Genomic DNA, 60,329 nt, shown 5'->3' with positions numbered 1-60,329 from the left:
AATGTTATAAAATGACTGAGTCGTGATTTACCAAAATTTGAATCCATAGGCATGTGAATTTAAATAAGAAGGCGCTTGTTGGACCTGTACCGTGACAGTTTTATTGATAGTCAATGGGAATCTTTTTATGGCTTGTAAACGTTACGATTATCTCCGTTTACACGATAGCATTGTATAATCTGACTTTTTTTCTGCATTTATAATTTTGTTCCGTGTTAAGTCAAACGTTTGTTTAAGTTTTTATATACCTGGTATGAGGGTAATCATACTCTGCAGTATCTTCTTAGAAATCCAGGGCTTTTTCCTAGCAGACGTCAGCTGAGATCAGAGTAAACTAATTACGATAACGCCATAACGCACTAAATGATTTTTGTTTAAATAGTTTTATTTATTTTTCTTGCTTACAGCATGCTCAGTGGAAGGGGGGGGGGGTATCTGGGAGAAGGTTTCCATGCAGTGGCGCAGCTAGGGATTTGGGGACCGGGGGGGAGGCTTGACTTTTTTAAGGGCACTTGCATTTTGACATTGGACATCATGGCATGAGATAATGTTCTTAATAACCCCCCACCACCACCACCACCACCACCACCCTAGCTCCGCCACTGTTTCCATGCTGCTTTTATGTGATCAGCAAAAACAACTCTGCTAGGGTTGGGATTTGAACTCAAGCCCCATTGTTAGGTGGCCAAGCCGCAGCCAAGCGGTTATTGATTATGACAATGACACTGCTGATGTGCTGTTGAGCGGCGACTTATGTTAAGTTGGACAGACTGCAACATATGGAATACTGGTTCAAGAACAGATGGACAATGAAAGGACAAATCAGAATCAAATGTAAAGGCAGATGTGCAGTTTGCCTGGTTTCACCAGCAGCCGTTATTCCAAGATCCGCCAAACATTTTCTCAAAGATCTGATGAAAGCGCGAATGGATTCGTATTTCTATGTCCATTTTGTGATTTGTGTCTCACACAAAAGAGATGATATTAGCACCAACGCTCCTGCTTGGGACTGTTACGGAAGAAATAGATAGTCTTCTTGACACCAGCAGCATTATGTATATCTGAAACGTCATTCAAGCCATTGAAAACTAGATTAAGTCCATGAGACGCGCATTGGGCAAAAGCTGCTGTCACAGCATTGTTGGATAGCTATTGTGGCATGAACTAATCATGGTTCACTGAGAACACTTGGTTTTCGTTATTCACGAGAAAATTGAAATTTCGTGCAAGTCTCGTTTTGGGAGCTGACCACATGGTCAGTCATCAGTTGAGCTGTAGTCCTTGGAAAGGATGGACGTATATTGAATGTTGATATAAGCTTTGGAGCATAAGTAATAATTCCGTATTTTCATGATTTGAATTAATGTCTTGTGAAATATTATTCACTGTGCCTTTGAGGTTGGATTGTATATTTTATTTAATACCAATAAATGTATAACGTCTGCAAATCAAGTATTTGATTATTACATTTCTATATCGTGTTGTGTTGTGTTGGTTGCATCCGCGATAATAAAAGTACAACAAATCAAGTGAAGAGAAGTATATTTCATTATCACACAGCAGACACTTTAATATACTCCAGAAGAGGTGTTATATAAATCTAAAGTTACAGCTGCTTTTGGATGTTTTTCACGAATCCTTTCTTGAACACAGTTCTGAATACTATCCTATCACGGGGAAGTCATCGTACCCAATAGTTCTTCCATGTCTAGACTGTACATAATGTATTCGCTGACAATGACGTTAGATACAGACAGTGCGTCGCTCTGAACGACAGGGACAAAATGAATTCTTCTCGAGTACAATCGCCATCAACAAATTTCTTCCCCAAAGACCAATCAGTGCCTGAGATATCTGCGGTTTCATCACCACAATAACCAGGAAATGCAGATAAGTCGTTATACTGCTGCTGCCATTGCTCTGTTCATCCAAATGACTTGGACGATGGCATGTGAATAACTTTCTTATATCGTAAACTGGTGGATGTGTTTAACCCAGTGGTTCCCAAACTTTTTTGTCTCGTAGACCCCTTGCCATGTTTTTAAGTTTTCGGTAGACCCCCCAGCATTTTTGTGAAAATTCATTAACTTCAGATGTGCTTTTCTCACTGATTACTATGCGATATATATTTATTGATGACATTCAAAGCAAAATAAAATTTAATATGCATTACCAGAAGTAACTAAACAACAACAAAAAAAAAAACGCCTATTGGTGGGCAGCTTGGATAATAAAATGTCAATCTTGTGCTTCAATTGAGTTCGGGTTAACATTCTATCTTCTCGATTAAATGTTGTCTGACTGATTGAAATTTGGAAAGTAAGAACATTTATCATTGTCATTGTATGCTTCATTGATTTAATCCTCACATGAAACACTGAGATTATGCCTTCGTGTTGATCAAATTTAGGTTATCACATTGTAGCTGCAGAACCTCATTCAATTTTTGAAACAAGTTTGTGAAATAGACTATATCCGATTCCCGTTTAATTTCTGTGTTTTAAAATAGGATCTTAGCAACCAAGAACTCAGAAAAAATAGTGTCAAAGATAAGCCTTTCGACAACTATCATACTTTAGTTCATGGGCGTAGCCAGGGGGGGGTGTTTTGGGGTTCACCCCCCCCCCCCCGAAATGAAATCCCCCCCCTATAGGGATCGGAATTAAGTGACTGATTTTTTTCCTTTGATTTTGTTTATTTTAGGTGAGATTTTAATACTAAACCATCACTTGCCCGAGCACAGCCAATGGTTTTTGAGTTTAAAACCCCCTACCAGGGGGTTTGAGTTAAAAAAAACTTATCTAGGGGTTTTAAGTTTAAAACCCCTTCCAGGTGGCTTTGAGTTTAAAACCCCCTACCAGGGGTTTTTGCAGTTAAATCCCCCTCTTCTATAAAACAAAACAAAAAAAATGCAAACGACAATACCCAAATTCCAAGAGCACAGTTAAGGAAGATTTTGATTTTAAAACCCCCTCCAAAAATTACGATAAATCCCCTCTTCGATATGAAAAAGCAAATTACGCACTCAAAATGTTATGAGCGTAGCTAAATGGGTTTCGACTCAGTTTTGAGTTCAAACCCCCCTTCAGCGGGGTTTGAAGCTAAAAATACCTCTTCAATATGAAAAACAAAAGCAAATTATGCACTCAAAATGTTATGAGCGTAGCTAAATGGGTTTTGACTTAGTTTTGAGTTTAAACCCCCTTTCAGCGGGGTTAGAAGGTAAAAAATGCCTCTTTTATATTAAAAACAAAGCAAATTATACACTCAAAATTTTATGAGTGTAGCCAAAGGGGTTTTGAGTTTAAAACCCCCGCCAGCAGGTTTGAAGCTAAAAAATACACCTTCAGTGTAAAATAAAAAGCAAACTACGCACTCAAAATGCTATGAGCGTTCCCAAAAGGGGTTTTGAGTTTAAACCCCCTTCAGAAGGGTTTGATGCTAAAAAATACCTCTTCAATATAAAAAAAAAGCAAATTACACACTAAAATTATTTGAGCGTAGCCAAGCCAATTGGGGGTTTTGATTTTAATATCCCCTTAAAGAACGTTTTGAGGTGGAAAACCTCTATCTTCAATATTATTCTAAAGCGAACTACAGTTACCAAATTCTATGACCTTAGCTAAATGGGGTTTTGAATTTTAAAAAAAAAAAAAAAAAAAAAAAAAAAAAAAAAATTAAATAACTCAAGAGATTTTTTAGTTTAAAACCCCCAACAGATGGTTTTGACGATAAAACATCTCTTTTCGATATACACTCTAAAAACAAACTAGTCACCTAATTTCAAGAGCGTATTTAAGAGAGGTTACACATTTCTACCAGTGGCGGGGCTCCATTAATAAACTGCAGTGAATAGTCATCTGCCGAAATTGAAGAACACTAAATGTGGCTCAACAAAGATGGCTAAGACAGATTTTAAGAGTCATTTATAGAGATCGGGTCTAAATCAAGGACAACCTATGACGAACTGGGAGTCGACCCCTTGGTAAGATTGTGACAGAGCGTCGCATGAGGTTTTGCGGGACATGTTCTCCGACAAAATGAATTACGCATAAGAAGAGTTGCGATGACATCCTAGTACAACTTGGCTCCATACATTCATGGAGGTCCTCAGAGCAGGTGGAAAGAGGCTTCAGACATTACCAATGACAGATTTTTGTGGAGAAAGCTTGACGGCAAATGCACCGAACGGAGGGTCTAAGTCAGAAAGAATAGCACATTAAGTTTTTGCAATAAAACTTTCTAATAGAAAGAAAATGCACTGTAGATACCTCAGAATATTTTGTTGGCTTTTAATACCAGAAGCTCCTAACGCTCCCCCAGACCCCTTTCCTAGCTAGGGCGGAGAGTCAAAAATTTTTCCACTAACTCCAGGAAGAACTTTTTCTAGGGCACAATAAACGTCTTCCGAAAGAATGAAAGGTCAGAATGTTATAAAGATTATGTACACACACACACACACACACACACACATACATACATATAAATATTTTTTTCGCGGGGGAGGGGGGGAAAAAATCCTGGCTACGCCCATGCTTCAGTGTGAAGGAGTAATTGATCAAAATTTCAGGCAAAAGGCAATTCTTTATGAATTTCTTGATTCATAACAAAAATATAATACCACTACATTATCAGGCAAGGTTAACTAGTCCAGGTTTTTAAAAAAGTATATCGTAATAACACGATAACCTTTCATTGTCCAAAACTCATTTCACCATTACACCTTTGAACTGTATTGTTGCTTAGAGGAATTTTTAATGATATCAGAAATAGGATTGTGTAAAACAGATTGTAAAACCTCTTCAATGGTTGGCAAAGTCAATATTTTGCTTATAGTGTGCAGTTTTGTAGAGTTTGATATAAGCCTAAGAAATATATTGTAAGACGCTCACAAGCCTATTTTCTTCTATGATGTTTAATCAACATTTTTCTACTGTGGCTTAATTCTGAATTTAAAAGTTTTCAAAAGTATTTCAAATCTTAATCTATTTTATTTCATGTTGACTTTTTTCGATGTTCCAGCTTCGATGGTTTCATAGCGACATAGCTTCAAACTTTGTTACATAAAAATAAAGAACAAATGCAATAGTTTTTCAACAAAGAAAGAATGAAGCCAAATTTTTAATAATCAACAATTTACGGTCAACATTTTATTTTATAGACTCGGCCATGTAAATTATTACTTTCATGTAGACACAATTAAGGTATTTAAAATAATACATAAAAATTTGTAAATAAAAAAAAATCATTCCACTAACAAATTGAAATTCAAAGGATTAACTAAGGTACAAATCATGTGTGAACGAGTCAATTTCATGAATGGTCATGCTTCAATGAGATCCGCCTTCGTAGACCCCCATTAACAGGCCATAGTCCCCCAATTTATTTTTTCACTTCCGTAGACCCCTTGGAAGTCCTCGTAGACCCCTGGGGGTCAAAATAGACCACTTTGGGAATCACTGGTTTAACCTATTTTATCGAGTGCTGACGCCGACCGCAACTCCACAAGACGTAAATACATTTACCAAGATGACTGCACTCTTCATTATAGTTCAAAGAAACTTTCACATTTATCACATAGAAAGTCAACTGGTAAGTATTTCTCCTCCAGGCCAAAAAATAAACAAGTGACATTTATCATTCATCTAGGCCTTAACCAGTTATAAAGTTAGTTGTGTGATCGAATTGGAAAGTACGCTTAAGCCTTAAGGGGAGCTAATATTTTGAAATCTGTCTGTATAGCGCAACTTTTATTCTTATGCATGCTCAGTGCGCTGTAGGCCTACTCCAATATCTGAAGCGAAAACATATCTGGGAGGTTTCCGTTTGTTGCTTTTAGGTTAACGCATATAACGCAGCTCTGCTTTCAAGACGCTTGATTTCAAATCCAGATTCCAGAAGAGTCTAATTATTGATGACGTGTTTTCCTGTTTGATTTCAAGTGAAAATATTGCTAAAAGATTTTTGTTTAAATTTTATTAATTTAAACGATTAAAAAAAGAATATGGCTTGAAATTCCTGGTCCATGGGCGAATTCGATAGGTGCCGCTCTGAGTTTGTGTTATCTCACAAACTCTTTTTGTAATCCTATTTCTTGAATGAATTTTATAGACACAAAATATTTACGTGAACAAAAAAATATCCTATTATTTGGTTATGTTTAGGGTTACCAGACACCTATAAACCCAAAGGAGGACAATTGGACAAAGCCTTACAAAGGAGGACAAGAGGACAAAGCCTTACAAAGGAAGACAAGAGGACAAAGCCTTACAAAGGAGGACAATTGGAGGACTATTGGACAAAGCCTTACAAAGAGGACAAGAGGACAAAGTCGTAAAAAGGAGGACAAGAGGACAAAGCCTTACAAAGGAGGACAATTGGAGGACTATTGGACAAAGCCTTACAAAGAGGACAAGAGGACAAAGCCTTACAAAGGAGGACAATTGGAGGACTATTGGACAAAGCCTTACAAAGAGGACAAGAGGACAAAGCCTTACAAAGGAGGACAATAGGACAAAGCCTTACAAAGAGGACAAGAGGACAAAGCCTTACAAAGGAGAACAAGAGGACAAAGCCTTAAAAAGGAGGACAAGAGGACAAAGCCTTATAAAGGAGGACGAAAAAAACAGACAAAGGAAACGTTAAAAACTATAAAAAAAAAATGGACTTATATTTTTGATTAAACGTATAGTACATCACAGTATATAATGAGACTTTACTACATAGGTTATAACATTTCTTAGTAGATAGGGCTTTAAGCATAAGGTCATCATTCGCACTCAATATAGAATTTCAATATGTAGGCCTACATTGTGAGAACAATAGCTCTTACTGTCAAGGCATAGTTTATTTCAGCCTTGAGTCCACTTTGCATTAATCAGTGAATACACTCCATCGACTTTGAAGTTAAGCCAGGAATTCAACAGAGAAACACATTTTACGGAGCTCCGAGTAACAAGTTTCATTAGAGTTATGATTAGAGCAGCTTTGTATATACAAACATCACTGTTACACCAAATTGTTCTGTCCTACAAATGATTTCAGATTGAGATACCGGTCAGACCATGGAACATCGTTGTCATCAATACCCCCTTCTTCTTCTCAGCAGTGGCGTAGCATCCATTATTATTATAGCTTTTGTATAGCGCTACTTTCATGCTTATAGCATGCTCAGAGCGCTTTGGTCCAATCTCATTTGTGGACCAGTTGGGGGGGGGGGGGGTATCTAGGAGTTTGTTTTCCGTGCTGCCTTTAGGCGCTCAGTAAACGCAACTCTGCACGAGTCGGGTGTCGAACCTCGAGCCCCCTTCTAGGTAGCCAAGACAAGCCAAGTTCAATGAACCCGGACCCACGACCATTAGGGGGCCCACAGCCCGTGGCGTAGCAGCAATGGCGCAAAGGGGTTGATTGCACTAGGGGCCCATGTCTCTTGACCAGTTGAGGCCCACGAGGGATGACACTAAAGGAATATATATATATATTTATGTACGGTATACAGATCTGAAAAGCTCCTTTAAAATATCTTAAACGCTGCACGAAACTTTATATTAGTTTGTAAACAATCACTCTTGTTTTCAGCTAGAGTTAAAGCACCAACGACATGGATTATTAATGTAAATATCTGCTCTCCATCAGGTTTATGGTAATGGTGGTTGCCCTCACTGTACGTGAGGGGACTAGTGTTGCCATTGATAGTATTATTATTAATTTGAGGGGAGAGAGAGAGAGAGTTTGGTTTAGAAAATATTGATGTGTTATACAGAACAATAAGGAAAGGGGCGAAGTAACTATACAATTAAGTCTATAGGGACTCTTATAGGGAAAGCCCTGGTGGTCACGAATAAATATTTCGACACATTTGCTAATTATTCAATTTTCTCAAAGCTTTATTTGTTTCTTTTATTTGGCGTATTTAAAATACCTAATTTTAACTAAGTTTGTTCATTGGCTGCCGTGAACTAATTTTTCATATGACAGTGTTATATGTTAAATTGTTTGTCTTATTGTGAATTAAAGTAAAATCCGAATAAAAAAAAAAGACTCGGAGAATTAAGTTAACAAATGTCATTTTAAAACTTTTTGTCCGATCCGACAAAGTAGATCTTGTAAAATAGTGTCAGTCCTCATCACGTTGTTTTGTTGTCTTCTGTAGTGTGTACACAATTGTAACAACAGAATACAAGAAAAGGATGTAATATTGTTGTAACCCAGGCTTGCATCAGTGCTTGAGGTGCGCACCAGCGCACTAGTAAACGAAAACAAGAAGGACTGTTGGAAAGCCGGCTAGAAGTCATGGGAGTCTGAACAGTCTGGTGTTGAATGCTGTCCTGTGTGATACTAGGAAACTGTTTGGGAGACCTGGAGCGACACTGGGAAGTGTGTCAGTGGTCTGTTCTGTGTTCTGGTATAAAGTAGGACTCTTAGAACTTAGACATATTACTCCCTGTGACTTTATAGCAGAAGTCCAAGTCTAACTAGTTACTATTACCCGTACCATTTGTCGATGCTTCATTTGCATTTATCATAAATAAATACATCGTTTACTCTTGTCGACCTGTCCTTCGTTGAGTGCCTGCCTAAGAGAGTTACAAACAAACAAACAAACAAACAAACATACAATATTAATCAAGCAAATGAAACAATATATGGTTACATAGGTATCGTGCTTGTGTTATTACAAGGAACGGAGAAACTGAATTAGAGAGCAGACATATAACAAAGATATAGAAGCTAGAGATTATGGAATATTGTTAATCTCTGATCAATGCTTAGTATTTGATTCATTGTTCTTAAAAAAAGTTAACACCATTACCTTTTTTACCTTTACCTATCCCTTAGTCTGTTGGACCGTTGGGGCACCAGGCAAGACTTGTCGACCGTCTTTCTCCATTCCTCCCTTTTTTTTTTGCCTTGTTTAGAACCTCTCTCAGTGGCAGGCCCGTCCATTCTTTAATGTTGTCCTCCCATCGCTTTTTCTGTCTGCCTCTTTTTCTTTTACCTGGCACTGTTCCCTGAAGGAACACCATTATATTTATACAAAAGACTCTAACCAGGCTTTATTTAAAATTGCTATGAATATTGAAATTTGACAGGAAAACAAAGCCCCACAGATTGAAAACTAGATAATAGACCTGTTGGGGCGATGCAGTTCTGACACAAATACCGTTACTGTATGAGGTCCAATTCGCGCCATTTTTCTCTTTATTAGTGAGAGCACTAAAGACATACCAAAAGTTGATCAAATTAGAATATTTCTTAGTGATCTCCGATGTGGAAATACCCAAGGAAATAACAGAGAGTCATTTCTAGGTTATCATATGTGTGAGAACTACAGAATTGGCTGAACCAAATGCTCCAAGTAATGAATAATCCCAATTTATTCTTAAATAAACTACGAGGCTAAAGCTATACGGGTGTTTCCAATATAAGTGGATAGTACAATGGCCTTCGGGTAATGCTCACTGTGCTAACCACAACATAAAACTTGGTCTTAAATGATTCCGTCTGCTGTGTTATTAATGTTGCAGATTTCTATGACTTGGTTCAAAATATGTATTTGTTTTGGGTTTTTTTTTTGGTCACAACATCTCAAGTTTCAGTAACATTTGTTGTCTCATTCTGTTGTGCCCGGTTCTGAGTCGAAAAATTATGCGCTGGTCATGTCGAGACAGCTTATAATAGGCGTCCTTTTTCTTGTAATTGGGATGTGAACTAATACCTCCTTCATTTAGGCACTTTATTCCTCAAATGCGGCCATTCATTTTTCAAACTATGTATGTACTAGAAGGATATGACCTGCGGCCAGCGGACCTTAGTATGCTGGTATTACCGATCTGCTGGATTGAATTTAGATCTGTCAAACATGGAGAATGTTCACTTCACACCTATTTTTATTTTGTCATGAAATAAAAGTAGAGTGTCAAAATGGTATTTCCCGTTCAGCCGATATATTCATATTCAGTATAAAATACTGTGACAACGGGTTTACCCGATTTGTTAAAAAGTCTCGTACTTTAATAGAGATATAATTAGCTCCTTTTTGTCTATTTTTAGGCCCCTGCTGTTGTCTGAGGGACAATAAAACATACACTACGTATGCGGCGTTATTTGAAGATTGTAAAGATGCTGATAAAACCCGTACAAGAGAGTATCTTAGCACGAAGCAGGACGTTTTGGCGCAAGCCGTTTTGGCGACGGGACGTTTTGGCGCGAAATACATTATGTACGTTTATTGTATTATTTCTTTTAAAAGAATTATTCATATCTATGTTTTGCATGAGTGTTTGTGTTAAGACATATTTTTCACGTAGCCTACTAAATGTAAATGTGTGTTTGTTTTTCACATCATTTTCTTTAATAAACATTTTGGTTTGTGTATGTGTGTTTATTAAGAGGCACACTTTTATTTTCAAAAAAGTTTTTTAAGATATTACTTTAAAATTAAAAACAAAAATTAAAAAAAAATGAAACGATGATAGACTAAAAATTGATGCAATTATTTGTTTACATTTACATTGGTTAATTTAATGATTGTATGGTATCTCCAGCTATACATACCAAACATTTGCTAATAATAAGTACAAATATAATACATGTACCATGTTTCTCAAAATACTTGAAGTTAAGTATACATAGACACCATGGTTATTTGCCTACGTCGCTGGAATTCAAGGGTTCATTAAAAAAAAAGCTCCATGCTTGTTAAATTATCGTCAAATGATATCTCGCGCCAAAACGTCCCGTCGCCAAAACGGCTCGCGCCAAAATGGCGGCGCCAAAACGTCACGTACCGATCTTAGCAATAGATCATGACTTGTCATGTGCTTTTCACGTGCCTTCATCGTGCAACTCATGCTGTGAAGCTACACATCTATTAATTAAGAAATTTTATATTTAAACCAGAAGATTATCAAGTATTAATTTCAATTAATAAGTTATATGTCATTGCAGTAAACAGCAGTAAAAAAAAGCCGGACATTTTCACAATTTAGGCCAATGCCATCTGGACAGAGGACAAGACCCCAAAAAGGAGGACATGGCCTCCTTTTGTCGGACGTCTGGTAACCCTAGCCAAATTCCAAACTATTTATCACTAAGTGGACTAAAGACTTAACTCTTTCTCTCCTAACTAACGATACAACGTTGATTCCACCAGAATGTGGTAAAAAATAATTACGGAGATAAAGAGTTAACAGTGCCTGCGTAGGTAGATTTACATTTTATGTGATGTAGGCCAATTCAAATAGATATTTCTTATAGCTACTTAGGTTTACGAGACGCTATTAATAAAATACTTGTATATGTAAATATTGGCAGAGTTTATTATTTCGAGTTGTAAAGTTTTTATTTAATGGAATGTAGAACTTGGATTAGATAGTAGATCTAGGTTAACCAAATAAAAAAAATAAAAACTCTTGTTTACATATTAATAAATTCTAGATGGATTTCCGTGTCCAATTATATACATATTTATAATCTTTTTTGAAGTAACGTCTATATTATATAAGATAAGATAAGATAGAGAGTTGGGAGGAAAACAAATTAGGCTATAAACAAAAACATTTTTAAAAAGCAGAATGAACAATGATTTAATGTTGTACAATGTGCGTTTAATGCATGAAATAATATTGTCATAGAGATTAGTTCATTACATGATTTGAAACATTAAATGTACATTTGATTTCATTTGTACTGAAACTTTGCATATATGAATAGCAGCTTCCAATAAAAGGGTAAATGGAATACATGCATAAGCCTACAAGAGAGAGGACAAGAACAAGGGGTTCTATTCAACCTTTACATCCAACATTGTTCTGTCTAGCAAGAAACCATGGTTTTTCCAATCACATAGTTGTGTTCGTGGAAGCCCAAAACATGAAGCAACAACATGGAAGGGTTTAAAAGGGGAGACCACTTCATAACATTATCAATTATTAAATAGTCTCCCCTTTCACCCTGTAAAATCTGCAAATCAACTAAATAATTGTAATTAAATTTATGACCAAATTTAGAAAAAATAATCGTTCGGAGTGAAATTAGAACACAAAATTTTGTATGAATGTGCGATTAGGAACTCTCCAGCATTATAGTCTAATCACTTATATTCCCTCAATATTATAATTAGATTGGGTCAATGAAGTTTGCATATTTTGATATGGGAATAGTCTTACTCTTACATGATGCATTGATTTTTGTCCTGTTTGGAATTATGTACAAGTGAATGTTACAATAAGCAAAGAAGAAAAGGAAAAATTGAATGTACAATTTCTTGGTAACTAGCTTACATCTAAGACATTTTACAGACAAAGATATACAAGAGTTGTACTGTGACTGTGTGTTACTGGCTGGCTCCTTGGAGCTTAACATATGTGTGGGGGTTGGGGGGGGGGGGGCAGGGTGTATGCAGCATTTTTTTAAAAGTTGTATAGTGAAACTATTTTCTTTTGCTACCGGGGGTTCATATAACATGATGTGTCTGTTTAAAAAATCAAAAATTTCAAAATTATGATACAAGAAAACAACAAGTCAAATATTTATTTTGTAAAGAGAAAGTTTAAAAAAAATAAAATTATTTACATTGAATAAGATTCATTTTAGAGACAAAAAATGCTAAAACCAAAAAAAAACTGGCCTGACATAAAAAAAAAATAATATTGAAAACTACTTATTGAATGATAAGCATAAGTCTGTACATATCACTTGCATCAACAGGTTTCTTTCTCCGAAATAACTTTTAATATCTTATCAGGCAAAGAAAGCATAACAAATGGAATGTTATAAGTTTCAACAATTTAGACCGTCAACAATAATTTCAAGTAAAAAAAAATATCACTGGTAAGCCTACAATTCGCAACATTTTTCTGGTGAGTGCAACAAAAAAAAATTATGCACATAAGTACACAAAACAACGGCAGACTAGAAAAAAACAAACAATCACTCGGCGTCCTCAGGGGTAACCAACAGTCAACATGGATACCAAGGGCTATATCTCATAAACACAATGCTTTAAATCAAAAACCCTTTGATTTTTATAACCAAAGTGTACAATGTTTAATTTTCTACAACTTTAGGAATAAGAATATAAATTCAAAATAGAAAAGATTTTTTTTTTATACTAATGATAAAATATAATAATCTTATTGTTTAAAAGAAAGTCTGAAAATGATGAAATAAGATACACTTATGATAATCATTTCTTTTCTCAGTTTTTTCAAAATAAGAAATGGAAATGACAAATTATTTCCAGCTTATCCTAAAACATGATAATTCAAGAGTGAATCTAAGATATCTAACTCTAATTCTTTATCACAATATACCAAAACAAAAGATTTTAGTCTTAGCCCATCAAACTCTCGGAAAATCCTGCTGCAATTATATTAGCATTATGCTCAAAACCTTTCCATGTTTTGCTCTCTTGTAATTCATACTAATGACAATCGCTTTTCCCCTAGTTTGCAATTGGCTACAATAACGTGTCAGAGGGGAATCTTACAAAATGTGTTCTTTATTCAAGAATCTAACAACCATAAACTACTTAGTCCAACTTAAGAACATTGTTGACAAAATACTGAAGATAACTACATTCTGTTGGTACAATCAATACACAAAATGACTATAATGCTTACACAAAACTAGTACAAAATTACAACCTTAAAAGTAAACAATGCCATAAATCAATATACTTATGATTTTCACAAGTCCAAGTTTTGCATTGTTATAAAACAATAATTACCTCACAACTTCTTGTCTACTCTAAAGATTAGAATATGTGACAGTGATAAAATGTAGTTATACATCACAGGGTAGATGAAAGAAGACATTTTAAAAACGATCGTTATTATTAAGGAAATGTTTGTGTAAAGATGTTTGAAAAGAAATCATCACAGGTTATTATCCTTTTACACTTTAACTTTTTAGTAATGGAATGAATTGTTGTTATTTTTTACCTATGTGTTATCCAATAAGTTTCTAAAAAAACTTTAAGATGAAGATTCTCCTGAATGTTTAATGACAACAGGAACCTTGTATCTCTCCTCAACTTCTTTTCTCAACTGAGCCACATCTTCCTGGACATCTTCCTCGTCAGTAGATTCATAATCTTTGGCAGGATCCTGGTTTTTTGGGACATCGTAGCCGGCTTCGGCCGAGCTGCTAATGACCGGGGGAAAGGCTGGAACTGGTGGCAGTGACCTTTGCATCCGAGGTGGTGGAAGACAACTGGCTGGAAGATCATACTCCGTGGGAAGTCCTAAAGTAGAAAAAAACAAGCATTTACAAATTAATCCTTTACTATTGCTTCTAGTCAGTTCAGTGGTCAATTTAAAAATATGAAATCACCACTCCACATGATAATAAAGAGTACAATTTTGGGATTATAAATAAAACATAGTAAAATTTTGGGACTATAAAGAAAATGTATCAATATTTGGGATTATAAATATAAAAAAAAATAATTTTGGAATTATAAATAAAATAGAGTAAAACATTTTATAAATGAAAAAAGAGTAAACTTTCGGGATAATAAATGAAAAGTGTAAAGCTTTAGTGACGGTGTGAAATGCCTAGTGTAGACTAACTTAATAATTATGTTTTGTTTTTTTTTAAAGTGCAATACCATTCTTCACCATAAGTAATGGGTAAAATGTGTCAAGTAATGTAATAATTAGTTAAATAGTCTGTGATAGAGGACAAAACAGGAGCCTTAAGTTTAGTAATTGTTATCATCTTGGTCCAAAACTGAACCAACACAGTAGCATGCAAGTAAATAAGTTAGTCTTTTGTAACTATTAAATAGTAAAAAAAAAAAAAAAAAAAAAAAAAAAGTAACCCAAAGAAATGTATAGCATTACAAAGTTATTGATTTAAATATGTAATAAAAACTAATTGAACTTATTTGTGTGAATGTGCTAGACTTACATAGGAGTTTTTTTTTTTTATTAATGACTTATTAGATCTATGATGAACTGTTACATTGCATTATACTATTGTCAGCAATACCTGCAAGTAGTACCCTTGTGACCTTAGACAGCCACTTTGTTAGATTCTTCAAAGGGGTACTTTGATGTAAAGTTAAAACCCTAATTTAATATGTTTTTAAATATCAAAAACCTAGACTTTTTATGTTTGACCAGCAGTAATTGTGTGACAGCCCTGTAGATGAAAGTAATTTTAAACAGACAGTAAGGAATGGAAAGAGACAGTCAGTGGTCTAAAAGATAAGGGACAGGTGAATGTAGTCTGCGTAATACCATGCTTACCTTTCCTGGGCTTGGTTTCTTGTTCTGGAGTTGTTAAATCAAAAGTAACAGAATCATTAGAATTGGCTCTGAAAGTTGGAGCAGAATCAGCAGTGTCCCGCTCCCCAACACTGTCAAGGTCTTGATACAATGGATCAGGGTGACCTTAGAAAAAGCAATGAAATTAAATTAACTCTTTACATAGCACAACATAAACATGATTCAAGCAACTTAAAATTTAAAAATTATTTTCATTTAATCAAGAAAAAAAAATTAAGTTAATTTTTCACTTACAAAGAATTCTTTAATCAGAGGAAAACAAACTTCATTTCAAGCAAAAGTATTAATTAAATGTTTTTTACATTTATGCCTATTTTCCATAAACATTTTAATGACCAATTTCAAGTTTAATCATTTGGGATATACATGGCAGGTTTAGCCACTGGAATAAATTGAAAACACACGAAAGTGATGCTACAATATTTAACAAGAATCACTGACTTTTCCATAGATTGGAAGTAAATAATGTTAATAGCCTAGTCAACAAGAGCTATAGCATAGGACCCCACTTGCTTGGGAGCACCCCAAAAATGATTCCTGGCATATTTTCATTTCATCGTAAAGAGAGAGCAATGGGAAAATGCCTTATATTTCTTGCAAAGGTCTGCAAATCTGAAATAGCTAAGGGCATTAGCAAGTCTACATCCTGTCCTGAATAATGATTAGATATGAAACTTTGTTTTGTCTGGAATGGACTGACTACTGATATGAGCTAACAAGATAGACTAACTACTGATATGAAATAACCGGATGGACTGACTACTGATAGGAACTCACCAGATGGACTGACTACTGATAGCAACTCACCAGATGGACTAACTACTGATATGAAATAACCTAATGGACTAACTACTGATATGAACTAGCCGGATGGACTGACTACTGATATGAATTCACCAGTTGGAATGACTACTTGTATTAACTAACCAGATTGACTACTGATATGAACTAACAAGATGGACTGACTATTGATATCAACTAACCAGTTTCCTGTTGGTTCTGATTGGCCTGATGTCTCAATGTATTAAAGTCAGCATAATTATTAAGCTCAGCTTTATCTGGTAATGTAACTGTCCTCTTAGGTTCACAGTTTTGAGATGATCTTGTCAGCTTGTCCTCACTAAAAAAAAAACAATGTGCCCAATGATAATTCCCAGAAGATATTAATTTTATTAAAAAACATTAGCAATGAGAACCAAAGTGCAGAAATATTAACATTTATAAAACTATCAAATATTCAGTGAGTCGCGTGGTGCCTGAGCGGTAAAGCACTTGGCTTCTGAACCATGGCTCTCAAGTTTGAATCCTGGTGAAGACTGGGATTTTTCAGGATCTTTGGGTGCCTCTGAGTCCACCCAGCTCTAATCAGTACCTGACATTAGTTGGGGAAAAAGTAAAGGTGGTTGGTCTTTGTGCTGGCCACATGACACCCTCATAAACCGTAGGCCACAGAAACAGATGACCTTTACATCATCTGCCCTATAGACCACAAGGTCTGAAAGGGGAACTTTACTTTACTTTTAAATATTCAGTGCTTCTTTAATCTCTTTCAGTCGCAGTGATGTAAAGCACCACTAAGGATAAATCTCTCCGTAGTGTCCAAGGTAATTTATAAGATAAGCTCTAAAAAAAATAAGATGATGTCCAAAACAGGTATAGTTTATTGCATGATTTTATGAAATGCAGTTTAATTTAATACAGTTTAACTAGAGCCTTTTTTGTGGCACAAGATATGTCTGTAGCAGTTATATTGTTGTGACATTTCTTGTGATGAATAATGTATTTCATAAAATTAAGGTATCCATTTTTACACATTCTACTGAAAAGTTCTTTAATGTATCATGGTAAAGAACGCCCTAATCGTGTGACTTATCTATGTCTGATGATAGAGCTACTTGACCTGATAAGCTTCGGATCCTAGCTGACAAACATTTACTGCATATTAAAAGTTTAGTTTTGCATTAGCTACAAGAGTCTTGGCTCAAAGTACAAACACTGGGTTAACAAAGTGATTCTTTGCTGACCAGTGGAAGTAGTGTACTAAATATTTAGCTGTATGACAGTAAGACAAGACTTGGGACAGGCTGGAAAATAAGCAAGACTTTTATTTCAGGTTAAGGGATATTCACCTCCTGACAGAAAGAGAAGTAACACTTTTTTCCTATCAGGTTCAGAGCATGAACCACCTGCCCATAGCAGAAGGAGAATTAACACTTTTTTACCTCAAAGCAGAATGTTAGGGCATGTGCATTGTTCTCAGAATTATCCCTCAAGGTCTGGTACACTAAATACCTTAGAGTAGAGTTAACCCCTCCTTCCAAAAAAAAATACCACATAGTAAAATTGTGGCAAGCAAGAGTTATTATGTCACTATGTAGATGCATGCAAGCATGACAAAAACACCTTCAAATCTATATCAACAACTGGCTCCCCGTGGGGAATCCTGTATAAATAAGGGCTCAGGATTACAGATTGAAAATATGTGAAGTGTAGGAACAAGTGAGCCTAAAACTTTTTTATTGACACCCTTTTTCTGAAGCACTTCTAGAATAGCTTTCTAAAAGATACATAGTGTCGCATGGTCTCAATTTGTGAAAATGTCTGACTTTAAGTTTTTTTTAATGGCTTTTGTAGAGCACAACTTTCATACTTATAGCCAGCTCAGAGCGCTGTGGTAAAATCTCTTTTGTGGACATGCGGGGAAAGGGGAGATCTGCAAGAATGTTTCTGTGCTGCCTTAGGAGCACATTACACAAACTCTGCTAGAGGCGAGTTTCAAACTTGACCTTCCTTGATAGGCCACTCAGACACACATCCCACTATATGATATAGGCTACGCATAATTGTCAACAGTGAAATCATTTACAGCCTAATTTAGTACGCAAGTCTACATTGCAGTTTGTGGGAATGAAATCCGGTTACATAACAACCTGGCAATACTTACATTTTACAGTAGCCTCCATCGGGCATGGAGCATTCATCCACTTCCACATATGTTGGATTAGCACACTGTTCTGCACTATGTGTGTCTCCACATTGGACAATAACTTGAGAGGGAGAAGTACTCTGATGACAGGGGAAAAAAAAATACATTAACAACACAAAGATTTTCTTTTTAACTTATATATCATCAAGAACAGCCAAAAACACGGGGAAATATTTTTGACCAACCTTATGACAGAATGGTTATAAAATTATTATTACCAGAAGTGATAATAGCTTTTAGGCACTTCACTACCTAAAAAAATCTTAACTCTTTCTCTCCTAATTGACAATGCCAACGTTGATTCGACCTTCATTAAACTAAATTGATTTTTGGATTTATGAACTTTAATTTGTTTTGTAAAAAGAGGATGCTATTTCCTACCATTTAATACCTAATATAACAATTTCTGATAACAAACAAAAAGGTTATTGAAGTTTATTCAAAACAGAATAATGAAATACAAATGACCAAAATGAATATTACTATTGAAACGAAGAAAATAATTATGGAGAGAAAGAGTTAAATGGCATGTGTCTCAAATAGCCACTGACAACCATTCCAACTCCTGGCCTTGACATTTGGCTCAGATATTAAATTAAGACAAAACTATTATCACTTAAGAAATGGACCAATGGATAGTATCTAGCATCTAAACCAGAAAACTTTGGGCAGGAGGGGCTGGTAAATCCTTGGTAGCCTGCCAACAAAGGAAAGCCAAGAATCCAAAATTTGCAGCCAAAATTAAACACAGGAAAGGCTCTGGGATTCAACCATAATAAAAAAAAATCAGAAGCTGGCACACTTGAGGCAGCTTGTAAAATATTGTGTTTCTCTCTGGCAGACTCTGACAGCATATGATGTAGACTGATATTTTTTACAAAGCTTCTTTAAATGCATAATGAAGAAAGCCCATATTCAATCAAACATCATACATATGTAAGATATATAAATGGGTCAAAACTACCAATGATTGTAGCATTATCATAGGGACAAAACACTACGCTGATGTGTGACTGATTGACCAAGGACTAACTACTGCTATAAAAAAAATCTACATACATCAGCACATTTCTCTTTGGCCAGATTATTTCTGTTAGCGTTGTTGTACATGTTGTTCTCAAACACCAGATTGGAGCCAGTTGGGCTGATGCAAGTTAAATCTTCTTTTTGTGATTTTGCATGGCGCCTAGAGTAAGAAGAACAAAAAAAATAAATTCAATAAAAAAATGTTTTATCTGGATAGCACTAACAGAAAAGTACTTAAAACAGTTTTGAGTGAAAGAAAATTATTTAGGTACCAGTACCTTCTTCTGAAAATGATGAATACCACTATAACCAAACATGCTAACAACATCGCTGCTACAATAATACCAATGTACCATATCTGGAATCCTTCGTCTTCCTAGAGAATTGCAAAACAAACATATCTTACCTTTAGTAAAATCATTAAATTTAGAAAGCCTTCAGGACAGAAGACTTAAAAGTAAAGTAGCAATTATACATAAAACACTGCACCATAATCTTCAAATACAAAAACAAAATTTAATAAAATACTCAGAAAGACACAAAGATAAAGGCGCATTCCTCGTCCCATATCCTAGGACAAATATGTACAAGTGCTCCTTCTTCCCTAGTGCTATTAGAGCATGGAATGGGTTGCCTGAGCTAGCCAGGAAAACCAGTGACTTGGCAGAATTTAAGTCATTGGTTAATATGCATGACTAAATGCATGACACGTAGGACGTAATCATCTTCTTTTTTGAAGTAACGTCAGTATCATATAAGATTAGACTTATAAGTCTAAGTAAAAACTGTTCTTATATTTTTCAAAGAATAAAATCATCAGGTAGCTCTCAACTAAATTAATTTGTTTGGGAGATATTTTAAAAGCATGTTACACATATTTTTTTCTATTGTAAATACATTAGGATCAGAGGGAGGAAACTCTTGTAATATACACATTTAATAAATCTGACAATCTTTTTTTTTTCACTAATTACATAATACAAGAGCTGCAGTTAAATGAGTGGCAAGCAGAGGCAATAGCATTTAACCCTGTATCATATAAGATAAGAAGATAAGACAGGAAGACTACTAATATATGAATGTTTTTATTTGTAGGCCTACATCTGTTGTGCAAGATTCTTCTTTCTTTCTTGCTAAAAGTTTTTTCTTTCTATTTTATCTTTCATTCTATATATGTAAATATCTATGTATCTTAAAATTTATCTGTACCTGGGACTCTAATCTATGGGCATCAGCCACCATACTTTCTGATGAACCTGAAGATAAATCAAAAGATTGAAAACAAATAAAAGCATGTTAAGATTAACAGTCATAAAACTTAGTAAATCATAAAAAAAAAAAAACACTTTCAAATATTTCATACAGTCTCATAGAAATTACAACTTTTAATAGAATACTTAAAAATTTTACAACTTAATCCATTTGAAACTTATATCCACTATCCTACACTTTTCTTTTCAATTATTTAAAATATTTTATAAAATTTGTTGGATTTACTTAATAAATAAAGATTAATTCTTAAAGTACTTATTCACACAACTAATACAGAAAGTTGTAAGATTAAAATTAAAGTTTCATTAACCTCCACCAATCATTAGTTGATATTAAAATGTCATTCATGAGAAACTAATTACATTTTTGTTTAAAATCACGAAACCCCTTACGTTTCCCATCAGCAAGCCTCATGCTTATTGTGTGTATTAGTAGGTCAATAAATGTGCATTCAGTTTTGTACTATTTTGGGGGTAAAAAAAATGTATACTATTTCTTTGAATATAAACATTAAAATAGAATATTAAAAAAAAACACCACCACCATTTTAAATAAGAAGAGCAGAATCCTACTTTAGTGGTCATGTATTTTAGTTAAATAATAAAGGGCTAGAAGAATATATAAGAAATACAAATCTCCTTTGACAAATCAACAACAACAAGCATGCATCATATAGATGGAATAATTATCTTTTAATTTAACTTGAGAAGTCACTGTAGTTTTTTTTTAAAGTGACACTATTCTAGCTAATTCTCTTTTGCCTTAAATTGACCACTGGCAGACAATTTTTTGTCTGCATTCATGTTGGCAAGATATGCTATTACTACACAGCAAAATGCTGCCCTCTTTTTAAATAATAACAAAAAAATCACATTATAAAATACTCAAAAAGACACATATATTAAGGCTCATTTCTTATTCCATATGCTAGGACAAATTCATGTAAGTGCTCTTTCTTTCCTAGTGCAAGTGGAACATGGAATGGGTTGCCTTAATCAGCCAGTAAAAGCAATGTCTTAGCAAGTTTAAATCTCTAATTAACATACAGAACAAGATAAAGAAAATGGCACTCGTAGGATATGATTATCTTCTCTTGTCAGGGAACATCTGTCATTTTTTTTAGGTAGGAGAGGAGAAGATTCATTAAGATCTTTTAGACTATTTCCACTACAGCCCAACATAACCAACACCCTGTACGGCAGTGCTGAACAACTGAAGAAAACAGCACACTTTTTTTCCTTGGCACAGTCTGCAAAAGAGATCACAGCTCAGCAGCAATAAAGCTGGCTAGAAGAAGAAGAAGAAGAAGAAGACTATTTCAAACAATGTACAACAAAAGGACACTGGATACCATACAACATTGTCCACTCTTCATACATTCTGTCCTGCAGAAAGCTTAGGTTTGGATGCGAGTATCATTTCTGAAATTATATCAGGAACTTACAAACAAAGTTGATGACTGAGTGGTTAAGCGCTTGGCTTTCGCATCCTGGTGAAGACTAGGATTTTTAATTTCGGGATCTTTGGACGCCTCTGGGTCCACCCAGCTCTAAAGGGTACCTGACATTAGTCTGGGAAAAGTAAAGGTGGTTGGTCATTGTGCTGGTCACATGACACCCTCCTTATCCATAGGCCACAGAAACAAATGACCTTTACATCATTTTTTTTTACAAGCAAGGTTAGCATTAAAGCAGACAGTGTGTTGGTAAAAGCAAAAAAAAAAAAAAAAAGCAAAGATACATGAATGGCCAATGCAAAAGCCACAACAGTTGGTTTATGTGTTTGGAGAAGATTATAGCAAAACAGGTGAAGATCTGGTGAATTACTTTCAGCTTGTGTAGTTTCAACCATGATGTAAGTTGTAGATGGCGTTGTAGTTGTACTAGGAGTTGTATCTGGTGCTGTAGTTACACTAGTGGTGGTAGGTTCCGTGGTTGTAGCCGGCTCACTAGTTAGAATAGACGTGGAAGTGACCAGTGTACTGGTGGTCGTTGGGTTCTCAGTGGTGGTACTCGGCAAGCTGGTGGTGGTGGTGGTGGTGGTTGTAGCTGAAGTAACATTGACATTGAAACTTTTTATTTGGACCTTATTGTTGAAGAACAGCTTCTTAATTACCAACTCTTTAAGAGCAGGAATAATTTGGTGTGGTTCAAAACATCTATTTGAAAAAATGCCTTTTCAATGCTAACAAGATCATATAGGATAAAAAGAGACAGACTGATGGTAAAGTGGACACAATAGAGTAAAGAGGGTGGAAAATAGAGAAACAAATATAAAGTCTAATGGACTAACAATATTTCAAACAAATGTTTGGTCTTTTGGCTGCTAAGTCTTTGAACCACAAACATTCATTTTATCACTACTGAGATTAGCCAACATGTTATATAACACCTGCCTTAATTACAAAGACATTAGCTTAGAATACTTTAACTACAAGTACGTATATTAGTAAAATACAACAAATCTAAAACCATGAAGTAATAACCAACACTAACATGCAAGTATCGAAAATAAAGTGACCCTGTCAATAAATACATTTCATTCATACGACCAGATTAAAACAATAGATAAGAAGCCTATAGTAAATCCTGACAAAACTTTAAAAAAAAAAAAAGTTATAATAAACATTTTGATTACTTTTTAATAATGAAACTTTAATTTTAATTATAAAAAAATAAACTTTCATAAAAAAATGTAGCAAGAGTAAAAGTTATAACATTCAATGTGAATAATAAAATCATTTTTATGTAAAATGTTGAGAACTGTTGTGGGCTAATCTAATCTGACTTCATGTTGTGCAATTATTACTTTAACATTAGCCACAGAACATTACAAAATAGATAGACTTGATAACAACATTCAGTTCTATAAAATGAGACTTTATTAAGCACTGGGAAATCCGTCCAGTCTTTCTAAAACGTCGCTATAACTAACTACTATTCAATTACTATTCAAAACAGCCTACTTCTAACATAACGCCATGTTGGTCTCTTGTTCGCCTAAGTCTACCACGTCATTAGTCTGTCTTACTACGTCATTACTTTTACCGTCGCTAAAACTATACACAATATATTTAACTAACAAAACTAACCTACTCTCTAAACTAGTACATTACAGAACTTAAAACCACTAGTAGAAACAAGTTAAATAATTACTTGGCACTTCTGTTGTTGTTGTTGTAGTTGTTGTTGTAGTTGATGTTGTTGTGGTAAGAACCTGAAGACAATTGGCTCCATAGTATGGCTCTCTACACAGACATTCATATGATGTTGCCCCTGGCCTATAAAAAATACAAGAAAATAAGTTATGCCTTAATATCAAGCTGTAATGAAAAGCTAACGGAGGCACTGTGGCTGAGTGGTTAAGGGTTTAGCTACTGAACCAGGGGTCTCAAGTTCGAATCCTAGTAAGACTGGGATTTTTCATTTCTAGATCTTGGGGGTTTCTGAGTCCACACAGCTCTAATGGGTACCTGACATTAATAAGGGAAAAGTAAAGGCGGTTGGTCGTTGTGGTGCTGGCCACATGACACCTTCGTTAATCCTGGGCCACAGAAACAGATGACCTTTACATTATCTGCCCTTTAGATCACATGGTCTAAAAGGGGAACTTCACTTTTTTAACTTCAATGACAGCTAACCCGGATTTAAAAATAAACAAAGACATTTTTGTCCATTACTGGCCTACAAAAAGCAAACTACAATAGCAATATTGTACATTGAAGAAATTTTTTTTTCCAAAGTACTATTATAGTTTTTACGATGAACCAATAAATAAGAAAGGTTTAAATAAGTGATTACAGATTTAAGAAAGCATAATCAATGTACAGTTCTTAGTTACTTCTTTAAAAACAAACAAGACAATGGGTGTTTTTGACTTACTGGGATGTGCAGGTGCCACCGTTAGAGCAAGGAGACTTGCTGCATGGGTCAACTCTTGACTCACAGTTCTTACCCTGCCAGCCGTCCTTGCAGGTGCATAAGTACGTGAACTGTGAGCTATGAGCAAAACAGGTACCTCCATTGAGACAAGGTGAAGACTTGCAGGGGTTGATCAATTCAGAACAGTCTTTACCTAGTCATCCAATTTTAATGAACAAAAAAATAAAACATAAATAAAAATGTGTACAAGTGTAAATGAACATTGCTAAGGTAGATTAAACCAGTCCTATACAGTTCACACAAGATTAAGATAGTATTTGGTGTATTAACTTTTTCAGCTATTTATTTACCTCACCCCCCCCCCCCCCCCCAATTAAAGCAAATGAAAAATGAAAGATACAAAGATAAAGGCACATTTTATAATCTACATCCTAGGACAATATCATACAAGTAGTCTAACTTCCCATGTGTCATTGAGTATTTTTCCTGAAGCAATAAGGAAAATGAATGACTTGTTGTGTTTAAATCTTTACTAAGGTTAACACATTAACTTTTTTTCTTTTTAATGCCTGGTCGTACTTTCTATATATAAAATAGCATATATAAATCTAGTAATGGTCAAAAAACACTAAGTTATACTCTTCAGACATGGTCCTTAGAATTCAAAAAGTCCTTCCTTCAGGGAACAGTACCAGGAAAAAGAAGAAGAGGCAAACAGAGAAAGCGATGGAAAGACAATGTGAAGTAATGGACAGGCCTGTCATTGAATGAAATTCTATCCAAGGCAAAAGACAGAAAGGAATAGAGAAAGATGGTCGACAGATCTTGTTTGAAGCCCCATGGTTCTACAGGCTAAGGGATAGGTGAAGGTAAAAGTGAATAGCCAAAATCTTTTATGCCTGCTCATTTGAAGTGGAGAGAATAGTCTAAGTCAAGAATATATATATATATATATTATATATATATATATATATATATATATATATTAGGATATTATTTGGCACCACATACAATATATAAGTATAATATAGCAAGGATCACATGTACAGCTTTCTGGACAGACACACTGGACATAAACCAAGTCTCACAAGCACATCTTTTTGAACAGATAGTCTCACCTGTGTAGTTTGCTGGACAAATACACTGGACATCACCAGGCAAGTTCCTGCACTCTCCTCGTACACAAAAGCCTTGTTCACATTCGTTTATATCATCAGCGCAGTTAGGGCCCTTCCAGCCTAAAGATACAAAACCAAGTGAAAGATTAGCTCCAAACTCTAAATCAGGGGTTCTCAACCTGTGGGTCGCGACCCCCTTGGGGGTCGATTGTTGATTAGCCAGGGGTCGCCAAAGACCATTGAAAAGATGGATTGTTATTGTCTATTGCTGTGTGTGTGTGTGCCGGGGGGGGGGGGGGAGTCACGGCTAAATGGAGGATTGTAAAAGGGGTCGAAGAGCATAAAAGGTTGAGAACCGCTGCTCTAAATGATTAACAGCCTAGATGACCCAGGTCTTAAAATAAAGATGTATTATAAAGATCTTACAACAATAATGATATAAGGACATGTAGGCCTAGTAGACTACATAGATCTAGCTATTCTTATTATCTTACTACTAATTAAAAATTACTTTTTTTCTTTTTTTTTCCCCATGAACTGTAAGTTTGTTTTTTACACTTATTTCCATGTAAATTGTGGGTTTTGTAAGACAAAAATCTATCATCATATTCTTTAAGACCAAGGTACGTAAATTTAGACATGTTAAGTCTCAATTACATCTGTTTTACTCTAATAGTTAAAGAAGAGTTTCTGGGCTGATCATCAATTACACTAATAATAGAAACAATTTAATGAATTGCCTTAATGGCATACCTTTCAGGCACAACTTGGAACCTGTTGAAGGGTCACATGTGTAGTGGCCAGAACTGGAGTCCTGCTGCTTACAATAGACACTACAGGACGTTGTGTAGTAGTAGGCATCACAGAACATGCGGAACTGGTAGGTCATCCTGGGTATGAATCAGAGGAAGTTAGCACAATGAATGATGGGAAATATATTTTGGATTGGTAATGATCTTGGAAACTGTATTATATGCTCTAATTTGCAAGACCAGTCAAGTTCCTAGTCTAACAGTGAAAAGACACAAAAAGATAAGCAGAGTGGAGGAGAAAGAGTGAAATAGTGCAAGAGAAAGGGATGATGGGAATTAAAGGTCAAGACAGCCAATGGAATGTTGAGTTGGGGGTTCAAAAAAATAAATAATAATATTCTTGTTAAGCAATGAAGAACAGCACAAACTGATGTTACAAGTATTGAGCCAATCTAGAATTATAAAAATCTTGACAGTCATTGACTCATAAGAGGCACAGTGGCTGAGTGATAAAGCAAAGTAAAGGCTTTGGAACTTTGTGAAGACTGGGTTTTTAATTTTGGGATCCTGAGGGCACCTCCAAGTCCACCCAGCTCTAATGGGTACCTGACATTAGTTGGGGAAAAGTAAAGGCTGTTGGTCATTGTGCTGGCCACATGACACCCTTGTTAACCCTGTACCACAGAAACAGATGACCTTTACATCATCTACCCTATAGATTGCACGGCCTGAAAGGGGAACTTTACTTTCTATTGACCCATAATCATAATAATTTTTAGGACTATGTGTAGCAAAAAATGTCATAACTTTGTATTTGAGTGTGCATAACTAGGTATGTATGTTATCTTTTGTCAAGGAAAAAAAATTAAAAAACACTCATTATAAATTAACAGGGTTTTTTATAATTAAGTTTCAAATTATTATGGATAATTTGTTTTTTGACCTCAGGACCAGATGGGCCTAACATGGCTAAGCATCTCTGACTACGAGGTATGTTTTAAAATCAGCTAATTGAAAGTAGAAATCCTGTGCTATTTCCTACCTGTAATTGCCTTGGCTCATGGTTAAAGAACTGCTCCACTGTGACTCTTCCTTTGACCTATACACAGGACTTAAACTAGCAGTTATGGTAGTCAGATAGTCATCTTCAAAGATGTCATCATCTCTGACCTTTACTGCAAGGGTCACACTGGAATCCTGGGGAAAGATGATGCTCAGATCCATTATTTGAATAGATTTTAAGAAACAAGAAACACTAGACACCTAATCTGGGTGTAATAAATCAAAGATATTTGGGGTTAAACTTTTTAAGATAATTAAGACTTACAATTCTACCTTATTAAAAATTATAGAATGAATAAACAATACTATTCTTAATATCATTTAAAATAGTTTATACATTCATTAAATTCGGTGCAAACCTGAGGTTGCTTAGAAGCAAAAACATACAATTAGGCCAGTTAAACAAGTATAATGTGTTTTAATTAATATATGTTTTGGATTAACTCTAAGACCAACACATGTGTGCACAACATAGATAACAAGGAAGTCGAAGGAACCAAACAGTTTGTATTTACTTCTATAAATATTATTATAATGGAGAATATATCCTAAAATTGAAATATAACATAAGCCGTACCATAAGCAGGTGTCATAATAAGCTATTATTAAGAGTAGGGTATTAAGAGTTAAAAAGTAGGCCTACAAGTATTGGTCTTATAAATTACAAACATTCCTTATTAGCAAAAAATTAATTACATCCTATTTTTATTATTATTAGAGCTTTTATATAGCGCTACTTTCATGCTTAAAGCATGCTCAGAACGCTTTGGTCCAATCTCATTTGTGGACCAGTGGGGGGAGGGGGTATCTAGGAGTTGGTTTTCCGTGCTGCCTTTAGGCGCTCAGTAAACGCAACTCTGCCCGAGTCGGATGTCGAACCTCGAGCCCCTTCTAGGTAGCCAAGACAAGCCAAGTTCAAGCGCACTTAGCCTCTCGACCACGCTTCCCACTAAGCATATGGAGAGGTTAAACTAGACATGTAGGTTAATTATAGACTTAAGATAAACTAGACATGTATGTTAATTATAGACTTAAGTTAAACTATATAGATACAAGTAAGGCCTATGTTAATTATAGACATAAGTTAAACTAGACATGTATGTTAATTATAGACTTAAACTCTGCCAAGTCATTGGTTATCATGGCTGATTCAAGCAACCTATACCATGTTATTATGGCACTAGGGAAGAAGAGCACTTGTAAAAAATGTGTCCTTGCATATGGAATAATAATTGTATCTTTATCTTTAAATTGTGTCTTTCATAGTATTTGATTATGTTGTATTTTTTGTATTTGTAAGTTATGGTTTAGGGCAGTGTTTCTCAAACTGTGTTCCACAGAACACGAGGCCAGACCCTAGGTTTTCCATGAACAATTGGAGTGAATTAGTAGACCTTCACATGAATTAATCCCACAGTGAATACAGAAAAGAAAAATTGATTTTACTAGCAGCTCTTCTTGGAAACAACAGCACAACAGCCAACCACCTATACTTTCCCCAACTAATGTCAGGTTGAGTTGGGTGGAATCAGGGGTGCCCTAAAAAATCCCAAAATTCAAAATCCCAATCTTCATCGAGATTCGAACCCAGGACCCCAAGTTTGGAAGCCAAGCGTTTAACTGTTAAATCACTGCACTCCGGGTTATTTCATAGGATATCATATTTCAGTGTAACAAAAGAGGCTGATCATTGAGATTTAATAAAACTAAAATCTATAGACTAAGCATGCTGACAAAGTGTCTAATTAGATCTAAATTATTCATTGCTTTTGAGAGTTAGTAACATAAAGGCCAGCACAGTTATGTACCTCAAATTTGTTAACTGATGCAATCAATGGATTAGGAACACCTTTCATGTCTGAGTTGAAAACTATATAGTTTGTATCTTGCCAATGACCAGTTTCTCCTTTCAAAAGATATTGACAACCTCCATTAGTAAATGGACTGAAAAAGAACATGTCAGTATAAATAGTATAATGAGTCTTACAAACTATATCCACATAAATTCCATAAACTAGTCTATCATAAACAAAAATCTGTTATAGACCTTAGGTATGTATATATATAGAGAGAGAGAAAGAGAGAGACTCTCAGCACAGAATCAAGTACAACAAATCAATGGTGAGAGCTGTAAATTCATTTTTTTATTGTCTGCAATGATTTGTGACCAGAATCAATGGCTATTTAAGTCACTTAGAATCTAGATCTAGACGTAGACTCTAGACTCTAGATCTAGTTTTAAAGGTTAGGGAAGGTTCAAGGGTTAGATGAAAATTTGTTGAATTTTGATAGATCTAGGTCACAGTAGGTGCAATTGACATGTTAATTAAGAGACTTAAACTCTGCTAGGTTATAGATCTACTAACTTGTCATAGTCATAGATTGTTTTTTTAATTCAAGCAGCCTGTTATATTTCTACTTTCTAGTCTTCAGTCTTATTGTGCCTAGACTGCCTAGGGCTAGGGTGTCAATCTAGTCATGTATGTAAATTCGTGATTAAGTGAATGTGGTATATACATTTATTCATGTTTCGTTTCGACTTACGTATTTTGTGGTCGTCCGTAGCAGAAAGAAAACTTGGGGTCGCATTTGTTTGTATCCCAGTCTTCTCGACACGAGTCTGAGTAACTTGAAAATTTGACCTCAATCTGACCAGATCCTAAAACATCCTGAAATTTAAAAAAATATATATAATAATTACAATAGGACTAGATCTAGATAGAATTTAGACTATATCGACAGTACATATAACTAGCCTATATAATAACCTACTTTGGGTGATTTTCGCTGTTGTAAATATAAACAATATAAACAATGCAAGACTTCTTCTAAGTTTACTTAAACGTCAAAGAGAGATAGTAGATAGCCTACATGATCTTTGCATTCTGAACCTATATGTTACCCCAGGCTCATCAACACTGGATTTGTTCTGGTCCTAGTGGGTGCATCAAGATATTTATCCATGTTTTAAGTTTTGAACTCAATGATTCAACTCAATGGAGTCAATGGCCATGTCATTCAGTGTTCACCCAGAACAAAATAATCTTGTTTGCTTTAGCTACAAGAAGTCACATTGGTAGGTCATTGCGTTTTTTTTACTCAACAACTTAGTTTGGCTTCACCTTCACGTTGGACCGTTGTGGCACCACACAAGATCTGTTGACCGTTCATCTCCATGCCTCTGTCTTTTTCCTTGGAGAGAATCACAGAATCTCTCTCCATGGCAGGCCCTTCCATTCATTTACGTTGTCTTCCCATCGCTGTCTCTGTCTGCCTCTTCTTCTTTTTCCCGGTACTGTTCCCCGAAGGAAGGTCTTAATTGCGAGCCAACAGGATCTTAATATGGCCATAGAAGTTTAGTTTGCTTAGAAACAATTCAAACTAGTGAATCTAACTAAGACGGTTGTATTGATCCATAGCTCATAGACATAGAGTGACCTATTTGTAGATATATAGGTCTTGACGGTCTAGTAAATAAAAGTGATGGAGCTGTGTTGATCATTGACGTGACGCATACACATTTTCAAAGACACCGGACCATCAAAACAAGATCGTGCTAAATTGTGTATTCTTATCTTATAAATTACAGACGTTACTTCATAAGAGAAGATAATTACGTCCTACGCGTATCCCTTGTTAGTGTAGTAACGCATGCTAGTCAGTGACTTAAAATCTGCCAAGTCATTTGTTTTCCTGGATGTGTCGGGCAACCCATTCCATTCTGTAATGACACTAGGCTAGGGAAGAAGAGGCGCTATGAATTTGTCCCAGCGTATGGAATAAGAAATGTGTCTTTGTGTCTTTCTGAGTATTTATTAGGTTTTGTATTTTTAAATTATGGTTTAGTGTATTATTACTGCTTTACTTTTTTGGTCCTCTGAACTAAAGGGTCTGTGACATGGAGTATTCAAAGCTGCATATCATCGATGTCCACTGTTTGATTACTTTCGCATATCTGTGGTGGGAACAGCCGATTTTTCTTGTGCGCATCGCGAGTTGTACATAAAGAAAGACTTTTGGGATACATCCGGCGGACATGACGAAGCCAGCGAAGGAGGCGTTGTCTGGGGATGGGAAAGAAGCTGTTGAAACCCGTCCAAGCGAGTATCTCTTTTTACACAGTTTTTCTTGCCACGTGATTTCAGGATCCTTCGGAGGCAGCGCAAGTGAAATTAATGTATTTTTCACTCTTTCTTGGCGTAGGTGGTCCATGACTCACTACCGTACAGTAACTTGCTCAAGACACATGTCATATGGAGACCTCCATTTTGGGGTTAGTGTAGGGTTGCCCGATAACAGCACTCTCAGATGTGGACAGAGAGAGTGACGAAACCTTACAAATTTAAGGCAAACCAAAAAAAAAAAAAAAGAAAACTTTAAAATTTAAAATCGCAATGTAATGGATGAAATATGTTGCTCGATCATTGGCTGTAAAACTAAAGAGAATACAACAACTGCTTTAAAAAAAAAAAAAGGCTTATGTTGAGTGAAAACGCGTCAGTTATTTGTTTATAGCATTCTCAGTACGCTACGATCCAATCCCTTTTGTGGACAATGTTAGGGTTTGGGGAGGGGGTATCTGGGAGAAGGTATCCGTAAGCTTTTTGTTTTTCTTTAAAGTTGCTCGAGGTTTTATAGACTAACAAATCGATAGTTTAACATTGTTACGAACGACCTGATCATCTACACAAGGCTTATCCCCCCTCAGCTGACTACATTTTCTACAAAAAAACAACATTAATTAATTACGACTAATTGATTAAGTAATTGGTAAATTCTTTTTATAGATTAATTTGTTGACATCGACAATGAATAATTATGCTTGGTATCAATTTTATCACAGAATGGAAAGGGGGAGAAATAACGTGCAAAAGATTCCACCCAGACAGACAGACAGACGATGACTCAATATAAGCTTTGTAAAAATTCACAACTCTTGAGAGCACCGATATAACAGGTTTCAACAACACCATTTTTTTACGAAAGGGGCTTCTCATAATGTAAATGAAAATGTCTATCATTCAAATAATTTTCAATTGCAGTAGGCCCCCCCTGGTCAAACAACTAAACATCGTATACATCACTACTCATTTTCGTTTAGGTAATGTATGCATGGCAATATATTGACATCATTTATAAGTCAGTTTGTGCATTTAAACCAGCAAATAAAAAAGACTGAGGGAAATTCGATTCAGACCTTGCAACATATGGGGGCAGATGATGTTAAGGTCATCTATTTCTTTGACCATCGGTTAACGAGAAGGGTGTCATGTGGCCAACACAACGACCAACCGCCTTTACTTTCCCTAAGTCAGGTCTGTCTGGAGCTGGGTGGACACAGGGGCGTCTTAAAAAGTCCGAATTTCAAAATCTCAGTCTTCACCGAGATTCGAACCCAGGACCCCAGGTTAAGAAGCCAAGCGCTTAACCACTCAGCCACCGCGCCACCAGCTGGATAATATGCCTTTGCAGTAAACACAGAGAGAGCCGGGCATTTTTACACATTAGACCACTGCCTGTCCCACCGAAGTCACGATCTCATGTCCTCCTTTTTGCCGGACGTCTGGTTACTATTTTTGTTGTGAGCTGTTGTTTTTCCCTGCACTCTTAATGCTTTTAACTCTTTCTCTCCGTAATTATTTTTCCACTTTTCGAAGGAATTCTTTTTGCTCGTTACCATCCCCCCCCCTCCCCTGTTATGATTAGGCTTCAATAGTTTTGTTGTTTGTTATCAGAAAATGTTGTATTTGGCATAGAGTTAAAGGGAAATGCATGCGCCTTTTATATAACACAAGGTCAGGTTTATAAAATTAAACATTAGTTAAATTTAATGAGGTTAAATCAACGATGGTATCGTCGATTAGGAGAGAAAGAGTTAAATCACCTGCACATTTTCCAACTAAAGTTCTCGCTATTTTCAACTTCAGGTCAAATAGCTCACAGGCCCCGCCCCAGGTTTCTAGCATGCTTAGGTAACACCCACATCTCATGTACGTCAGGCATGTTGACATGGTCGTCACACAACAGACTATCAAGTTTCTTGTAGATCAGGGGTTCTCAACCTGTGGGTCGCGACCCCCTTGGGGGTCGATTGACGATTTGCCAGGGGTCGCCTGAGACCATCGAAAATATGGATTGTTGTTGTCTACTCTTCTATTGATGTATGTGTGTGCGTTGGAGGGGGGGTCGCGGCAGAGTGGGGGATTGTAAAAAGGGCTCGCCGAGCTTAAAAGGTTGAGAACCTCTGTTGTAGATGGTGCAAAAACAAACATCAAAAAAACTTTTCTGTAGGTGTAGTCTACATCGTTTCGTCTTGAAACACTGGCTTACTACGTCTATTGAAAATATCAAACGTTATCAGTATAAACGAATCTTAAGCTCCAGTGGGGTACATTTCCAATCCGGAAGTGGATAAGTAGTGACAAGTAGGTCTACAAAAACAAAAACAAGCCAAAGATAATTTTTGTGTCTAAATTTTTAACAAATTCTTTTCATTTCTAAAATGCACGATTTTGACTTTTCTTTTCAGGCTAAAGATTAAAACAAGGAAGTCTTCATGTGTTAAACAACCATAAAATTAAATTAAAAATAAAATGGGGAGTAAATAACTTGATAGACTAACGGATAGGCCTTGATACAGGCAAGTTTTAGAGGTCTCGTATGATCGTGAATGTATGCATGCAATACTGCATGAATAGAATACTCTAAGTCGACTTGTACACCACTGGCATGGTTTAAAAAATAGACTTAAGTTAAGAAAGAATAAGATCATATATGATATAATAGCTTTAATGATCCTCTGTTTTGTGTGCTTGTAGTGTTTGTTATGTGTAATGCACCAGAGTAAGAAACATTTCCTCAAGGAAAACAAAGATTATTATCAATATTAGTATTCGAAAATGTGCCTTTACAAGAATTCACCAGTAGCTTAAGTTTAAACTTTATACTTTATGCTTTGTTTAGGAAGTAAGCGTGGCTTATTTTATTTTATTTTTAAATTAAATGCATGAATAAATATGATGTTATCTTTTCTAGTCATGTATGTTAATCCGTGATTTAAACTCTGCTAAGTCGTTGGTTTTCCTGGCTGACTCAGGCAACCCATTCCATGATTTAACGGTAGGACTACGAGGGAAGAAGGAGCATTTGTATATAATTTGTATATAATTTTAAAAAATGTCGCTTTAAAAATTATTTCTTTGAGAGGTGGAGGGGACAGCCCATAAATTATCTCTTCCAATGGAACACAAGTGGTTTCGAAGTCTTAAAACTTACAACACAACATTTAACGAATAAAAGGGAGAGAGAGAGAGAGATAACGTTGTTTCGCATTTTTCAAAGTATAATAATTAATATTCCCTCACTGAAAAACGTAATAATGTAAATGTAATTTAACGAATAAAAGGGAGATATATATATATATATAACGTTGTTTCGCATTTCTCAAAGTATATTAATTAATATTCTGACACGTGCCATGGGCTGTTACAAGTGGACTAAAATTCTTATCTTCTTTTAATTTTCACGCTTTAATTTTTCAGACCATTTAGTCTCAAAATAGGTTTAGGCAAATTCACTATTTAAAATAACAATTTCAGTGTATGTGTGTGTGCGTGTAAGAGGGCGTGATTAAATAGAAAAACGCTCGGGGGTGGAGAAGGATATTTCGAAATTATGTAAAGTTATTTAAATGAGAGTCTCGTTGTTTTTTGTCTTGGTTGTTGTTTTTTAGAAAACTTGAAAAGCCGGTTAATGGGTTTTGTTTGACTAGTCCAAGGAGTTGTAAGATTTGAGGTGCGCTCTTTGCCATTGAAATAAGAACATTTTAGGGACCTCAGAAAGAAGGGAGAGAGAAAGACAGGGTCCATGAATCATTGGGCAAAGTTTTAACTTGATCCGAGAATGAGAAATGGGAGGAAAAACACGTACAAACTTTTTACCAGACAGACGGACAGACAGAGTGAGTTGATATAAGCTTTGTAAAAAAAAAATATCAGTTTGGGGATCGAACCCATGACATTCACTGTCAACGTTACGCTCTATCAACCATAAACTATGAGCGGATTTTTTTCTTGAAATAAATTTTTTAATGCCACCTGCCAACTTTTGAAGATTTTCCACCTTTTTTTAAAGGAAAAAATTGAAAACAAAAAAAAAAGCAAATCTCTTAACCCAATAAGAGCATTAAGAACTAGGTTGCAAGATTATTATTGCAACATGTGGGTCTCCATTGCAACCAATTAATAGCAATAACTTGAAATTTACGACCATCTCTAACCCGATTCGTAATAAGCAGAGATGCTTTGGTTAACATTTTGGGATTCAACATTGAAGGCGCAGTGAATCTCGAAATGATGTGCATCGGACAGAAGCGAGTACCTCGAATGTCCGTTCATGTGTCGCAAAAAAATTATCTTTATTAGAAAGAAAAAAAAAAAACTAAATCGCCTGCGCTTCCCCTTTCCCCTCTCCCCCCCCCCCCCCCCTTTATTTGACATATATTGAAGAACCTTTATTGGAAAGTGAAGGTTAAGCGTAGACCCCTTCCATTCACTAGTCTGAGCAACAGCGCCCCCAGTCACATCCCGTGTCTTTTCTTGACGTTTTTTTCTCCAGTCAAAAAAAAAAAAATCCCACTTTTGACAATATTTACAGAAACTAATGGGGAAATAACTCTCTGTTACAGACTAAGGTCACGACTGATTGGGGCTGGGGGGGGGGGGGGGGGCGCTACCAGCAGACACTACTGCTTGGGATACGTTACTATGTGAGGTACTTTGCTTCATATTCATAGCTCTGCCTCTTTTTTTTTTCTTTCTCACTCTCATTTTTTTTATATTCCTTTCTTTCTCTCAATCGAACTCTTTCATTCTCTCTCTCTCCCTCTTTCTCTGTGTTTATATGTCTCACTCTTTCTCTTTCATTCTCTCTCTCTTTCTCTGTGTTTATATGTCTCACTCTTTCTCTTTCATTCTCTCTCTCTGTGTTTATATGTCTCACTCTTTATCTTTCATTCTCTCTCTCTGTGTTTATATGTCTCACTCTTTCTCTTTCATTCTCTCTCTCTGTGTTTATATGTCTCACTCTTTATCTTTCATTCTCTCTCCTTCTAAGCCACAGACATCTTTCTTTCTTTCATTCTCTTTCTCTCGTTAGTTATCTCTTTCCTTCTCTTTCTTCCCTTCACTCTTTCTTTCTCTCCTTCGTGTCTTTCTTTCTCTCTCTCTCTCTCTTCTGGTCTTCAATACATTCTCCCAGATTTAAAATTATCTCTTAAAAGTTTTTTTTTGTTGCTTTTTTTGTTGAAGATATTTCCTTTCGCTTCATAGATGACCTACATATTTAGCCACATCTGATGCACATAAAGCCGTTGTCCGCAAGGTGTCATTTTTAATCGTCCGTCTCCTTTTTCTAATGCAGTGATTCCCAAACTTTTTCCTTAACGGAACACTCCGCACGTTTAGAGTATTTAGCGGAACACTTTTTTTAGAGAGACTAATCCACGTTGTGGCTTCATCATCATCGAGATTCGAGATGAACCATAGTCGTTTCACGACCGAAGGAGGCCGTTGATGAATTCACATTGTGGCTTACTAGTTAAATATTCCAGTAGTTCGGGAAACTAAACAATGTCAAAGACGCCAAATTAAAATTTCACTAAAGCCAACTAAGTAAAAAATAAATTATTTATAATTTAAACTCTCCGTAATTATTTACCACATTCTGATGGAATCAACGTTTCTATCGTCGGTTAGGAGAGAAAGAGTGAACACTGTCTCAATGCGTGGCAGTTAACCTTCGCGCCAAATCTCCTTTTGATACCGCTAATTGCACATTTGTTTTTAAAATAAGCTTTACGTCATGCTGTCGCCATATTTGTGCTATAAATAGAAGAGCTTACAAAATTTTGTTTCTGCAGTTAAAAAAAAAAACCTAGCTTATCAACACTCGGGATACGCCAAAAAACCTAGCTATGCATAGTTTTTCCGCCAATATGCTGAAATCTTAGTCTTCCAGCTTTGGATCGCCATCTTGCATTTAATTAACTACCCGGACATGACCTGAAACAATAGGTATGAAGAAACAATGGAGACTTACTTGAAGGCAGCCAACGAATAAAAAGCAGGCGAATACTATCTTTCGTCGCCCTAGAAGACTCATCTTCACAGGCTTTGTGTTCTCGTATCTATTTCTTTCTATGCAGGCCAATGTATTGAACTGAATCTTAAGTCCCTGTATATGTCAATGTGTTAGCCTGTGAAATATAAAAGACATAATAGACTAAAAGGAATATCTTAAGTACTTAAAGTTAACAAAAGCAGTAAATGTCAGAGTTAAAGCCCTTGTTTGAATACGAGGAAGACCTAAATAAAGACAATAAACGTTGGTTATTTATTGCAGACACCTTCAACATTATCATTCCCAGACAGTAACTTTGATCTCAGTTGTGTAAAAGACATTACACTTACATAACAAAATAAAAATAGAACGAGAAACCAGTGAGGAGGTGCATCTAACTGTAATTCGTATTTTAAAAAAAGTATCCCATACCTATTAAACACACCTATATAGAGTACAATTCTTTACACACACACACAAGAAAAAGCTGCCCACCATTGTTGCACACCTTAATCGATGGGCCCTTGGCTTTTATTTAAATACAGTTGTTTAGCTTAAAGCGAAGTGGTTGTTGCTTTGCCTCCTGCTCAGCCTGTCATGTATCCGATTAGCCCCGCCTAGAGGATCTTCAACATCAAAGTTAATAAGTAACATAAAAAAATATGTTCCAAAAAAAAATAATACAATTCCTCTTTTCTGAATTGTATGCCAATGTGCCTAAACTCAAACTCTGAAGTTGGCGACTTTTTACAAGAAGATTAGGCCTACTTTGCTCTTATCATAATATTATTATTATAGTTCGTCCATCGTGGTTCGATGATGACCACTTTGTCATCGGGGGGGGGGGGGGGCTGAGGGCTTTGCACATGGGTTTTATGCCTCCTCATGTGGCTGGTGAGACCCAATGTGACCCCGGAATCTTCGGCTGCACACTGGGCAGGTTATTCCAGATGGAGCTAGTGTCGTGAGCCTTGCTTTTCTTCTCTGGCGTTTTTCTTCTGCCAGCGTTGTTCTCTTTTCCTCAGCAACCTGTGCGCCAGTTTTCACTTTGCTCTTAATAACTAATGATTGATAGATGAAAAAGGAACATTTATCAACCAGCCCCTAATCCCCCCCCAAAAAATATCCTGGCTACGCCCTTGTATAAATCTACTCCCAGTTTGATGACATAGATCCAGACTGACAAACATAAAATGACAGAAGCCTAGACTGAATTCTTCATAAGACGATGCGCAATTCTTGAACGGCTATTTGTTTGACTCCTTAGTGCAGCGGTTCTCAACCTTTTAAGCTCGGCGACCCCTTTTTTAGAATCCCCCACTCGGCCGCGACCCCCCCCTCTCCCCACACACACAGCAAAAGAAGAATAGACAAAAACAATCCATATTTTCGATGGTCTTAGGCGACCCCTGGCTAATCGTCAATCGACCTCCAAGGGGGTCGCTACCCACAGGTTGAGAACCCCTGCCTTAGTGAATATAAGCTTCTATTTCGACTGACGTGTTCAAGATAGTGATCTAGACTAAATTTAATTTAAGAGGATTATATTTTGAAAAAAAAAAATGACTGTCAAAGCAGAGTTTTCCCTGTGTCGCTAATTAGCCAATTGTTAGAGCCATTTACGAGATCTGCGTCCAAGTTTTTGATGATTCCTGATCCCATGAAGAATTTACAAGATGAAAGGAGGAATTGTTAAAAAAAAAAAAGAAGGTGTAGACAAGAGTAATTGGAGTAGTCTTAACTTCGTACTTGTTACGTGAATGACGTCATCAGTATACGCTGAGTTGACAACCATTCTTATAATCGAAGCCGAAAGTTGTGTTGTTTTTAATCTTATCTCTCGACGACGCCGTTGAAATAATGGAAATTGAAAAAATAGTGGTCAAATTGTCCGAAAGTGATTTTTGTTTTGTTTTCAAAGTAAAGCACCCCTTTCAGCTCTTGCTACCTATAGGTCAGACAATGTAAAGGTCAACTGTTACAGTGTTAGCACAAAAATCAGCCTCTTCTTCACTATATTCAAATTGTTAAGAACTCATTTTTAAAAACACTGTTGGGCCTATATAATTCACACATAGTAAGCTTTTTGTACTCTCTTTGTCTAACCTTTCGAGATACTATCTCTTCAACCAGGGCCGGCCCTTAGATAAATGGAGGCCCCAAATTTAAAAAAAAATTATGCAGATTATTCAAAACCTAGTGCACTCCAACAATAACATTGATGAAACTTTCGCGATTTCTACTCTAGATTATTAAAGAATATATTGCGCGAGGCCCCCACCAATCGGAGGCCTTGGGGGCTGCCTAGTTTGCTTATACCCAAGGCCGGCCCCCTGCAACCTCCCCGATACTTTATTGAAAAATTAATATCAGCGGTATGAGGACGGAGTAGCCAAAAAAGAGGCAAGAAGCCCGCCCCCCCCCCCCCCCAAAATGTAAGGATAACGCAATGTTATATAATGACTGAGTCGTGGGCTGGGGGCTTACTGAAATTTGAACCCATAGGCATGTGAATTACGTCAGTTTAAATAAGGAAGCATTTGTTTTATGACGATTGGACCGATTGTTCCAATTTTTGGGTCCCTCGCCTGGCAGGGGTCCCGCAATTTTACATTAAGAATAGCACTATCAGTCATGGCTCTTGTCACAGACTTTCAAAGAAATAGGACTTAAAGGGTTAAGATATTTTGAGTACCGAATGATTGACGTAACTTTAACGTTGCTTCCTAAGCATGTTGTATAATAGTCCTACATGATGATATAATGATCTGATTAATAGTAATAGTTGTTACTGTTAAAAAAAAATTGAAGAGGGACCCCGCAATTGGTAAGGCCGGCCTTGAATTTGCTGGCCTTGCGCCATGTCAGTTTTATCGATAGTCAGTGAGAAACTTTTTATGACCTGCTAAACGGTACGAGTATCTCCTGTTACTCGAGAGCGTTGTATAATCGGACTTTTTTTTTTCTTCTTTTTCTCCATTTCATTATTTAATGAATTGTTCCGTGTGAAGTCAAACTTTTGCTCCAGTTTTTTGTTATACCCGGTCTCGGCAATGTCTTCTTAGATCTCCAAGGTTTATTGCTAGCAGACGTCAGCTGAGATTGAAGACAAGAAACTAATTGCGATAACCGAGACCAATCGTTATAGAAGGCTTCAACACTGACCTGCAACGTCACAACCTGTGGGCAGTTTAGACGTCACAGGTCTCTACGACGAGGCAACGAGCTATTGGTCTAAACTGCCCACAGGTTGTGATGTTGCAGGTCAGTGTTGAAGCCTTCTATAACAAATGGTCTATCGATAACGAACTTAATGAAGTTTTGTGTAAATTGCTTTTACATATCTTTCGTGCTTACAGCTATGGTCCAATCTCTCCTGTGAATCAATGTGAAATGGGGTATCTAGGAGAAGGTTTCAGTGCTGCCTTTAGGCACTCAGCAAACACAACACAGCTAGAGTCGGGATTCCAACTCGAGCCCCATTATTAGGTGGCCAAGCTGTAGTTAGCGGTATTGGCCTCTCAGCCACTCATTAAAGAGAATCGATCACGTGCACGACAGAGTTTCGTCCAGATCACTATCAAATTTGATTATATAGTCTTTTTTTTTTCTTTAAATAAAACTTAGAATTTATGCATAAATTATATCACTAATCTCGTCTGCTAGATTAAATCACTAATCTCGTCTGCTAGATTAAGTCACAAAGCTCGTCTGCTAGATTAAATCACCAAGCTCGTCTGCTAGATTAAATCGCTACTTACGTCTGCTAGATTTAATGTCTACTCACGTCTGCTAAATTTAGCCGCTCAGCTCTCGTCTGTTAATCGCTACTCTCGCATACAATTTCCTCATACAAACAGATTTACAACTGTTTTAACTAACAATTTCGAACTGCCTCGGCCACGCACGCGCACACACACACACACACACTAAAATTGAAATTGACAACGGCTCATTCCAACCAAGTTCGTCAAATTAAACACAAAAACAGTTCAACCATGATTCACGGCATACTTTAATGTTTCTGTCCTTTGTACTCTTATTGAAAAAAAAAGATAAAATCTACTGAAAGCACTACTTGAAAGTGTACCAGCACAAAAACATCCGCCTACAAAATGTCTTCTCACACGCGCACACACACACACACACACAAACAGCACACATACAAAAACACATTAACACATATGAGATAATCCATGCAAACACTATCAGAGTGTGTTCACTAATATGAAACTATTGAAACATTTTGTTCTATCTGCCAAAACAACATAACCATTCAATTTGTCAATATTGTTATTGTTACCCCAATTTAGAGCCCCAAAATGTAAGATTTCGTTGAGAATAATATTTTTTTTTAATCCACCATGCTAACAAGTATCTAAAAATAAATACCTAAAAAAATAACAAAGCTTATATAAGGGAATGAACTGCACATTTACAGCCATATACCTCAATATTTTAAGGTTTATTTCCATTTTCCTCAATCAAGCAAAAATAATTATTTATCACTTATTAATTAAAATCTTGTTTTTTTTTGTATTGATTGATGTTTTGTTAGAAAATAAATTATAGCTTTTATATAGCGCTACTTTCATGCTTATAGCATGCTCAGAGCGCCAGGGCCGGTCTTACGCCACTGCAACCTATACGGCCGCAGTGGGCCCCGCACTTTCATAGGCCCCGCGCAGATTCTAGGTGTAAATTATTAAATTAAACCCTTAGACATAAAATATGATTAAACCATTTTAACTTGTTATTAAAGGGTAGGGCCTACATGAGATACTCCTGAAATTGCTAAATATACGAAAAAGTCATGAAAATCTCCTTAAATTATTGCAATCTTCTGAAACTCATGCTAATCGCCTTAAAAACAGATAAAATGTGTCTTTATCCTTGTGTCTATCTGAATATTTTATTAGGTTGTTTGTTGTTGCTTTTTTGTGTTGTTGGTAGTTGTTGTTTTGTTTTTGTTGTTTTTTTTTGTAAATAGTGCTCTAGTGTTTATGCATATTTGTTACTTTACTTTGAAGTCTTCTGTCTTGAAGTGTCTCTTAATGATATATTCAGAGCATGGAATGGGTTGCATGAGTCAGCCAGGAAAATCAATGACTTGGCAGAATTTAAGTCATTGATTAACATGCAAGACTAGTAGATTGACTTAGGAACACGCGTAGGACGTAATCTTCTTTGTTTTTGTTTTTTGAAGTAACGTCTGTAAGTGATAAGAGAAAATAAGATAAGATAAGATAGGCCTACACTAAATATGTTAACCATTTAAGTGGTACATCTTTAGAAGCCTGTGACGAGAGACATGACTGATGGTGATAAGCTTAACAGTAAATTGCGGGGCCCCTGCCAGGCGCGGGATCCATTTGGAGCAATCGGTCAAATCAGCCTAAGGCCCTTCTAAGACATACATATTTCTCGGCCTCATTAGCATACTTGGGTCCTATCACTATAAGCCCTGATCCTATTACACTGCGTACTGGAAAGAAAAATGTCAAAATATTTTTCTTACTGAACAAGGGAGTTAATGCAAGCGAAATTGTCAAAATATAATTTCTAGTAAACAAGGGGAGTGAATGCATGGTGACGCGACTGTATTTGTGTGAACTTTGACATCAATTATTCCACGTGATCTGAAGGCCAAAAATGATGACGAATGGAACAAAAGAGGAACCATGGGAAATCTACGCTTGGGGTGAAGCATGTGCGCTAGAATTTTCTAATTAACCTTTAGTCATTTCATTAGATGTTGAAATCTAGTTTGAAAAAAAAAAATCACGTCTAGTCATGTGAATTAGTTATTAATAGAATCCAATCATTATTGACTTTAATAATGAGGCTGGTGACAGACGTTTGAAAGAAAGATATTTATGTATGACAAGGTTTGAAAAAACAAATACGACATTAGAAAAACAATGTGTGGCCATTTCTCATATGAGTTGTCAAGAGAAGAGGGTGGGTCTTTTTTTTATTTGATATTTTAAAAGTAATGAATCTTTTATATCGTGGGAATAAAAGTATACTTTGTAAGTTATATAGTGATTTGACTAACACATTTATATATTCGTTGTTGTTTTTTAAACTTTTGTAAAACTCTATGGCCATATTACAAGGTCTTCGGGCTTGTAAAGAACTTCCTTTAGGGAACAGTACCAGGAAAAAGAAGAGGCGGACAGAGAAAGCGATGTGAATAAAACATAAAAGATTGGACGGGCCTGCCATTGAAAGAGGTTCCATCCAAGGCAAAAGACAAGAGAGGCATGGAGAAAGGCGGTCGACAAATCTTGTGTGGTGCCCCTACGGTCCAACACACTAACAGACATTCCTCCCTGTCCTTTTTCTTTGGTTAAAATTTCATTCACTTCCAGGCCCGTCCATTTTTTGAGTTGTTTTCCCATCGCTTCCTCTGTCTTCCTCCTCGTCATCCTGGTACTGTTCCCTGAAGGAAGGTCTTGGCGAGCCCTGAGGACATTGTGATGAGGCCATAGAGTTAGAGTTTACGGTTTGTTTGTTTTGTTTTTACAGTGGTTAGCAGTGGTTATTCAAATTACAATTATAATAATTCTGTCTTTGAGTCCTAGGATGAAGTATTCAACGAGTCTTCACAGTCCTATAGCTATCATCTGCATAGATTGCTCTATCTGGCTGTCTGGTCCAGTGCTATGCACTCTTGGATATGTTTGTAAAATGTTTTAGATATTTCGGATGTTCCTTCAGAGTTGAAGATAGTTTACTTCCTAGTCCAAACCTCCCGCAGGACGACGGGGGGTTGGAAGCGGGCAGGGTTTGAACCCGGGACCATCGATAAATCCAAACAACAGTCCAGCGCGCAAACCGCACGACCAGGCAGTGTGGATACAACACACAGAGTTCATTAAGTGACTCTTGATACAACACACAGAGCTCATTAAGTGACTCCGTACAGACGCCTTGAAGCTTTTGACGTTCACTAGTCAACGAGTTACGCCGATCTAGTCTGACAGAGTCAAATATTTGAGAACCAGTTACATAGTCTACAAACTTTGTATTTTTACAACGCTATGGTTGAAGTATCTTTATGAATCGGTTCTTTCATTTGGAGCATAACATTCATATTTTTTTTTTGTTTTGTTTTCTCTCTTGAAGGATTTGAACACACACAAAATATTTACTTGAAAAAAAAAAAGAGAAAAAAAATATCCTATTATTTGGCTAAGTTCCAAACTCTTTATCATCAAGAAACCTACAGATTAATAGTAGTTGCCTTTGAATGCAGACTTGCAGCTTATGTAATACAGGCCTATTGAAAGGGTCATTTATTCTTGCTATTTAAAAGTAGCTCGCTACTTAGATTTATGAAACGCTACTAAATACGTGTATATGTAAATATTGTAAATATTGGCAGACTTTATTATTTCGGGTTGTAAAGTTTTTATTTAATGGAATGTAGAGCTTTCATCAGATTGTAGATCTGGGCTAACCAAAAAAAAAAGATTGTGATAAGAACTTAAACCAATAAAGATTAAATTATATAACATTTTATTTTATATATTAATAAGTTCTAGATATCTACATATTCATTAAGTCAATTACATTTATTTTAAGTATATATTTTAAGGGTAAAAAATTAAATCTTATCTTATATAATACAGACGTTACTTCAAAAAAGAAGATGATTACGTCCTACGCGTCATGCATTCAGTCATGCAAATTAACCAATGACTTAAATTCTGCCAAGTCACTGGTTTTCCTGGCTAGCTCAGGCAACCCATTCCATGCTCTAATAGCACTAGGGAAGAAGGAATATTTGTACAAATTTGTCCTAGCATATGGGACGAGGAGTGTGCTTTTATCTTTGTGTCTTTCAGAGTATTTTATTCAATTTTGATTTGTATTTGAAGATTATGGTTCAGTGTTTTATGTATAATTGCTACTTTACTTTTGAGTCTTCTGTCCTGAAGGCTTTCTAAATTTAGTGATTTTACTAAAGGTGTTACTCTAGTCAAATGTGAATATTCATTTGTTATGAATCTCACTGCTCTAATTTGTGTTCCAGTTTCTTAATGTTTTCTTGAGTTGAGGGGTCCCAAACGGAGGATGCATATTCTATCTGAAAAGCATAACCGTAATCTTGGCTTTTTTTTTAATACTTGACAAATTATGTTCTTTCATTCACCCAATAGCAACAAGGGCATTCATTCATTATGCTATACACCAAGCAAGGGCATTCACTCATTATACACTTTGCTTGTTTGTACTCTCGAGGCTAAGCATAAAGGAAATGGGGTTGGGGTCTATAATTACACACAAGAAAGGCCCAAAATGAGATTACTACTTGCTGCATCTACAGCACTTATTATATTTGTCTCCGTTGAATCGCGTAGCTGGGTTGCCCCAGAGGTAAAGACGACGCCCTTGTTCGATAGGAACAAAAAGAGGGGGTGGGGAGGAGGATATTGTTTTTCGTGCTTTAGATAACCTTAAATGACAGGTGTGTCGTGTTCATCAGACGAACAGAGTGATCAGAAGGTCGCAACAGTGAGACACACCATGAATGTGTCGGCAGTTATTGCCCCTTCAAAGCACTAATTCGTCCCCTACTGTTTATGACAGTATAAAACCGTTTAGCCACACAGGGCCTCAAACATGTCAAGAAATATTCAGCCAAATATGCATAATTAATAAAAGACAGAATTAACGGAACTGAGACTTAATGTAGTCTACTAGTTTTCTAGTCCGTTCTTCACTTATATGACACGCTTCTAGATTTATAAACTCTTTCTCTCCTAATCGACGATATCATCGTTGATTTGACATCTATAAATTAAATTAATATTTAATTTTTAAAACTTTTACTTTATGTTACATAGAAGGAGTTTGCATTCCCCTTTAGTTATCTACCAAATAAAACATTTTCTAATCACAAAGAACAAAGCTTTTGAAGCTTAATCATAATATGGTATGAAATACTAATTAGCAAAATGAAGAATTCCGTCTGAATGTACAAAAGTAATTACGGAGGTAAAGAGTTAATATTATTAATGTATTTATAATTGGGATTGAAAAGCGCACTAGCCCCCACACGAAATTCCGCCAAGGGTTTCCACTTACTAAAAATCCGGACCTGTTTCTTCCAATATGCTAGTCCAGCTCTTATCTTATATATTACAGACGAAGGAGACGTGACTTCAAAAAGGAAGATAATTACGTCCTACGCATCTCATGCGTCAATCTAGTCATGCACGCCGACCAATGACCTAAACTCTGCCAAGTCGCCGGCCCTCCTGGCTGATTCAGGCAACCCATTCCACTCTCTAATGGCACTAGGAAAGAAGGAGAACTTGCACGAATTTGTTCTAGCTTGTTCTGTAAGCTTGGGGAAAACGAACTACAATATATAAAATAACACTACCAGTGGATATAGATGGGGGTCTGGTGGCCAGATGGCGCTGCGCTTCCAAACCAAGGAGTTCTCGAGTTCAAATCCAGTAGACTCATGATTTTATCTTTTTTTTTAACTCTCGGAGTTTCTCTGGACTAAATTGGCATTTGACTGAGTGGTATAGGCCTCTTGCCTCCCCAGTGAAGTGGCTACAGTTCAAACCCAAATCAAGACCAGAATTGATTATTTCTGATTGAACTCCAGCAGAGTTGAGTTTGCTCTAAATCTCAGAAAGTCAAAGTTTCACAGTATCCAACAAATGATCCTCAGAAATCTGTAACTCAAAAGCCTTTCAATTTAAATCACGTCTTCACTTTTTTCAGTTCGAACAAAACGTATCAATTCAAACTATTCGAACACAATGTATCATTTCGAACATTTTGAAGCATCTACTAGAAGATTCATTCCTAACATAATTAGTACAAGTTTCTCACGAACAGGGACAGTTTAATTAATTTCTTGTCCGTTTGACACTAATTAATAAACAACATTTTACATCCTGATAATTCCATTTCAGAACATTATTTTTGCTACCGATCGTTGACTTGTAACACCAAACTGCTGGTAGACAACTATACCGCTGTAGGCGTAATATATCTTAACTAACGAAACTTCAAATAAAATGAATTACTTCCTATTGTGAAAAAAACTAAATATAACTTTAATTTATAATATAGACAAATTCAACTTCTGATGAAATGAAATAAATGTAGCAGACTTTAGTAATAATATATTTTAACTAAATCGAAGTCATTACAATAACACAACCTTTTAGTCTCACGTTCTGTCTCCCTAAGTAAGACCAAGTGACGACAACGCCACCTATGTTGCATCATTCACATCCAAGACACAAGCGCTCATCTAATGTAGCCTTCAAAGAAAAAGGATGAACGCCCTTATTAAAACAGCGGGAAACCTCCCAGATAACTCAGTCCTCCATTTGTGGGCGTGTCTCAAAATCCGTTTAGAGAGATTGGCACAGAGCGCACTGGGTATTAAGTATAATATAAAAAAAATAATAAAAAATAAACAATTAAATACTTCTAATAAATCGGTTCGGATCTCAGAATAGTTGGTTGATACGTTTCAGGTGTATCTGAACTCTGAAGACATAAAGTAAGAAAAAAACAACAACTTAAAAATGTTTTTTTTTAAAAAGGTTTTATAAGGGAAAGTAACACACAATCACGGCCATATATCTCAATGCTGCAATTACCACTAAATAATTAACTAATTGCTTAAACTTGTTAAACCATGCACACAGCAACATACGGACACCCCAATACATACGCATTGCAACATACGGAAACTCTAACATATACGTACGGAAACACTAACACATACGCACAGCAACACGCGGACACACCAACACATATGCGCAGCAGCATACGGACACACCAACACATAGGAGCCAACGTATAGCGACACACGGACATAGCAATATACGGACACACCAGCACATACGCACAGCGACACACGAGCACACCAACACATAGGCACAGCGACACACGAGCACACCAACACATAGGCACAGCGACACACGAGCACACCAACACATATGCGCAGCAGCATACGGACACACCAACACATAGGAGCCAACGTATAGCGACACACGGACATAGCAATATACGGACACACCAACACATACGCACAGCGACACACGAACACACCATCACATACGCACAGCGACACACGAGCACACCAACACATAGGCACAGCGACACACGAACACACCAACACATAGGCATAGCGACACACGAACACACCAACACATGCGCACAGCGACACACGAGCACACCAACACATACGCACAGCGACACACGAGCACACCAACACATAGGCACAGCTACACACCCACACATACGCACAACGACACACGGCACAGCAAGAAATAGACAAACCTATACATACGCACACACACACACAACAAAAAAGTCATGCACCAACACATAAACTAAATAGCAAACAAGGCTTGATGAATAATAGGAGCCCATTTGGGCCATAGAAGAACAGTCGTTTCTTTCATACAGATAATGCAAATCTTGAGCCCTGGCCCCCCAGTACCTTGATACGCCACCGCATCAAAACATACGCACTCATAAACGCACACACACACAGTGACACAGAGACAACGTGTGTTTGAAAGATACAGGCTACTACTAGCCTTAAAAAAAAACAAGTTGGCTGTATTTAAAGTTAAAGATTGATTTATTGATTGTAAAGTGACTTATAGGTGTTATAGTAAAAGTTTCAAGTAGTCTGTCCCAATGAGAAAAGGGAGATAACGCAATGTCTCATTCTTCCTCTTTGGTTGCGCCAAATCTTCTTGGCAGAAAAATACAGAGTAGTTTTTTTTTTTAATTTATTAAAGCCATCTTTGTAATATAATGAGCCCCTCTTTGAAAAAGAACAAATCTACACCTATGTGTATAATATCTATTTATCTTATCACCTAATTTTTGCTTGAAAACACGCAAATTTTTTTTTTTTTTTTTTTGCTGAAGTTTTAATTCAGTTTCGCGTCAAATAACCATGTTAATTAAGATTTAAGTTCACAGTCAGCAATAAACAAACAACAACCATTAGTGTCATGGCGGAAACAATATTTTATTATATTGAACGCGTGCACCTTTGCGCACCATATCAACAGTGCATGTAGTTTCAACAGCGTGGCCATAACTGGCTGCCTGGTCGAGCGGTTTGCGCGCTGGGCTCTCGTTTTGGAATTTATCGATGGTCCCGGGTTCAAACCCTGCCCGCTCCCATTCCCCCGTCGTCCTGCGGGAGGTTTGGACTAGGAAGATAAACTATCTTTATCACTTTTCTATCCCCCCCCCCTCTTTTCACCTCACCCTTTCCCATTCAAAAAAAAATATTTTTGTTTCTGATGCACCTAATTAGATATGGCTTGATTTATACCGCAACCCCTGGAACAAACAGAAACTTTTTTCCCGGGAATTCAATGACCAGAATCTTTTACCCCCTCCCCCCCCCCATACACACACCCTGCGCTTTCAAAAATAGATTTCAACTTTTCCACTTTTTTATCGAAATATTTGAAAAAGCTTTCTGATGTTTTCAAACACCACCAATCTTTTAATATTAAGTATAAAGGGGGGCTAATTCAACTTATACCACCACATCAGTCGAGTACAATTTCTTTCTCTTGTTTGAGATACAAAACAAAATAATTAATCACCAATTGTTAATTAACTCACTTGTTAAATTTATTTTTATTATTTCTTGTGTTGTCAGGTAAAAGAAATAATTTGTGCACAATATCAGCTTAACCCGAAATCGGGCGTGGGAGAAACAACGTGTACAAACTTTTTACTAGACAGACAGACAGACAGACAGACAGACAGAGTGAGATGATATAACTTTGTAAAAATCAAAAAAGAAAGAGAACAGCGGATTGAAAAAGACAAAGAGTGTGAAAGAAAAGAGGGATTGGGGAGGGGGGGGGGGAGGGAGGGAGAACTTTCCAAATGAGAACAAGAGAGAAAGACTTAATTTTTATTCTCCTTTAAAGTTGAACTAGGCCCCTCTGTAAACACCTTTCTCACCGGCAGCTAGAGACATACCACAAACTAATTGTGTTCAATGCTCTTCAAGTGGGCTAACATCTGTTTTTAAATAAAAAAACAAAACAATGCAGGCCCAACGTGACCGTGAATGTACTGATCACTGCTATTCTTTTCTACATCGAAGATGTGTATCTTTTCAAAAGCTGAAAATCTTGAAAAAGTTGCCAACTCGTACAATGGAGAAACCTTTTTTTTTTTTTTTTTTGTTGTTGTTGTTGTTGTTTTATTCAAAGTTATTTTTGGAAAGAGATTGCAAAGAATGAGTGACTAACTGGCATGAAGCTTTGACCTAAAAAAAATGTGCTGAAAACATCCTTCAATGTGCGACTGTTTTGTTTCCTTTGACACATGGGAAATTGTTTTCTCTTTGTCCTTTCTCTATTTTAACTGTGTGGGCTGTTAATTGTGTAGTTTTTCTATTTTGTTTCCTTTCTATTTTTGTAAGTCAAACCTCCATTTTTTAATGAATATTTTATTGCCACGTTTAGTGTTTATGGAAAATAGCATTGGTTTTGTTTTATATTTTCATTTTAAAATAATAACACACTTTAGACTGTGGTACTTAACAAAACAACTCTGTTTAATAAGCAAGAACAAAATATAAAAATCCTTTAAAAAAAAAATAATAACAAATCTTATTTAAAGGGGAAGAACTCCGTCCTAAAAACTATATCTACCAATAATGTACGGGTTTTTTCCCTTATTCGACGGTCTGCAACAAGATCAAGACAAATCTTTTTGAACCACAAACCCTCCCCCGGTTACGCCCATGGTTTAACCGTTAGGCAACTCTCTAGAGTCTTAGATCGATATTATAGACCACTCTGGCAATACTCTTGCAGACTCCTTGGCCCACCAAGGAGGGCAAATTCCACCCACCGTCAGGCTGTAAGTTTCCACCATGCTCTGGCTATAATTCAAAAAACAAAAACAGAAATGGAAAAGTGGCGTGAGTGCTGGGATACGTCCCAAAAAGCCCGCGGAGTCTGGAAGCGTATGAGGCGTCTTGACCGCACATTCCCGTGGTGGAGGCTGTCCAGGCCTGAGCAAGCTATTATAACACAGTGCAGGCGAGGCTAATGTCCTGTTGGCTCATATTTCTCGCGGCTATGGCCAAATTTCGATTCACGGTGTCCCCGTTGCGGGGAAGAAGAGGACACCGTGCCTCATTTTCTGCTTGACTGCCCCAGACTTGCTTATCTCCGTCTCGACAGGTCTGGGAAACCAAAAATTCTCGACCTGTATAGTGACATGTATGCACTACGCAAGACAGCAGGGTTTCTGTCCAGGGCTTTTGCAAGAGAGGATTTCAGCCTCTCAAGCCCTCACTCTAATGGAGTTTGATGATGATGATGATGATGATAAAATAAAAAGTATGCCGTTTTTTCTAAAAGAAAAAAAAAAGTTAATGACATGAAATACATAAAATTAAGAGGTCATTACATTTAAGAAAAATGCATATTATATATTTATATAATTTTAAACGCCACATTCTGTAACATTCAGCATTCTCTATACTAAATATTATAACAATAAAGATGTGTTGTTGTTTTTTTTACATTCAACTTTTGGACGGGCTCAGCAACTAGTACATTAAAAATAGCTGTCTTTGTACAGGTAGATAATCTGAAAGTAAAGTCTTACATATCTTCACCTGCACGTAGGTACATTAACAATGGTCTCATGTGTGTTGCCTCCGTCAATCAATCATCGCATGTCCACACATCGCCTGGCCGTGTAAGATGGTAATGAATTGTTTATAGGCAAGTTGCCAAGTTTGAGAGCGTGTGAATCGGGTGTTACTAATTAAACTAGATCTCTTCGCTTTAACTGAGGAGCCAGTCAGTCAGTAAGTCGGTCCGTGAGATGTAAAGTTAAAAAGTTTCATTTTTAAACAGATTGGAGGTTCTCAGAGAGTGCCCCTATCCATTCCATAAGGATCTGGGTATGCGTGAAGTGTGAAGGTTTAACATTTGTACTTTCTCCTATCAATATTTCATTTTTTTTTTTAAACTTATACAAAAGCGCTTTGGAATGTTGTTACCTTGTCTGCCGATTACAGTGGCGTAGCTAGGGTGGGGGAACGGGAAGAATTTGAAAAACCCCAGGGCCCCCACTTGAGGTCCCACCAAATGAGTGTTCAAAATTTTGTTTTATGTCATTATCTCATGTCATGATGTCGAATGTCTCAATGACAAGGGCCCCGAAAGAGCTCCCGCGGGACTCAAAATGACGTCAAATTCCTAGCTGCGCCTCTGCTCGAGTACTATAAGAGATCAGAGTTATAATATTACAAGAGATATTATTCAATAAGTGATATATTGAGACTCTGGGTAGGAAGAAAACAGTAAAGTGACTAGAATATCACATGTGATGGTCTTGCTGTCCACCATTTGTAAGCATCATGCCCTGAGGCTCCGTGCTGAGATCACTCTCTTGTATCACGATACGGGTATCTGGCAACAGAGGCAGTGTTCTTGGGGCGTTTCTCTGCCTCTGTTAAAGGCAAGGCCCACACATAAACATCGCACCAGCTCCACCATTCTCAAGACTTTGAAATCGTTTCTAAGTACCCTGCAATCTTTGAAAATGTCTTTGATCTTGGTGGAGCTACCATCTTCTACCAAGCGTGTCCCCAGGTGGCGGATAGGGGAAAACCCTTAGATACAAGAGTCAGCTGTGAATAACTAATAAACAGCCGTCGACCAACTGGTTCGCAGTCATGGAGGAAGGGGTTGGGTTTTCCAGTGTTTAGGATATTTCTTTAAAACCTAAAAAAAAATCCAGGGAGATTGCAAAAAGCGAGTAAAGGGCGCTTAAACTCTAAGCCCGGGTAAATGAAACTCATTAACTACGGATAGTAATTCATCTAGGAGAGATAACTCCAAAATAAAACACCTGCTGCCTTGCAGATGATCTTGGCTGATCAAAGGCTATGGGAGCACACCCAGAAAGAAAAGCAGACTAGAGCCGGAGTCAATGGGCCTCCTGGAGCATATTACACACGCAACTTCATTGAGAACGAAAAAGAAGAAGAAACTTTTTCGATGTGCATTTAACAGTGTGGACATCTGGGATCGAAGTTCTCTCGAATCCTAGCAAAGTAAGCTCCTATTGGATTAACCCTGTTGGAATACGTGACAAATTTGCTTGACCCCTTTTTTTTTTTCTAGCGGCAGCACTACTCGTCTGTCTGTTTGGGTGTTTTAGAAATTTCGAGACATATGGTCACATGCTATAGTGGTTCCAGCTGTTCTTCTATTTAAACATGTTCCATTCACAATTCCTTTCTCGTACATTCTCGTAAGTTCGCGATAGCCCTGGTGAGTCAAGAAGCGTTCCGCATTAACGTGGCAGGTGAATGTGAAGAAATGTAATCCACTACAGTGGAATCCACTAAGCTCTCAGTGGAAGGGAACAAGGAGTGACTTCGAATTGGAAGAGTTCAAATCTCCTTCAATGTAGTTTTATGTAATGTTTATCTTTATAGTGGTTGGCTAGGAGAAGGTAAACTCTGAATCCAAACCTCCGCTGCCTTGCGGCTATACCCAAACACGGGAACGGCTTCGGGAGACAACCCTGAGGAAAAATCAGGAGCTGGTGACCCTTAGGCAGACTGTGGCACACCGTGCTACAGCCTGGCAGAGCCTGAGGCGCTACTGATCCCAAACTGTATTGGATATTCCGTTCCTTTAGTCACATCAGTTGCGCGGAGAGGGGGGAACTGCTGTGTGGGCGACATCGTTCCGACCATAAACAATGCCCAGGGTTTCATCTCACTTGCTCTGAGACGAACCATAGTCGTTCTACGACTGAAGGAGGCCAATATATCTTAATACTATCTGAGCTAGTAAAATATGCAGGTCACCACAGCTAAATCTAAATAGGCTACTAGTGGTGGTCGGAGAAGTCTTTTCTCCCGCGAAATCTTGACCTTAAGCAAAACGATGTCGTAGTGAGTCTGGACGGGTAAGAAAGAAACGGTCGGGAACTTCACTGTTTACCGTCGTGACTGTGTGACACTTGCTGGACGAACTTAAAGGCATGGAGGATGTGTGACATGACGTCATGCCTCGAACTCATCTGTCATGTTATGACGTGGTGCACAGATTTGTCAGCCCATTCTTAATGTCCTAGCAGGAACGAAGACTTACTGACAGGTCTGAAGACAAACTAACAAGCGCACTTCCTTGTATTTGTTTTCTTTAGTGTACACTTCCCTTACAGAAGTCTTACAGAAGCCTATCAGGCATATTCTGTACATTGAAGAAGGTGTTTACAGTTAAATACCGTCAGCAATTTACAAGGGCGTTATGTGGCTAGGTAAACTACCCAGCTATGCTGTTTGTTTTGTTTGTTTGTTTGTTTTTTTACCTTGTTTGAATATACTAAGAGTTTCTTTATATATTAAATATATTCGTGTATTTCAAGTACTGACATGATACTCTGTATGTTACAGTGTTGAAAAGAGAATAACAAAAGATTTTTTACAGCAGTGGAAACCGATAGAGGTCCACTGTATGGAGAGTATGAATGGAAGCATGTTTGGTCGAGTGGTTTGCGCTTCGAACTATTGTCCAACGGTCCGGAGTTTAAACCCTGCCCGCCATCATCCCCTGTTTGGGCTTGGACGTAAAAGTAACAGTAAAGTTCCACTTTCAGACCTTGCGATCAATAGGGCAGACGATGTAAAGGTCATCTGTTTCTGTGACCTACGGTTAACGAGGGTGTCGTGTGACCAGCACAACGACCAACCGCCTTTACTTTTCCCCATCTAATGTCAGGTACCCATCAGAGCCGGGTGAACTTAGGGGCGCCCTAAAAATCCCGAAATTCAAAATCCCAGTCTTCACCGAGATTCAAACCCAGGACCCCGGATTCGGAAGCCATGCCGATTATTATATTAATTTTAAAAAAAAATCTTTTACGTTGACTAACAAAATTTAATAACTGACCATGTGCAGAGTCTCTATGAGCCCCCACTGGAAACTATCATCCATGCCGACGCTGATATTAGCAAGCTCGAGACTTTGATGCGTACTTGACCAGGTGATCTTTTTTTTTTTTCTCCAGCAGGATTAATGACCTGTCAGTTACGTCACAGTACTGAGAAAGTGTCACCGTGCTGAAAGAAAGTGTGTGTCTGAATGTGTGTCTGTGTGTGTGTGTGAGTGTGTGTCTGTGTGTGTGTCTGTGTGTGTGTGTGTCTGAGTGTGTGTCTGTGTGTTTGTCTGAGTGTGTGTCTGTGTGTGTGTGTGTGTGAGTCAGTGTGTGAGTTGAGATGTCGAAAAGGAAAAGACCAACTCATGACGAAGAAAATATGGGGGACACTTTTTATGCGTTGCTGGCCAAGGATGCACTCTTTGTTTAATACCACTGAGCAATTTAGCGATCCTCAAAACAAATACGACCAATTTCTTCTGTTAGACAGTTAGTATTGTTAGACATTTAGTTAGTACGGAGACGCACCATAGCTGACGGACTTTGAACGCGACATTTAGTGACGTTACAGTTTAGTTGGGTTCTAGATTATTTATGTTAATATAGTCAGTTTGTGTTAAGACTTCGAATGGATAACTTCATAATACGGACAGAGACTCGACAGTGACCTTATCAGTATTAAACTTCAATTAAACCTGTATAACGGTCTGGACTTAGTCTTTTCTACTTGTTACATGTGTAGGCTCTGTTCTGTTACAGTTAAGCGCATCTAATACACCCGTACAAGAAACCCAGACATCTCCAGAATAATCTGTCAAAGTCAGACAGCCATCAACGACTACCAGGGCAAGGTCTATCACAGTTCATTGGTTACATTTCTATTCCTTACGTTGACTTTTAAGTCACCAACGTTCCTTATTGAATCAAGATTATTAAGCTATAGTCAAAGCTCTCCTTCAAGGGAAGGCAGCGGCAAGGCTTGAATCCTAAACCATCGTGACGATATTCCGTAGCGCTAACCAGACGACAGACTACAGCTGGGAAATAATGCGTACATCGCTGAACGCCATTCGGTCACTCCTGCCACGCCAACTTTCCAGTCTTGTTCCAGGCTCCACGTCAACAGCCTCCCTAATTACCAGGCAGGTCGAAGGTCACCTCCTTCCTCTTGTTCCAGAGCGCCAGACTCGGAATCTTCCTTATTGTTGCTTTGCGCGGAAAGAAGCTTCTATTTAAACAGACCATTCCTGTTCCGTGTTGAATAGTACGTTGGTGCGCACCATAAACTCTGGTGCATGGGTTATAAAAAAAAATATCTACCAAAAGCTAAAATTTCTACATTTTCTAAAATTTTCAAGAATTTTGAACTTTTATTTTAATTTAAAATTATGTTTCTCTTTTCAAGAACCCTTCGCTGAATAATAATAATAATAATAATAATAAAGGGACTACAAGGAATCTTCTTTCTCTTTAACCAAACTCGACCCTAGCAGCGCCAGAGAATGAATTCTAGTTAATTTCTTACATAATAATAATAATAATAATAATAATAATTTTTATTATCCGTGAGAAAATTTATTTTACAGTTGTTCATTACCAAAAACAATACATGATTAGAGTAAAAATTAGTACCATCATAGCACACGAGATATACGTCTATACCACGTAAATCTGTAACGTTACATGGGAATTTAAATTCCGAACAGTTGGTTGCATATTGTTCAACGATCTAATTGCCAAAGAAACATAAGTGTTCATGGTTGATGACAGTAGATCTTCATTGTGATGATATCACTAAAATATTAAAATGATGAAGAAGAGGGTGATTTTTAATGCTTAAAATCTTTATAGCTTTCTTAATTGTGTTTATCTCTATTTCTATTACTGCAATCTGCAGTGCTTTTCTGATTATGGAATGTAGCGTTATTTGAAACTACAATGGCTTAACAAAAATACAAATCAATTTGATCTAAAATAGGTGTGAAAGATTTGCATAAAATAGCGCAAAGCCTTATATGTAACAAAAGAAAAAAAAACGTGGGAAATGTGGAAGATTCGCATAGAATAGAAAACAGTTAACAATGTTAATCGTGCAAACATATTTAGATGGTCTTAGGGAGGTAAAAAAATAGAGGAAAAAAAAATTGGTTTTAGAAATAAGGAAAGGAGGATTTACAGAGGCTCAGTGGGATCAATTGATGTTTATCACTGGGCTCTTGCCAACTTTGAAAACTCCAAATGAACTAAATTTCCATACTGTAAGCAGGTCGACTTATTATCTTATCTATTTTTAGAGCAACGGGGAAATTGCGTGTGTGTGTTCGTGTGTGTGCGTGCGTGCGTGTTTGTTTTTATTTCAGAAGTTTGCTAGAGTAGATTTAAACCAAATTTCTCAATGATGTTTTTTTTAAAAAACATGTTTGAACAAAGAGTCGATGCTAATTGATAGAAGATGTGAATTTTAATCATTCAATTCTATTGATTTTTTGTAAATCGAATCGATTCTGGTGTTCTTTTAGAATTTAAAATTATCACACTCTAGGCCAAGCCTTCCGTAGGACGGTAGGGGATGGTAGCCGGCAGGGTTCGAACCGGAGACCATGGAGGCGATAGCCCAGAGCGCATACCACTCGACCAGGCAGCACTCCAGTGTGGTTTTAGTACACGCCTCTGGCGCAAATGAATTAATACTTCATGGGCCCAGTCCTATGGCTGACGTAGTCAGTGAACCACAGACGTAGATTGCTCATTCACTCTAGAATTCTCCACCCCCCCCCCTTTTTTTTTAAAGTACTCGTATTGTGATTCTCATTGTTAGAAACTGATTGAAAGTCTTACACATGTGAATACCATCGTCCATACATTTACATCTCGTTTCCAAAGCTATAGCTCCTTACTTTGAATGTACGTTGAAGGAAAGAGTAGATAACTAGATACATTTTCTGGTAAATCATGACACGTTTGAGACAATATTATTTATTGATTATATTTATTTTTTCAATCCAATGAAATTACAGAAAGTACAATCCAATGTTGCCAACTTAAAGGGACATAAACTTAATTAGGACCTAACTCTAGGGGAACAACTAATTAGCTTATAAAATACTCAGAAAGAAGTAAAGATATAAAAAATATATTTTGTATGCTAGGGCAAGTGACATTCGAAAAGGGTTAGGGTTGCCTTATTCAGACAAGAGAATCAATGATGATGGAAGACAAGATTAACCTATAGATCTAGATAAGTTTAGGCGTAATAGAATTTTTTTTAAACCCGACACTGTAAATTATAAGATAAGACAAGATAACAACACATTTCTAATTGTTGTGAAATTAGTATGAACACATTTTTAAAAAGGCTTACCCAATACGATTAAATTAACCTGCCAATTAAATAGCAAACAAATTTATTTATTTTTTAAATAGAAGCAAGAGAAAATGTAGTAACGGCTTTTTTTTTTTCAAAGACGAGCCAAATAGTTTAACAACAAACATTTTAGGAATTTTAGCCTACCTTTCTAGTTTGCTCCTGTCCTCTTTGTTCCAACGTAAACACACACTCTGCCAGGTTGACGCTGAACACAACTGATTTGAGACCTATTCGGTTGAGAGAAGGGAGAAAATACACAGTTGACTCCCTTCGCTTGTCAGCGAGCCCAAGGCGACAACAGACAACACGGCCTTCAACTTTAACCCCAATTCACCTTTCTTCTCACCCCTGCTCTCGCCTTTTTCTTCCTTGTCTTGGACGAAAGTTAAATAAGGGAAAAAAACAGATTTTAATTTTAGATTTTTATTCCCCGACTCCTCACAGAAATTGCCAGCAGCTACTGGCTTAAAAAGAGGATACGTAACAGCTATTTATAGACACAGTCTGTCCACGCTAAATAAACGCCTACAAATATATTTATGAGTGTTATGCTGACATTTGGTTTGTAATGCATTTTCCTTAGAAACTTCTTTACATCAGAAATCGCATCCGAAATTAAGCCTCCCCTACACATATGTCGGAGGTGCTGTGGCTGAGCAGTAAAGTGCTTGGCTTCTGCGTCAAAGGGGTCGCGAGTTCGAATCCTGGTGAAGACTGGGATATTTTTAATTTCAGCATCTTTTAGGGCGCCTCTAAGTCCACCGAGCTCTAATGAGTACCTGACATTAATTGGGGAAAAGTTAAGGCTGTTGGTCTTTATGCTGGCCACATAACATCCTCGTTAAAAGTGGACCACAGAAACAGATGACCTTTACATTATCTGACCTATAGACTACCAGGTCTGAAAGGGGAACTTAAACTTCTACACATTATTTTTTTTTTTATTATAGCTTTTAGATAGCGCTACTTTCATGCTTATAGCATGCTCAGAGCGCTTTTGGTCCAATCTCATTTGTAGTAGCGGTTCTAGAGTCCCGAGTTGAGATTTTTTTGTAAAGAAAAGGCAAAATGTTAATAATAATGTTGTTGTTTTTAGTGACATTTTTAAAATTATTAGATCTAGTGCGTAGCGACAAAACATAGCGCAAAAAAATATCACTTCAGCCTGAATTACGACCATTTGGGGTCCGCAGAAGTCCTTGAAAGGAGAACTGAAAAAAAAATTGTTTGGATTTTAAGAATTACAATTTTAAAAAAAAAAAAATTTACTCTGAAAGACACCAAGATGTAGAGAAATTTCTTATTCCATGCGTTATAGACATATTCGTAGAAAGCTCATTTTCCCACAATGCCTTTAGAGATTAGAGCATGAAATAGACTGTTTGAATCCGCCCAGAGTAACGGAGAACATTGACGCTAACATAATGCACAACTAGATTGATACATGAATACGCGTAGGACGTAATTATCTTTTCCTCTGAAGGAACGTCTCTAG

At 36.8% G+C, this 60,329-nt stretch overlaps 1 protein-coding gene across 2 annotated transcripts; it reads right to left on the bottom strand.

Annotated features, from left to right (window-relative positions):
* Window positions 1–11,587: 11,587 nt before the first annotated feature.
* Window positions 11,588–59,268, bottom strand: LOC106073644 (protein jagged-1-like). Of its 2 annotated transcripts, XM_056025475.1 has the most exons (17): window positions 58,979–59,268; window positions 37,492–37,648; window positions 29,938–30,062; window positions 29,202–29,337; window positions 27,374–27,528; window positions 26,333–26,469; window positions 25,580–25,699; window positions 24,462–24,654; window positions 23,736–23,860; window positions 22,407–22,628; window positions 20,518–20,564; window positions 19,587–19,684; window positions 19,342–19,468; window positions 18,241–18,362; window positions 16,280–16,416; window positions 15,258–15,401; window positions 11,588–14,248 (listed from the first exon to the last, which is right to left on the bottom strand). In XM_056025475.1, exons 2-17 carry the CDS (start codon window positions 37,552–37,554, stop codon window positions 13,980–13,982), a joined length of 2,220 nt encoding a protein of 739 aa, XP_055881450.1. In that variant the 5' UTR covers window positions 37,555–37,648; window positions 58,979–59,268; the 3' UTR covers window positions 11,588–13,979. The 2 variants fall into 2 exon arrangements, with proteins under 2 accessions (XP_055881450.1, XP_055881451.1); XM_056025476.1 differs by lacking the exon at window positions 22,407–22,628 and having other exon boundaries at window positions 58,979–59,267.
* Between the last annotated feature and the right edge of the window lie 1,061 nt (window positions 59,269–60,329).

Source organism: Biomphalaria glabrata, chromosome 4 (genome assembly GCF_947242115.1).
Source record: "Biomphalaria glabrata chromosome 4, xgBioGlab47.1, whole genome shotgun sequence".
Classification (NCBI taxonomy): Eukaryota; Metazoa; Mollusca; class Gastropoda; family Planorbidae; genus Biomphalaria; species Biomphalaria glabrata.
The sequence above is the reverse complement of the archived record's forward strand: the minus strand, read 5'-3'. Positions and strand labels throughout refer to the sequence as shown.

Coding starts and splice junctions, on each gene's coding strand:
- LOC106073644 (XM_056025475.1), bottom strand. CDS start 37,554: ATGAGTCTTCTAGGGCGACGAAAGATAGTATTCGCCTGCTTTTTATTC. Junction 20,565..22,406: donor TGAAACTACACAAGCTGAAA/GTAATTCACCAG, acceptor ATTTATCTTCAG/GTTCATCAGAAAGTATGGTG. Junction 14,249..15,257: donor AGAAACCAAGCCCAGGAAAG/GTAAGCATGGTA, acceptor TTTCTACTTTAG/GACTTCCCACGGAGTATGAT.